Source organism: Centroberyx gerrardi, chromosome 7, assembly GCF_048128805.1.
Source record: "Centroberyx gerrardi isolate f3 chromosome 7, fCenGer3.hap1.cur.20231027, whole genome shotgun sequence".
Taxonomy (NCBI): domain Eukaryota; kingdom Metazoa; phylum Chordata; class Actinopteri; order Beryciformes; family Berycidae; genus Centroberyx; species Centroberyx gerrardi.
The window spans coordinates 16804542-16859241 of record NC_136003.1 but is presented as its reverse complement, the minus strand read 5'-3'; the positions used below and the strand labels follow the sequence as shown (position 1 = coordinate 16859241).

The 54700-nt window shown below is 43.7% G+C and overlaps 7 protein-coding genes across 7 annotated transcripts; 3 read left to right on the top strand and 4 right to left on the bottom strand.

Annotated features, from left to right (window-relative positions):
* The first annotated feature begins 5098 nt into the window (after nt 1-5098).
* Nucleotides 5099-14015, top strand: LOC139928625 (testis-expressed protein 2-like). The gene is made up of 11 exons (XM_071921240.2): nt 5099-6316; nt 8091-8291; nt 8768-9047; nt 9326-9513; nt 10385-10585; nt 11409-11508; nt 12247-12379; nt 12514-12651; nt 12823-13032; nt 13133-13253; nt 13515-14015. The coding sequence occupies exons 1-11, from the start codon at nt 5099-5101 to the stop codon at nt 13659-13661; spliced, it is 2937 nt and encodes a 978-aa protein (XP_071777341.2). The 3' UTR covers nt 13662-14015.
* A 374-nt stretch (nt 14016-14389) lies between these two features.
* On the bottom strand, nt 14390-19285 carry LOC139928615 (large ribosomal subunit protein uL3-like). The gene is made up of 10 exons (XM_071921226.2): nt 19265-19285; nt 18084-18276; nt 17480-17648; nt 17231-17366; nt 15995-16181; nt 15630-15790; nt 15339-15440; nt 15081-15176; nt 14742-14861; nt 14390-14550 (listed from the first exon to the last, which is right to left on the bottom strand). Exons 1-10 carry the CDS (start codon nt 19265-19267, stop codon nt 14491-14493), a joined length of 1227 nt encoding a protein of 408 aa, XP_071777327.1. The 5' UTR covers nt 19268-19285; the 3' UTR covers nt 14390-14490.
* Nucleotides 19286-20895: 1610 nt separating this feature from the next.
* ndufb10 (NADH:ubiquinone oxidoreductase subunit B10) lies at nt 20896-22908 on the top strand. The gene is made up of 4 exons (XM_071921244.2): nt 20896-21126; nt 21487-21625; nt 22193-22332; nt 22742-22908. Exons 1-4 carry the CDS (start codon nt 20979-20981, stop codon nt 22828-22830), a joined length of 516 nt encoding a protein of 171 aa, XP_071777345.1. The 5' UTR covers nt 20896-20978; the 3' UTR covers nt 22831-22908.
* A 459-nt stretch (nt 22909-23367) lies between these two features.
* On the bottom strand, nt 23368-26032 carry rps2 (ribosomal protein S2). The gene is made up of 7 exons (XM_071921209.2): nt 25998-26032; nt 25539-25676; nt 25296-25385; nt 24494-24601; nt 24042-24375; nt 23592-23683; nt 23368-23496 (listed from the first exon to the last, which is right to left on the bottom strand). Exons 2-7 carry the CDS (start codon nt 25671-25673, stop codon nt 23413-23415), a joined length of 843 nt encoding a protein of 280 aa, XP_071777310.1. The 5' UTR covers nt 25674-25676; nt 25998-26032; the 3' UTR covers nt 23368-23412.
* A 797-nt stretch (nt 26033-26829) lies between these two features.
* Nucleotides 26830-28663, bottom strand: LOC139928638 (RING finger protein 151-like). The gene is made up of 4 exons (XM_071921254.2): nt 28609-28663; nt 27762-27931; nt 27527-27623; nt 26830-27380 (listed from the first exon to the last, which is right to left on the bottom strand). The coding sequence occupies exons 1-4, from the start codon at nt 28609-28611 to the stop codon at nt 26910-26912; spliced, it is 741 nt and encodes a 246-aa protein (XP_071777355.1). The 5' UTR covers nt 28612-28663; the 3' UTR covers nt 26830-26909.
* Nucleotides 28664-29150: 487 nt separating this feature from the next.
* On the top strand, nt 29151-46238 carry tbl3 (transducin beta like 3). The gene is made up of 23 exons (XM_071921217.2): nt 29151-29296; nt 29430-29481; nt 29614-29709; nt 29818-29865; nt 30031-30172; nt 30295-30379; nt 30960-31130; nt 31469-31544; nt 31713-31809; nt 31949-32169; nt 32409-32550; nt 33787-33845; nt 34301-34407; nt 34661-34796; nt 36078-36317; nt 36766-36836; nt 37028-37184; nt 39494-39552; nt 40669-40772; nt 42903-42974; nt 43516-43674; nt 44300-44393; nt 45248-46238. Exons 1-23 carry the CDS (start codon nt 29265-29267, stop codon nt 45657-45659), a joined length of 2832 nt encoding a protein of 943 aa, XP_071777318.2. The 5' UTR covers nt 29151-29264; the 3' UTR covers nt 45660-46238.
* Nucleotides 46239-46283: 45 nt separating this feature from the next.
* noxo1a (NADPH oxidase organizer 1a) lies at nt 46284-51610 on the bottom strand. The gene is made up of 8 exons (XM_071921220.2): nt 51480-51610; nt 51275-51355; nt 51109-51181; nt 50837-51020; nt 50047-50243; nt 49707-49826; nt 49383-49500; nt 46284-48628 (listed from the first exon to the last, which is right to left on the bottom strand). Exons 1-8 carry the CDS (start codon nt 51543-51545, stop codon nt 47854-47856), a joined length of 1614 nt encoding a protein of 537 aa, XP_071777321.2. The 5' UTR covers nt 51546-51610; the 3' UTR covers nt 46284-47853.
* Between the last annotated feature and the right edge of the window lie 3090 nt (nt 51611-54700).

Below are 54700 nucleotides of genomic sequence, written 5' to 3'. Positions count from 1 at the left end.
GCGGGCAGCTGCCGCGGCTCTTTTGAATAAGCGGTCTAATTGAATGTGAATACGATCTTTTAATCGGAGTTTTGGCGGTTTGCAGTGAAGACAGGCTATAACCGGAGTAAAGTTGAATGAAGGTTTCGCCGCCGGCTGCGGTCGGTGGATGGTGCAGCACGCCGCGCGCGCGCTGCAGCATCCAGACGGATCACTGCAGCCTCCGCTTCCAACACACGGCGGCTCACACCAATGCCGTTTTTCATTCTGGACCTCTCCCAACTTCTGTCACTGAAATTACAGGAGCAGTCGGTCAAATACATGACGCGCAGGTGAGTCCTCTGCTGTTATTGATAGCAGTAACGGTTGGTTGTATTTCTGTGAAAGTATTATAATGTAATTTGCCTCAAACCATGCAGTAAAATAACCATTTCATTTTCACATTTACGCCTTGTGAAATGATCCTCCACAGGTGGGGGGATAAAGAATAGCCCACACTAACAATGCAGTGATGAATTTGGCATTTGTTGAAATTGCACTGAGACCTGCAGCAAAAAAAAGTTTAAACAAAAGAGGAGCTCAATGTGGACAGAGGCTGTATAGAGGGTTGGGTGCATATTGCTTATAAAAAGAGAATCAATTTGTCCATTATATTCTCGGGGATATCGTCGTGATGATTTACTTAATGAGATGAGGTATAGTTTTGCTAATCCTGACCATCTGATACCCAGACGAACACACAATCCTGTGCCAAATGTGTCAGTCATTTGGGACCAGGTCAAGTGGTGGTTTAAGGACAGGATTATAAACACAGGAATGCCATGGAAATAAACACTGCTTGCCTGTTAGGACATATTGTCAAGCAAAGGCTGTGCCATATAGGGTTCTCAGATCAGATCTGATACATCACACAATACCCCACTTGGCTTATTCTCAAGTTCCTCATAGGGGAAAAAAAGGCCTGTCTAGTTAGTCTTTGTTATCCTGCACAGTTATCTATTATATATATATATATATATATATTATATTATATTAGCCTCCAAGTGTCTTCACTGTCCTGTCATTTACCAAGGCACATGTCATTTTCCCTTGTGCCATTTGGGTGAGCACCTATGTAGAAACCTAGCTTGGATGTTAGAGGACACCGTGGCTCTGTCATTGGGTTATCAAGCAGGCACCACCTTGTCGTTGAATTAGGCCTATAATACCTCCAATCATCAAGACGTTCTGGCATCCCAGCACCCTGCAACCCCCTCTCAACACTGATCAGACTCTATCTAACTTCACGTAACTCTGATCACCAACCTTTTCCTCCCTATTGAACAGAGGTTTGAAGTCACCAGGGGCTTCACTGTTGTGATAAGATGACACCAGATGAGACCAGTTTTGTCTGATAGCAATAACACACAAACCAATGTTCAGCCATTTAATAGTCTTAACTCCTCCACTTGTGGAAGTTCTAGTAACATGTTGAAAATGATGTGACCTTTCTTACCTTTGAACAGTCCTATTCTGTTTGCAGTCTCGTCTTCTATAAGATTGTTTCTCTCCCACTTCCACACTCTAATGGCAGAAATCTGTCTGTTTTTGACTAGGCATTCTTTGAAAGTACAGGAAAGGACGTTGGTTACTGCAGAACCAGTTGTAGTTATGGGTTACATATGCTGCATGCCTTACAGTACATTTGTAACTACATTTAGTAATTCATCCTTTACTAAATATAAAACTACAAAAGATTGACCATATTAGCTGATGCGCCAAAAATAAACAATTAAATTATGTTTTTTGTGAGGATTCTTTGTTTGTTCTAAATATAAAATTACAAAATCTGCTTTAATTTTCACTTCTAAGGGACAAAGCAGTTTGAGGGAAAGTACCTGCAGGGTTCCAGGCATTCCCTCTGAAGTCCTGTGTCAATCCCCTTATGGCTGCACTTTTTGCTTCTGCTAAAACTCTGCTCATCCACAGGCCTGACTGGAAGACTGCCAAATCCCTGCTGACTCAATATTCCACTGAGGAGGAAAGATTTTCCCCTCTCTGTCAGCATGAACTGATCCAAATTGACTCCGAAGAAGAAATTGATTAGGGTAATGCAGGGGTGTCTGGATCAGCTTAGGCACTGGGGGAGTACCACTTTTGGCTAATTAGATATGACAAACAGCACAGCAGGTTGGTGCTATTCGTGCTAATATCACTTCTTATGAACAGTATGTAGAAAAGGAGAGAGACAGACAATGAGGGAGGTAATGAAATAAGTTAAAATATGTGACCTTACATACTTGACTGTAGCTACATGGTAACAGACTGGTTGTGGCCTTCTTGGACCTCCATGATTTATCTATTTGAATATAATTTGGTTACATTCAACACATGCCTATGATTTGTAATTTTCTTGTTTCGCAGAACAATGGCCCGGCATTGTGCAGGTGTCTTGATACTGCTACATTATCTGATAGCTCAATGTACAAACACCTGTTCAATGGCAGGAACACTAGTCACAGAGCAGCATTTGCTCTGTGAAAATCAAGAAACAAATACACATGCTACCTTATTGCATCCCTTTCTTTTTACTCAAAAGAGAGCTGCCCTGACATGACATGACATGCTCAGGAACACAAAAAAAGAATTTGCATTTTAGCAAAGTCTTTGCTCTACTGGTGGATTATGCCCAATGAGCTTAGCTCTCGCTGATATTCATTTGTCAGTTTCCATAAGTATGGAGACTCAGCACTGCACACAGGCAACTTTTAATACTTGTGACATTGCTTTATGAGTGTGTGTCTTTGTTTGTGTGTGTGTGTGGTTGACAGCTAACGCAACTGGGTGACAATGTATCTGAAACTGACAGACAAACTGATTGCCCATTCGTATCCCAATGGTTCATGTCCCAAGTGTCTCAATTTCCTGTCGTAAAAGCCTCTTTAATATAGGGGATTACAGTTAATCCCGTCTCAGTCTGGATCATACTGTAGCTCTTGACTCATAGTGAAGTGGGCTGCGTAGCATGCCTGCCACAATACATGTCAGCGAATGCCACGTGGAAACAAGCAGTGAAGAGCTCGGTGTGGATCCATATATTCTCCAAGCCCTGATTTCCCTAGGGAGTTTCCAATTACTATGCTTCTGAACGCCTAATGGACAGTGGTTAGGGCCTAGCTGGAAAACAACTTGTTTTCCTGGCAACATCCACAACCTGGAGAAGTCTAATCCTAACTGTAGGGCTTACTCTTTGAGTCATGACACAGATAATTTGTTATCTGGTTAAGGATAACTGGATTTAATGTACAATATATATAGTTGTGTGTGAGAGAGAAATAAGAAAGGAGATAGAGATGAAGAACCTGAGTGTAATTCTTGGCCACACAAACACACAGCCATCTCCCCTCTTCCCTGATCTGAACTGCTTTGTTAACAGTTTCTAAAGGAAATCAAGAAAACACAACACATGTACATGCATCTTGAGTCCTTTGTAGTGTGTGTGTGTGTGTGTGTGTGTGTGTGTGTGTCTGCTCCTGCTGGGCAGCAGTCTCTATGTCAGATGTTCTCTACACAGGAAACGGCAGCATGTGTTCTACACTCCTACTTTTACCATCCCCACAGGCAGATGCCAGCACAAATTAAGTTGGTGCCGCTCATGTTTCTTTCTCATACAATGTCCTGGAACAATACTGAAAATAGAGTTTAAAGGTTTTTTTTTGTCTTGTTCACGCATCACTTCAATCTAGACGGAGGTAGCCACAAAGTTAGTGAAGGAAGCTTATGATTGTAAGGTTGCTGTTTTGAATCCCTGGACCAGCTGGGAAAATCTAGGCTGTAATGGTCTCCCCTTCCTCACCTACTACTGTCAAGATGCCACAAGAGAAGAAGAAGAAGACTGCACGCATATGCATGGCCAAGAGAAGAAGACTGTTGTTGTACTGGGCACATCCCAATGCATGAAACTGTTTGAATGTGAAGCAAAGCATCACTGACAAAGAGCAAGGGCACCCAGTCATTAGATAACACACAGTCACATTCTGTCAAATAGACACACACACAGTCAAGCCAGTGTCCTAATATTTTCCCATCTGGTTTCCCTCCATATAGTCTCTCACAGGTCATCTAACATAGTTAATCTTAGTCTTGGATCATGGCAGCTAATTTGGGTATTAGCGGTTGTCTGACTGGCCTTGACTGGGATTAAACTCTCTGTGCTCTCTGCCGTCCTACTTCTCAGATGATCCCAGAAACAAAGGACCCAACCACCCCGTAGTTTATTTATATTTACATCCTGACTCAGACGTGATGTGACTCGACAGCACACACACAGAGAGCGCAACACACATGGCTCCCCTTATGCCTGCAGAGGAAAAGTAAAGAGGAGAGTGGGAGGGGAGAGAGAGCGGAGGAGATTAGAATATAAATGGAGAGGTGAAAGGGGAGAGAAGGGAAGGAGTCGAGATTAGAAAAGAGGTGGGGAGGAGAGAATAGAGAGGGTGGAGGTAGGAAGAAGAAAGTAGGTGAGGTCTATGGAGCAGACAAATGAGTAGCAGAGAAGGAGTTAGCAGGGGACTATAGGTGAGGAAAGGAGAGAAAAACCAAAAGGGTAAGGAAAGGAGAGTTGAAGGAGTTGCAAGGAGCCAGATTTCCAGCCGGGAGTCAGAGTAAGCTGACAGCCCTAGCTGTGGCTAAATGGTGTGGGCGGGGGTAATCAGTCACCAGTGCAGGATGGAGAAGCCTGCAGTACTGAGAGACTGCGACATAAGAAAAATAATTAGACCTGCAACAACCTCATCACACACACACATACAGTTAAGTGTTTTATCCTCTGTTGTATGCTTGCCAAGGTTATTAGTCCAGACTGTGTGGCTGGGTGATTGTTAAATGTTATGTTGTCATTAAATGTAATGTTATCATAAAGGTTTGGTGAAGCTGACAATAACAACCATATCTAAATATATTTTCCTTGTCCCTCACTAGGTTTCCAAGGTCCAACTTGATGGACTAGACTTGAGAAGGATGATTTCAGACTAGATGTGCCCATTGCCTCTCAGCTCTAGCACCATGCCCCACTTCCCAGGGGATTGCTGCTCTGTTTTTCTGACCACCATCTCACCATAGCTCCTGGGTGATGGCCAGCATGGAGGAGAGCAAGCTCATCTTCAGCCTGGACAGCCACGATGAGGGCCCCACCGTGGCCTTCTCCAAAGACAAACCAGAAGCCAGGGAGAGCAGGCCCGACCTCAGCCTGGCAATGGATTTGGACCTGAGCCAAGGCCACCGCTCCCAGGCCTTCTTCATGCCTCACTCCCCCTCCTCCCCAGGCTCCCTGGCTGACCTGTCAGCCGCATCAGCGGGCCTGCTCGTCACCACCAACCTGGTCAAATCCTCCTCCACAGAGCTGGAACCCAGAGAGAGCAGTTCTCTAAGGGCCAAACCTCTGCTCAGCCTGGTCAAGTCCCTGTCCACCGAGATCTCCCGCCGGGGAGAGCCGGAGGTCAACCTCTCCAAGTCGGATTCCAAGCTCCATATGCACCCCTGGAAGCAGATCACCCAGCCCAAGATCCTAGAGGCCAGGCCTGAAGCAGGGGGACCGTATGGGGATGATGACTGGGCATCGCCCCCTTCCCCGGGCAGCATGTCTCCCACCGAGCCCCGGGGCAGCTCGCTGATCGCTGAGCTGGAGGACACGCGGAGGAAGTTCTCTGAGGCCATGCAGGACCCACTGAGCATGCTCAGTAAGATCATGGGGGACGAGAGCTCCGGCAGCCCCAAGCAGGGGAGGGGCTCTGGTGCAGGGGACTCACCAGTCTCCCTGGGGAGCTGTGGGAGAGAAGGGAGCGGGACCCCAGTGAACAGTGAAGATGGGGGAGCAGACTCCCAGCTTAAGTGCCAGAGGAGAACTGATGGTGAGCAGAGAGGTGTGTGTGACACACCCCTGAGAAGACTCCAAAAGGGTCCCTTAAAATCCTCTCCCCCCCCAGAACCCCACACCCACAGCAGAGACAGCCATTTTGAGATCTGCACTTATGGAGATATGATTCAGGTGGTGGAGTTCAAGGGGGGATCCCGAGGGACGCATCGCGGAGCCTGTGCCCAGTCTCGGGGCATGGTCCCTGGGGCGTCAGTGCCTCTTCACTGGCTCTTCTGTGTGGGCCTCCTAGCTTACGGGTTCTTTGTGCTGCCGCTGCCCTCCTATGTGACAGGTCTGTCTGTGGGGCTGGCTTGTGGATTCATGTTGGGCCTGGTGGTAGTGTTCATGTTCGCCCCTCGACGCTCAACTGCCAGAAGCGTCCAGCCCAGCACCTTGTACATGGATCTACTGAACAGCGAGCTTAGGGAGGCAGAAATCTTAGAGGTAAGCAATGAGATGCAGACATTGCATCTCTCTGTCTCTCTCTTTTGATCCACATTTCAACTCCTCTGTCCCCAAGTATAAAATATTTTTTTAACTTACCCAGTTATCCTTCAGAAGTTGGCATATTTATGACATGAATATGAATAAGAGCTGTGGGCTATGATAATCACTATCTTTGTTAACAGTGTTCTGGGGTGTACTGAGCCTTTGTTTAAGTCTAGCAGAGTGCAAATGAGGCCAGGTACTGATTAGAGAGAACCATGGGGCTTAACCAGTATGGCTCTCTTTTTTCTCGTTTTGTCTCTCTCTCTCTCTCTCTCTCTCTCTCTCATGCTCTCTTTTTCAGCCCCAGCTCAATGAACTCACAGCTGTGGGCTTCTTAGTCTGCAGCCATGTAGTGATAATTTCACCACAGCTCAATGTCGTGTCCTCTGTGGTGTCTCATTGTGCCAAACTTCCTTGTGTTTGACACTCGCTTCGGCATGTTCATCCCATGCAGGCTCAACTTGTCACTTACCAGTGTGTGTGTGTGTGTGTGTGTGTGTGTGTGTGTGTGTATGTGTGAGTGTGAATAAGGCTCAGCTGCTGGAGGTGTGAGATTTCAAGCTCAATTAATTCAGAATTAGCTGGCTATAACAGGATCAAGCAGTAAGAAGCTGTTAAACTCCCTCTAAAACAGGGGTGTCATAAGACATTCACATTCACAGGACAGCCAAATGCAACAATTTCAGCTGATGGATCCCAAAAAAAAGAGGTATATTTCAATTCACATCCAAATGCAATGGTGAAGTAGTGATGCTAGAGAGAAACAGATGCATGTCCTCAGCATGACTGTGTTGGCTCTCACTGTGAGTTTCACTCTGATCTGCTCTGAACAAATGGCCAGAAACCTCTCTAGCTGCTCCTAGGTGCTTTCTGGTTCTCTGTCACTGATTTGGCTACATGGAAATAATGAGGTTCAAGGACTAATGTGTGTCATGGAGGGTGAGATTAGCACCAAAACAACAACAGCCATGTGAGGGATTGGATAGCACTAAAAATGCTTTTCTCAGTAGTGATTGCTGGATTAATATTGAGGTATTTACTGTATAAAACTACCCGTAAGCACAGTAGGTTAAGCACCTAGAAAGTGGATTATTCTGATAATAGCTTTCTCATAGCACTTCTCGACAGCTCTGCTGAGAGTTAGGTTGGCCGCCTCAGTAAACGCAGTGTTAGCAAGTTCAAACAAGGTGAAGTTTATGAGGACAGAGGAGCAAACAACAGCAGGCTGTGGGCCATTTAAAAGACAAGTCCACAGTGTTAAATGAGACAGATGTATTCTGCCATGTCTCATGTTTCACCTCCCGCAGAGCCATTTGCACTGCTCACCGACGATTTCATTTGCTGGAGTAGAGTCTTTGCTATCATATTGTTTGCTAGACTGGCTAGTATGTGCTACAATACAGGTGATGTTATGATATTGACATTCAGTCAGTTAAGTGGGTGGGTCACACAAAGGAGATGCGAAGTATGGTGATAGGTGTTGAATGGAGAAGATATTTTTGCAGCTGATAGTGACAAGTGCACCTGAATATAGCCACAATACAGTTATCAATATAGTACAATTCTGAAATCAAAATGTGAAGTATCATGACTAGTGTTCAAGGGAGATTTTTCTCAAGCACAGTGTTAATAGCTAACTGTGAAATGGCCCCAACTGCAGCAACACCGTGTTGCTCTTTGCAATAATTTGATCCTATTGCACTAAATGCATTCATGATCTTTCTTGCAGGGGTGGATGAACGAGATGCACAGCTACGACCCAGAGACGTACCACCCCTCCGTCACACTCTCTGTCTATGCCACCCTGGAGGGCAGCCGGCTGCGCCTGGCGTACCCACGTGCCAACATCCCCCGGCGGGCAGCTTTCGACGAGACACCCCATGAGGCCGTGTTTGTGCGCTCACGCACCTACCAGCTGGCTAACTGTAAGGTCAGTGTGCCCGCAAACACACACGCACACACACACGTCTATGGGTCCCAGGAGAGCGTGCACGTCGCTACACAGGGGAGCAAAAGGGAGAGGCAAGGTGACCTCTCACCTGAACTCTCCACTCTCATCTCTCTGCACCCACTTTGTCATCTAACACGGAGGTGAAAGACCAGAAGGATTACGACTGAGGTGATGATGCTCAGGATAAGCTTGACCTGGCTGCTGTCCCAGACATACATTGAGTAGAGTAGCTTCCACTAACAGAACAACAATAATAATGCTTACACTCAATCTAACCGTTGTGGGGAGTGCTGAAAAAAGGACGGGTGTCTTTGGCGATGGTGAACTGTCAACAGGAGTTCCGCCTGCCAGCCTCTGTTCTTCATGTTTTGTAAAGAGAACATACTAGAAAATGACACCCCAATCAAAATGACACTTATTCCTCATCATTCTTCTTCGTTCATTTTTCATCCCAGGTGTCTCTGTTGCCTCCTGTGCTGGCCCGTAAAAGGGTGTGGAACAAGAAGTACCCCATCTGCATCATCCTGGCTGAGGGGGAGGTGGGGGAGGAGAGCCTGATCGAAGGGGAGGACGAGGAGAGGACAGAGAGACAGACCATCCTGGACCCACAGCTCCCTGTCACTCTCTACCTGTTTGGCCGTACGGGAAGAGAGAAGGAGGAGTGGTTCCAGCACTTCTTGTCCGCCTCCAGGGCTGGAGCCAAGAGCAGTCTGAGCAGGGAGGAGTCCAAGACGGGTAAGAAGAAATGCTGCTCCCTGCTGATGTGGAGGGGTTGAGCTGGTGGACATAGATATTTATACAGTAGACTGGAAATATTAGTTTATTGTTTTAAACTTGCATATAGTCACTGTTGAATTGATCTTTCTATTTCTATCTCTCATTCTTCTGGTATATAGGACAGATAGATGCTGATGCAGAATTTTTCAATGTGTCTCACTTTGTGTTATATTTACCAACTCTTTCTTCTTGCTCTTCCATCTCCGCCCATGTCCATCATCTCTCTTATCACTCAGACGCCCTATGTGGTGCGGATGCTGTTAAAGGAAGTGTGGAGGAGCTGCGTGACTTGCCAGGGGCTATAAAAGCAAGGGTGCTGTTGGAGTACAGCACCTACATGACTCATCTGATTGGCTCAGAGAGTGACAATCCCACCCCCAGCCCCTGCGACAGTGACCAGGGAAGCCCCACAACCCAAAAGAGGGTGAGTGAAAAGCATTGACTACATATTATGTGTCAATTTTTTTTCAGATCTAGCATCAGATCTAGCATCACTTTACTGCAGGTTGTAAATCGATAACATGACAAACCATGCATTACATCCTATTTTAACTTTCCACCTTGGTGTCTCAGGTTCCGTTGGCACCGGCCCTGCCCACCGTCAGTGGATATCAGAACTTTGTCTCTGCTATACTTGCCCTTTGGATGTTGTGCTAATCCTCTACATGACTCCCATTGATCAGAGCCAGTCAATAACAGCTACTGTTCCACTGTTCTGTTCTGCACTGAGGCTGGGCTTGTCCAGGATGCTGGCTCAGCCAAACGCATCCATGCTGACTGGACCAAATGCTCCAAATGTCAATGTGCAGAAATATCAGATATCACCTGGCTGGGAAGGTATTTATAGGAACAGACTGCGGCGCATCTGCAGCGTACCTGACTGAGTTGCTAACCCTAGTTTGGCTAGTTTGGGATTGACACCCTGCAAAGAGACAGTCTGTCCTAAAGTTTAGCAGAGGTAGATGCTGATGCAGAATCAGTATGAGAGTCAGCCTCAGTGGTTAATAGTTGGTAGAATGGGTTAAGGCTAGAGGATACATTAGATAAGGGCTAGCAGGTCCAGGACTTTTCAGTTTTATCATAGCACTTATTCTATATAGCAATGGGTATTGTATGGGTTTGTATGTCTCTCTTTTGTCTATCCTGAGCACACAGAGACAAATTCACAGAAACCTGGTTGATATGGCAAAAAACTTGAATCTTGCATCTCGGTTCCAAGGAAAAATGTAACTTTTTCCTTGGACCCATTTTTTTCCCCATACATCATTCTCTGTTGTTCCCTGTCTCCCATGCAGATCCCTAGTGAAGAGTGTGGCTCTGGAGGTCGAGCTGGAGCTGAGCCCGGGGTGGAGTCTGGGGTAGGGGGATGCTCCGCGGAGGGCCAGCCCGCCTGGGTCAACTCCCTGGTGGGCAGGATCTTCTGGGACTTCCTCCGGGAGAAGTACTGGACCGACCAGGTGGCACACAAGATCCAGAAGAAACTCACCAAGATCAGGGTGAGGCTGAGTGAGGATGTGGAAGGAACAGATGGATGGATGGATGGATGGATAGACGGATGGAACTGATGAGTTGGAGTGAATGTAGTGGATAGTGTTTTGATATATGCAGCCTATGCAGCAAAAATGTCATAATTTCTTCTGCTATCAATCATTTTGTGAAACCACAATCACATGGATATCTTATATATCTTATATACTGTATATATATATAGAGAGAGAGAGAGCAGGCAACACTGAGTATATACACTAAGCCCTATTTAAAACATCATTCTCCTCATCCAGTCTTACTGGGGTGTCGCTGGGATTTGACCTGTTGGTCAACATGAGCATCAGTCATGGTTCTCTGTACAAGGTCAAATGACATGACATTGGGCTCATCAACACTGCAACTATCTTCTCTGTGTGCATGTGTGTGTGTATGTGTGTATGGTGTGTGTGAGAGAGAGTCTGCTGATGATGCACTCCCTCTGGTTCCAGAGGGAGGAGAGGAGAGGAGCACTCAATGCACCGCAGCATCCCATTACTCATCTCCCGCTCTCCTCTTTGACACACACACCATCCCTTTTACTCCTCTCTCTATCTCTCTCTCTCTCTCTCTCTCACTCACTTTCACTCTCACTCTTTCTCTTGCTCATGTCTCTTTCACACACACACACACACACACACACACACATATGCTTACTGCAGGGTTCCCTTGCTTGCTCATTTGTTGAGGTAATGAGCTACCTCAGTGGAGCCTCTCATTTATTTTTGGAAGTGTTTATGTGTGACATATAAGCTGCCTGCTCACTAGTTAACAGTGCAGTTTGTCTCATTGTAGTTGCCATACTTCATGAATGAGCTGACCCTGGCTGATCTGGACATGGGCACCTGTCTACCCCAGGTCCTCAGCACCTCCAAACCTTCGCTGGACCGCAGAGGTGTGTGTGTGTGTGTGTGTGTGTGTGTGTGTGTGTGTGTGTGTGTGTGTGCATGTATGCGTGTGTATATGTGTGGCATTGGGTGCGTACCCCTAACTGTCCTTTTCTAAAACACCTATACCACACATACAGAGAGGTCTGCGGTAAAAATTTAGCTAACAGTCTCATTGTAATCCACGTATTGTGAATTCATGCAATGTCCCGTTCATCTGGCCCACTTCTCTCTCTCTCTCTCTGTCTCTCTCTCACACACACACATACGCACAAACACTTGGAGTTAACACTCAGTTTCTGCAGTCAGCTCAGGCCATGATCTCATTTGTATCATTATAGAGCTTGTCATGGCCGCCCTAAAACCGTTCCATTGTTTCCTGCCCAGGCGATTAGCAATCCTCTTAGCCTTGACTTAGCTCAACCCACAATAGCATGCCAGAGCGCATTGCTATCTTCTATTGGTCTAATCTCCAAATCTGTGACAACATAGTGCCAGGCCAGATCAAGTAGAGATATTGGCTCAGCCTCCTAACTCGGGCTTTGGGTCAAAGTACATGACAAAAACACTTTGCCAAAAGGTTCTTCTCCAACCCACATTCTACCTGTCTAAAGTCTTACCTGGATCCTTCAATGACTATGAAGAGTTACAGCTGTTCCTTTCTCTCTGTCTCTCTCTCTCCCTCCTTCTCTACGTCCTTATCCTTCCTTCCCTAACTCCCTCCCATCCTCCATTCCCCCTGCAAGGCCTGTGGCTGGAGCTGGAGGTGGTGTACACAGGCTGCCTTCAGATGACCCTGGAGACTAAGATGAACCTGTGTAAGCTTGGCAAAGAGGGTGGAGCCGAGGCCCACAGCGTTCCAGAGACCCTCCAAGTAGGGTAAGACCCGTCTCTGTCTCTTGTTCCTGTTTACTTGTTTAAAAGGAGATGGGGGGAAGGTGTGTAGATGAAGAGGAAAGTGTTTTCTAAACTTAGTAGTTTGCATTAAGAGGTACCACTGGTGTGTTTTTCAGCTCTAAACCCAGGCTGTGCATACTGGCCGATAGTGATGAGGAGTCATCCAGTGCAGGGTCGTCTGATGAAGAGGAAGTCCCTCCCACCGAGCCCCAGGGATCTCCGGGAGATAAAAGCACACCAGTAGGGGCTGATGGGTAAATTCAATAGCTTTTCCTACTTTAAGCCTGGTGCAGAGTATGAAGTGCAAGACACAGCTGATAATACACAATAAACACAATATATTTCATGCCTGTCACTCATGTCTGTCGCACCACTTCCAGTTCAGACAGTTCAATATGTGCCACTGTGTCCTTTTCTTGACCCAGGCACGCTGGTGGCAGCACAAGTAGGAAGATCCTGCGATTTGTGGACAAGATAGCCAAGTCCAAGTACTTCCAGAAGGCCACGGAGAACGAGTACATCAAGAAGAAGATAGCTGAGGTGTCCAACATGCCTCTGATGCTCTCTGTGGAGGTTCTAGAACTGTCCGGAACTCTGGCCATCAACATCCCTCCTCCCCCTACTGACCGGATATGGTACTGACCGAGTTTCCTTGTTCCCTTTGTCACCTCGTGCCACATTTTCAGTATCTACTGTTGTCAGATCTTCTTTCTTTCTTTCTTTCTGCCCTCCCAGGTACAGTTTCCGGGTGCCCCCCAGGTTAGACCTCCGTGTGCGCCCCATGCTGGGGGAGAGGGAGGTCACCCTGACCCATGTCACCGAGTGGATCGAGAAGAAACTGCAGTGCGAGTTCCAGGTCAGTCCATCAGCGAGTCTGTCTGTCTCTCTGTCCGTCTCTCCCATCCTTCACCTAATATAGCACAATGCTATGCTGAAATACTGATTTTTTATTTTATTTTATGTACATTTTACTGTATACATTTTGACAGTATGAAGAAGCGTGTGAAATACAATTCACATTTTACCTTTTACAGAAGACAGGGAGACTTAACTATTGTTGTTTGCGCAGACTGACTCACTATTAAGCATGGTTTTGTTGTCCTTTCCCCCTCAACAGAAAGTGTTTGTCATGCCCAACATGGATGATCTCTATCTGCCCCTGATGACTTCTGGTCTGGACAACCCGCCTCCGTCCCACCACTCTCCTGCTCATTCCTCATCCCGCCAGTCCTCAGTGGAGTCCCAGGAGTACCTGTCAGAGTAGTGCCCCCCTGAGGCTTAGGATGGAATTACCTTGATGTAACATAGCCATCATGTGGCTACTGGCATGGATCCATAATGGATTCTTATGCTGTTGCAGCTTGGCACCGGCTCGGTGTTCCCTCTGTGTGTGTTCATCATAACCAGCAGAGGGTAGATGCCCACAGGTGGTACATGTAAGATAGGGTGGCACACAGAGCAGCACTGACCTGGGATCTGTGAGACTGATGTTGTAGTGCCCCCTACTGTTGAAGAGCAGTGAACTCCACAAAAGACATTGGTGAAAGCACATTATTTTAACATTTTTTTCAAGAGGGAACTTTTCATTTTATGTAAACTCTGTTTAAAAGATGTAAGGGTGGAGTGAACTACTGGAACTCTTGGAGACTGCGCATGTAAGAAAAGGGCGCTGTTGATGACTTCTGTTTTGAAAAGTTGCTGCTTGAACAGTCTAGAATCTGTGAAAAACATGGAGATGGTGATGAATTGTTCTCAGTGTTGTACTTGACTTCTGTTAAACCAAGCTGTCTTGGTGCATGTCATTTTTGGACAGTGTAAATGTCCTTATGGATTTATCAGTGAACAATAAATAACTAATGCTTTAATGCTTTGAATTTATTTTAAGAAATGAACTTCAGCTGCATACAAATAGATGAAAGATATGTATCAAACCAAACTTGGATTTCTACAAACGCAGATAAAACTCATTTGCACAATAATGCTTGTCTCTCAGCTACTTAGGCACAAGCAAAGCTAATTTACATGGACAAACTACACACTATATTGGAAACACAATTTTATTGTTGTGTGTGAGAAGTGTGTGATCCACTCTGTTAGGCCTCCTCTGGCAGAGGCTCTGGCAGTGTCTTCATGGCATCCTTCTTCAGTGGCCCCTGCAGGTAAACCAGGGTCAAAGGAGGCAGAGGTCAAAATAGTTCACAACCCCTGAGCAGGGATCAAGTCAACATAGGAGACACAGAAAAGATAGAATAGATCCCTGAGATAGACATTACTCACTCAAGCTGACATGCCCCTAATAGATGTGCACACACACACACAGAAACACTAATGTTCTCACACTCACCATAAACGCCCTCTTCTCCTGAGCGGTCTGGAAGCGACCGTGACCAAATTTGGAGGTGGTGTCGATGAACTTGAGTTCAATAGTCTCCTTGGATTTGCGAGATGTGTGCACCAGCAGTGACTGGGAGGAGGAACACACAAAGATGCACACATATGGTTCCTGCAACAATGCGCTGGGAAAGTCTGTTTTTACTTAGAGTAAATAAAATGTCAGTGTTTTGCTACCATACGCATTCTATGCATTTTTTTTTTTTTTAACTTGGCAAGTTAGTAAAGTGCAATGGAGTACATATAAGGAATTGTTGTTCATTTACCAGTGAGATTCCAAATCACACTGTACCTTTCTGAGGGTGAGGACGCGTTTCTTGGGGCCGACCACGCAGCCTTTCAACATCAAAAAGTCATTATTCACATCACCATAGTGGGGGAAGCCTCCCTGCAGGCACCGCACCCAGTCAAAAAGAGGGTGGAAAGAGAAAAACAGGAATGGAAGATGAATGATGAATAAGTATTAAGGAAAATTTTTCATTTGCTAGATAATCCATTTGTTCCTTTATTTGGTGCCTATTAGCATTTTGTTCTAGAAAGACTGGAGTACCATGGGGGTAATGGTCTTCTGGCTGGTGTCGTAGTTAGTGGAGGCATTGTTACGGATCACCTTTCCATCCTGGATGTGGACCCCCTTACCAATACGGTAGACCTGGGGACACAAGTGTTCAAAATAATACTTTATATATTTTCAGAATCCAGAATGAGCAATATATACTTATTTTAGGGAGAAGTTTCAACAAGTTTGAAGAGCATCTTTCAGAAAAGTGATTGAGTCTGTTCAACTAACAAGTTGCAAACTAGAGCCTAAGTGGGTGAACTTGACCAGCGTGTAGCTAACCTTCTTGTTGAGCTCAGTACGGTGGTGATAGCCCTTCTGACCAGCACGGGCAATGGTGTAGCCCACACGGGCCGGATGCCAGGCTCCGATACAGGCTACCTTCCGCAGACCCTTGTGGGTCTTCCTGGGGAGCTTCTTGGTGTGCCAACGGCTTGTCACACCTAGCAGCATAAAGGGCAAAGGGAGGGATTGAATTGATTGGTTGTGTGATGTATTCATAGATCTAAGTATGGATAAGGTGTAAGTACACAAGTCGTTGGACTGAGATGCCCCCGGACAAATGCCTGTTCACCCAGCTCAGTGAGATTCACTATATCCAAGCAACTTCGTGGCACAACTAGCAGCATGCATTCGCCCAGTCCTACCTTTGAAGCCATGGCCTCTGCTGACACCGATGACGTCGATCATCTCATCCTGGTAGAAGACGGCAGAGACAGGCACAGCCTGCTCCAGGCGCTCCTTCGCCCAGTCCACCTTGTCCGAGATGCTGCCCCCGTTCAGCTGCACCTCCATGATGTGGGCCTTCTTCTGCTTGATGGACAGCAGACGCATCTGGAGGGGGGAGGAAGGAGAAATGGAGAACACAGACCTGTGAAGCCAGTAATCAATAACTAAAAGAGGTCCAGAAGTCTAGAAAAGCCACATTGTTCTGGGTTACTGAGATTGAAAAGCCAGGAACAGACACAGATGGAAGTACAGTGCAGAACACACAGTCCAATGTTTTCATTACTATATTAATTTCCAGTCATTTCAGGGCCCTTTCACTGTAAATTGTCCCTCTTTGAATTTTTGCCTCACAGCCAGTATTCAAGATTGGCTCTGAACCTGTGCTTATAATGTGTCCCCCAGCCCCATCTTTTCATGACTCAGCATGAGATCATCTTATAATTCTCTCAGTAATAACATTATGTACCACAGCTCTATTTAAAAGTACATCTTCATCTAACTCCCACTGCTAAAACTCACACCTGCACAGAGCAAGACATGATCTTAGTAATGTTGTTAGACTAATTTTAATAGTGTTTAACTGATTTTAATAGTGTTTACTGCCAACATAAAGGTTTCCCCCTGGGCAGAGTTTGGGTGAGCAGTCAGGTTCTGCCGTGAGGATTATTTTTAAACTGCCATTTGAAACGCCACACTCCGGTGCTCCTCACACACAGAGAGAAGAGAGTCGCCGTCAAAGTTGTTTAGAACTTGGCAGCCAAGAGATTAGAGATGGGGGGGGGGTGCTTTTCTTTCCGTTGCATCAGGTGGATAACTCTGCCACCTCTGGCCTTTTGCAGGGGTGGTTTTATGGGACGGGAGATGGGCGGGGTATATTTGGCTGTCTCTTTGCCGACTAACCAATGGGATCTGACCAATGTGAGTGGAGAGCAGGCGTATAACATGATAATATCGAGTTAGAACAGGCTGAGACAATTGTTGCATTACCTTTCTGAAAGTTAGATGAGAAAAATAAATCACATGCTAGTATCATACTGTCCTTTCAATGTGACTTTAAATGGTTAGGATGTAAGGCTTAGCGGTAAAGTACGGTTAGTGTGAGTAGTTTGTCACTCTGAACATTGTGCTGTACAGTGCAAGAAATGCTAGCTTACCTGGGAGTGAACAATAACCCTGATGATTGAACAGTATTTCTTCATCAGAGCAAAATCCTTGTCCAGCTGCTTCTTGCCATTCTCATCCTGCCACTTCTTACTGTACTTGGTGAAGGCCTTCTTCTTGCTCTTGTACCTGAAACACAAAAAGATTTAGATATGGGAAACAACAGTGTCAACAAGGCAACAAGTGTGTGATGAATTTGCTGTACATGGGATACATATCAATGCACAATCACAAGCCCACACCAGTTTTTGTAGAATCTGCGCTTGCACTCGTCACTCAGATGCTCGGCAAAGATGGTCTTGAAGGAACGCAAGCCACGGACAGTGTGAATGTATCCCACAATCCCCACCACGATGATTGGGGGCGTGTCAATGATAGTGACCGCCTCCACCTCCTCTCGTTTTGATTGCTCTGTTGGAGAAACATGGACAATTGTTATTGAGCTGTCAATAGTCAGTAAAGGCACATCCCAGAAAAAAGAGTCCTCAGCATTTTGTAAGTGTAGATATTTTTGGCATTTCGGCTGTATCAAATAGAATAGAATAGAGAGAGGCAAGAAAGATACAGGAGAGAGAGGGGATGACATGCAACATAGGTTGTGGGCTGGGTTTGAACCCACAACATAGTAAATATATGGTGTGAGCCTTTGCATCTTATAACAATGTAAAAATGGTTCATATTGGTAGTTTCACAAGCTAAGGTGCATGAAATGTGCGCAGAACGCTGTGGGTTTGAAACATTCCTACCAACTACAAGGCTGACACATAAAACAGTAAGCACCACACAAAGAAAATGTTCATCCCAACCCTCTCGTGCAACAATGACACCCGGTCCAGCGGTACATACTGAGGCCAGTGCGGTGCATCTCCCTGAGGGTGTGGGTCATGCCCGCCTTGTATCCCAGGAAGGCAGTGAGGTGGACGGGTTGGCTGGGGTCATCCTTGGGCCAGGAACGCACCTTCCCCATGTGCTTCTTGCTACGCTTGTGGGGCAGGAACCCCATGTGCCCGTGGCGGGGGGCATGGAATTTACGATGAGACTGGAAGGGAGACAGCCCACACACAGGGACAATAAACTCAAACATGCCACTCGGACACCCCCGTGAAAATCTAACCCAAACTTTAAACTGTACATCCCTCCACACCGTCCAGCCAGCTATTCATCCATCCATTGATCGTGTGTACCCACAGTGTGTTTATGCCACATATGATGTTAGTCTGGCCCCATGCCATCTACAAGATGGCAGAAAAAGTGCTGGTGGCAGTATATTGTGAATATTAAATAGTCATCACTGTGTGCTTAATGGCACCGCCACCAGTGGACATGTGGCTGCATGCCTTCCCTGTCTATCACACTGAAGAGGTACTTGTGGAATAACGATTAAGTCACTCAGAAGGAAGTTAGTCATTGCCTACACTCAAGACAGTCCAAAGATATCAAATCACTTGTTGTAGATGAATAAGACATGGCATATGTTGTGGTCAACCTTGGTCAACAACTGTGTTTGGTGACTCATGTTGTAGAGTTTCCTCTTTCACTTCACACATTCAAATGCTCTAATGATAAGGGTCTTCCAAACTTGTGATACTAAACATGGAACAGAACGTCAAAAGGATATCATGTAATCAAGTCCTTAGGCTTCAGACCTGTTGCCTTTAGAGCAGGACAGGTGTTTGTATTTTCAGTTTGGATTTCTAAAAACATAGGGCTTCAGCACCTTATGATTCAGAAAGAAAGAAACAGCTGGAAGATTATCCAGTCCGGGCCAAACAACGAAGGAGAAGAAAACTCTGAAGTTGGGATGCCACGCAAAAAAGTAGTCACCATTTCAGCATTTACACGTGGTGAAGGCAGCCATGACAAGATAACTTCCCAACACACTTCATCTACCCTTACAAATCCCAAATAGCCAAACGCAGACATAAACCACACACACATGCACACATATAGAAGACAAAGACAGACAAAACTGGACACCGACGTATCCTTTAGAGGAGAAAAGAGGCAAAAACAGGAGGAGCACTGACCATGTCTGTGTGCACCGTCCAGGCGAGGGACAGAAAGAGAGAGGAACAAGTGCTGATGTAAGGGTCATACTTAAGATGGTACGGCTCTAATTTGGTGGCTGGCACAGTTAAGGAGCCGTATTCACTTTCAAACAAGGCAATTGCTGCCAAGTCCTGACAGGAGAAGATGGGAGGAGGAGGGAAGAGGGTGCACCCATGGGTCTTGGGTGGTGGGGAGGCCCAGTGAAGAGGAACCATCTGTAGGGAGCAGAGAGAGAGAAAGAAAGAAAGAGTGTTATTTGCACCCACATGCATGCAATTATTTGAAATTAAACCCACAAACTGTGGGAGGTGGTTACTTTTCTAGATTTACAGTAGTTGCTGAAACCAAGAATCTAGCATGACCAATATCTAGGCTATGATATCACTTGACACTCATCCAATTAAAATGTTCCAAATGTGATAATGCCAGCAAAAGGCTGCAATCCTAATTGACAAAATAGCCTTTCCTGAATAGTCACACACTCAAGCATTTGAAGAATTGCAACACCAAGATTATTAGACCAGCGCTAGTTGCATTTATAGTGAAAGGTAATTTGTTTTTGATTAAATTGTGTCCTGCCACATACAACTAAGTACATTCTTATGCAGGATGACTGAATGTATGCAGGCTAACACCTGGCCTGTACAAACCTTTATGAAGGTTAACACGATGAAGAGTGCAGGTTTTCCTACAAACTGGAGCAGTTTGGGCTCAATACCTTGCTCAAGGGTATTTCAGCAGTGTTGGTGGGCACCATAGATGTACTACCAGCCATCTCACAGCTGGAACCCTAACCCATCTGTCAGTAATGAGGATCAAATCAGCAGCATTCTGGTCACTGGTGACTAGTGAGGCTCTCTTCGGATAATCTACTGCCCTGGTCAATATACTCAGCAAGGGAGGATTTTCCCCACTAAATAATATGCGACGAAAACTTCTTGTCAATTGGTAAATATTGGTACTGGGGCAGCATGGTCGTGGGTTTCTTTGTATCACTCACCAAGTCAAATTTAGAATAATAATAAGGAGTGTTATAAATTTATAATAATAATATCTGGAGACCAGTTTTCAGGTTTCTGTTCCAATGCTGTAAACAGTAAACATACTGTGTCCCACACATAGCCAAAGGTGGCACTATGGGCTCCCATTATGCCCGTTGGGAATTATGGCATTGCATTCTCAGCAACAAAAATCCGTACAGTCAGTGTTGTGGAAGTTTGTGTATCTCTTAATCTTTGTCCAGTTTCCCCCATTGAACATCACAGTAAAGGAAAATCGGCATTTGGCTGTCACTAGTGTTTGTACTGTGCTTCCAAGTTCTTATCAAGGTTTGTTCTAGTTTGTTCTTGATGATTGATGATTATCAGCTCTGCACCACCACCTACTGCGTTCCCATGGTACAACAGCTCCAACCGTGACCTTTTACCTTCGACCTTTATGTTAAAAAAAAAAAGGAGAAAGAAAGGAGATCATAAATCAGTCGTGGGCTAATGCTACTCATTAAAAAATAATATTCTTCGCAGTACGATAATTCTAAATTATGACAGAGTAACGTAAAACCATAATAAATTATTAAAATCAGTTGACCTCTAATTCGCCATGTTAAGTCTTCTACGCATGCGCTACCTCGAAAGGAGAGTAGTCGAGGTCGAATTGTAGGATTTTTGTGAGTCTTCATCAAAATAAGGCAAAATGCCTGCAGACTACGATAAAGATGCATATCCAGAGCCTCCTCGCCAGACCCCAGTTGCGGACAAACAGACAGCACTGCCAAATCCAGCCCTGATCGTGTCTAAACTCTTCTACTACTCCGTGGACCTCCCTGTCACCACATTCAGAGGTGGGCTAACAGGATAGCACAACAACACAGCTAATAACAGTTGCTAGTACTGTTGACGTTACCATATCTTGAGTTATTAACGGTACTGTCGCTGTTACTTGCACAATATTACAAAATGCATTGATTACTCATTCATGTGACAATAGACCTAACGTACGTAGGCACGCTAGGCTACATTGTATAGCTAACGTTAGCTAGCTTGGGTTAGCATCATCCATTCGTTCTGCCAGGTTATCGTTACAACTCTGACATTCAAGTCATGCAGAAGCAGCAGCAACAACACAATCCAGGTGGCCTAAGCGTAGTTAACAAAGGCTGACAAGCCTTATGCCACTGAACGGTGCCTTCCCCCTCATCCAGGTGTTGTTGACAGCATCCGGGCTAACAACAAGTCCGTCTACTACCACCAGAAGTTCCGCCGTGTTGCTGATCTGACGGAGTGCGAGGAGGGAGACTACCTCTGCTACTATGAGGCAGAGATGCAATGGAGGAGAGACTAGTAAGTAGCTCTTCTTATTCTTATTCTTCTTTTGTATAATTGTGAATTGCAACTATAAGTAGCTGGTGCTTTCTTGTCTCCATGTGGCCTCCTGGAGCCCCAAGGTCTGCTGGCTGATGCTCCATTCCAGCACTAGCACGCCTGGTCCAATTGAGTTAGTTAGTTTGTGTTGTGCTTTAGTGAAATATATGCCACAACTAAGCATCTTTCATGTATTTGGGAAACACTATTTTATGTAATAACCAGTTAACTAATTATTTTTATCGAGTGCTCTATCAAGTGTTCAAGATGTTTTGTTGTCGTGGGTAAGACTTTCAATATAAGACAAAGGTGGGCAGAAAAATGCATACAACATCATAAGGATATTATTAATATTAAAGTCATACATCTGTCAGGTTACATTGTCCTGTTACCCCCTGATCGTTGGCAACAGGGTGACATGGTGAGTAGGGAGTCTGTCCAGCCCCCATGACAGCAAGCATCGGCCCTGCTGAAGTGTCCTTGAGCAAGACACTGAATCCCTACAGAGTAATGGTGTCATATTGTGTTGCTGTCTCCACTCCTCAGTAAGGTGGACCAGGAGATAGTGAAGGTGGTCCAGGAGCGTCTGAGGGCTTGCCAGCAGAGGGAAGGAGCTAGCTACCATCAGAACTGTGGCAAGGAACTGCGGCAGTTCAACGAGGTGACCAACGCCTTCCAGTTACGCTGTAAGTACGACTGGTGACCGGCTGGAACTGGAGCATGTGTGGTGCAACAGCAAGAAAATGTGGGCCTTACTTGGTGTTTATTACTGTTTTCTAAGTTGCTGCTATTCAAGAATCCTTAGACACTATGAATGTTCCACAGTACTGACTGAATGTGGTAATGATTGGTTAAGAAATTTTCCTCATGTAATGTAACCCCACAATTAAAGATCTACTGTCATCTACTCAAATGTGCATTCTTGCACAGGTGTAGTCACCCAACAGAAAATTACTGTTAAAATCACATTGACATGAATGACATACGTTTGATTTCTTTTTCATTCATAGCCAGTTTTAAAGTTTAGCTTGGATATCATTAGAATTGTTGATTCCTCTGCGAAATGTGTTGAATTCATGACCCGTCACTTTCCAGATGGAGACCTGGGAGCGTATGCCAGTGGAAGGAAATGTCTAATGAAGCAGAAAGAAAGGATGATGGCAGCTCAGGCCCAAGAGGCTTAAGAACACAGCTCTTCTAATATGGTTCAAAAGTCTGTCCCTTGTGTAATAAATGTAAAATAAAATTTATGGGAAAAATCATGTCTTGTTCGTGTAGTATTTTCACCCTGTACTGATCATAAAAATGTTTAACCCATCACTCTTGCTAACTTCAGTACACTGCCTCTGCAGCTGTTTTTTTTTTATTTTAATGTTAATAGATACTGTTCCATAACCTTGAGTTGCAAATTCCAGATGCACAGCATGCATTTTCAGAACTTTAACTTGTGCTTTGCTAGGAGCAACTTCAGTTTTGGCAGACTTAGTGCTTTAAAATGTTTACCTTAGATCAAAGTTATTACAAACCATTACCCTATGCCTATTGTACACCCATTTTATTGCACTCTCCCTACGGTCAATTCTTTAATTCTAAGAACTCACCCATGACAGTCATTTAATCCTAAATGCTTCTTTATGGGCTGCACACCTGCTCTGTCATGACCTAAGGTAACATCTTATTTATACACAACATCCATCAAATCAAGAGAAGACAGCTTATAGTGGTGTTTCTGAATGTTTTATTCAATGAATCCACTGTACAAAAGTTTAGGAGGGAGTGGCCTGGACAGCAGCCTGGTTCCTCTGCACAGACACCCTGGTGTGAGTCTTGGCCAGATGGTCAGTGAACTCCTGCAAAATAAATACATAATTGTTGGTTTCATAATACAACACCACCTCATCTTAAAATTAGTGAAAGACGTTATTGGTCCAGGCTGGGTACGGACCTGGTAGGGAGACTTGGTGAAGACCGTCTCCTTCCAGAGATCAGGGGTCAGGTAGCTGTACGTCTTGGAGATGGCATCAAAGGTAGCCTTGGCTGGAGGGGGAAACGAAACATAAGTAGATGTTAGGATGAAGCCGGGTGCCGCATTTACCAGTGCTGCAGTCTCACGGGACAGAATGTTGAGCACAGAAAAGGGGAACAGAGGAGACCACTAGGATAGTCTTTCTGCCGTGCATTACTATACTCATTTCTTTCTCTCCTGATAACGACAACTACACCACTGGAGAGGTGAAGCTGAGCAGAGCGAGGAGAAATCCCACAAAAAGGTGGCAACCAGTATCAACACAGGTTTGGTAAACTATTGCTAGTCACTTAACCTATGAATTGTCACTGGCAATGCCCAAAATGAAATGTGCATCAAGACTAGTCAGGACCAGCAGAGCGATCTTACCGAAGTTGCCGAGGGTGGCAGTGCAGCCCCTGGCAGAAGTGTAGCAATCATCGATACCAGCCATCATGAGCAGCTTCTTGGGCACAGGGGCAGACACGATGCCGGTACCACGGGGGGCGGGGATGAGACGCACCAGGACAGAGCCGCAGCGACCGGTCACCTTGCAGGGCACGGTGTGGGGCTTGCCGATCTTGTTACCCCAGTAGCCTCTCCTGACGGGCACGATGGACAGCTTGGCCAGGATGATGGCACCACGGATGGCTGTGGCCACCTCCTTGGAGCACTTCACCCCCAGGCCCACATGACCATTGTAGTCGCCAATGGCAACAAAGGCCTGTAAACAAGACGCAGGATGTCAACAAACTATGCAAAAGGCAGGCAACGTCACATCTGGACTATCAGCACTACAGTCAGGAGGAAGTCTATATTATGGGTCCAACAGTAAATCTCACCTTGAACCTGGTGCGCTGACCAGCCCTGGTCTGCTTCTGGACAGGCATGATCTTCAGCACCTCGTCTTTCAGAGCAGAGCCCAAGAAGAAGTCGATGATCTCAGACTCCTGAAAACAGATTCAAAGCATTAGGAGAAGGCACTTAATTTTCGACTGCAACTCCCAAGAATTTCAAGTTTTTCTTACTCAAACAGGTACATGACACTTTGCATTTCCTTTACTTATGTCAGTGTCCCTAGTAATTGATGCCAATTTACATCTGGTGTGGGGATGTATACCCTTTTATATTATGTTGTGTGTGCCAGTGACATTGTGTTACTGTGAAATATGCAATAGAAACATCTTTTTCTTTGTAGTTTGTACGTTAAATCTGCACTTGATATTCAGAGCATATGTAAGGAAAAAAACAAAAAAAGGGAATAAACTTTTCCTACGCTTCTGTGAAAAGGATTCTTTCCTGGCGTTAAGCAGTGTTCGGATTCTTCAAGACCCACTACATTTAACTGGAATCGACACACCTGCAGTTTAGCATTATTTGACTAAACTTTGGGTGCAACAGCCTTTTTTTTTAAAAGATTATTTTTCTGGACTTTTGCCTTTATTATGATAGTTTTTGCAGTAGAGATAGACAGGAAAGATCAGGGGAGAGAGGAGGGAAAGACATGCGACAAAGGTCCCAGACCACTAAGCTACCAGGACACCCCATTCTATAGCCTAAACCTTTTTGTAAGTATTAGGAGAATAACATTTTAATAGTTAGCAGCCCAGTGTGTTAATAAGGTTATCTTAAGATGCTGCTTACCTTGATGGGCAGGGAGTACAGATAGATTTCCTCCAGGGTCTTGATCTTCATGTCCTTGACAAGACGGCCCAGCTTGGTGACTGGCACCCACTGGAGGAGAGAGCATCTCCATTAGCATTCACAGTTTACATCGCTTTTGAAATGTGTGTCAGTGCAGGTTCACAGAGCGTTACAAGCGGACTTCTTATTGACGAGTAATCTTAAACCAAAAGCATTAAAAAAAAATTATCTGGAGAAACTTACTTCCTTGTCCTCGGACTTGCCGCCCCTGGCACCGCGGCCCCTGCCACGGCCTCTGCCGCGACCACGACCGCGTCCACGGCCACCGGCACCAAAGCCTCCGCGAAAACCTCCTCTACCACCGGCGTCGTCCGCCATTTGCTGCAGAACAATAAACGGAGCAAAGTAAGTACACTTTTGAATCTCTTAACGACGAGACAGCTGGTATTTGCCATTCTCTGTCTAGCCATTTCGTTCATCTCACAGAACACGAGCACCGCCGCCATATTCAAGGCTGAGGGTATTCTTTCAATATTTCCAATTATCATCTAATCTCACTTCATTGCGTTGATAAATATATTAACTGCTTTGCTAAAGCATGTTCGACCGTGACTTTCTGACTATATTTAACATAATCAACGGAGCGATGTTTGAGATAACTGAAGATTTCGGTAAGGAAAAACGACTCCGTATTCCACTTACGTGATCTGTATAACAGGAAGAAGGCCCGAGAAAAGTTCCGCCCGGTTTTATCAGACAGTGTCATCGCGATATTTCTTTTAGAGAGAACGAGACAACTAGCGCCTCTACTGGCAGAGTCTATGGTTCATACCACAGTCTATGGTCCATATGTGCAGAGTTGTCGAAAAGAAACTGATCAGTCTACATTGTGAAAAATTGTTATATCTGAGTCTGGAATAGGCATAATGCAAAGAAATTACTGAACAAATACATTATCCTGATCAGATATCAATGTATGCACACCTTTCCAGGCCATGTCTAAAGCTTCAGGTGAAAGTTCAAACCTTTTTATCATCAAAACAGCTGCAAAACTCTGGAAATGAATTTACAAATTTACAACACCCAATCACAAACATGTTTACATTTTCTTTGACAGTTTTCAAACCGGCTGTTTTGTTGTTTCTGTAGCAAATGCAATGACAGGCCATCTCCCTACACCTAGTAAACTGACTCACGCTCCTCAAAAACTTTTCTTGTTTTAGCTTTCCTTTCAGAATGAATGAGCTAGTTTTCTTGATGTCATTTGTGAATTTCATTACAACATGAATGCATATATACATCATCATTCCAAAAGGCCTATACATTAGTTTGTTGAGGAGCATCCATCATCACTTGTCAACAAACCTTCATGGTCTACATAATAGCTGCTCTTCTCTTGAATAGGCCTATAGATTAAAAAGGGCAATGATGACAGTGTAATGTTTATTACTTTATTTACAAAATAGACAAAGCAACGGAGCAAACTTGTTACAAATTCAACCATTTCAATCATACACCTACCTACATCATCAAAAACACACCTGCAAAGAAATTATACACATGTTCAAATTATATACAGCATGGCCGGTCCACAGCAGCAGCTTGGCTCGTCCATCAGGAGCTGCTGTTGCTGCTGCTCAGCGTCCCGGTGGAGCTGCCACTGGTCTCTCCAAGGTCCTCCTCTTCCACCTCCTGCAGGTCATCCATCACCTCCAGGCTCTCGCAGATCAGCCCGATCTGCCTCTTCATGTGGGCCATGGTGCTCTGCATCCTCCTCATCTTCCGTTGCAGAGCGGCGGCAATCGCCCTGTGGTTCCTCTGTCTGGCCTCGTACTCCTGCCTCAGCTGCTTGTAGCAGTTATGCTGGGCCTGGGTGCGGTGGGACAGCACCGTTCCACAGCCCATGTGGCAGGGCTGGCGCCAGTGCTCGCAGTGGCGGGCGTGGGTGTCCAGGTCCCTGCGGAGCAGCTGCGCCCGGCAGCCCTGGTAAGGGCAGGGGATGAGCTCGTACAGGCAGCTCATGCTGTGGCAGTACTGCTCCGACAGGGGGAAGGTCTCCGGACAGCCGCGGATCTCATTCTTACACTGGAGGAACCCAGATACAAAGTAATACACGTTTATAAGAGACATCATAAGAATTGCCTAACTATCTCTGTGGCATTTTGTATACGCTTAGTATATTTTGGATATGTAGCCTACATAATTGGATTTTTCCATTTTCTGTTTCCTACCTTGACCTTCAAGCGTCCGATAGACTTGCTCAGCTTGAACATGACAAAGATCAAGCTCTGGTGAACAGGCTTTCTGCAGCAGGGGCAGGTCTCCTGCCTGGTGGATAAATAACCATTAGTCCTGTCCTTCAGTTTGGACTGGAGATTAACAACACTCTAATACAGTATCATTGTAACACATTCTCATCCAGTGGTATTGATCCATGTTGTGCTTGTGGTGAGGCGTATTCAGTACCTCTTCAGCCACTGTAAAATGCATTTCTTGCAGAAGATGTGGTGGCACGCAGCTCTCACTGGACACCTGAGGACCCCCTGGCAGATGGTGCAGATCAGGTCGTAGTCTGGAGTGTCCACAAACAGCTCCACATCGTAGCCCCCGCTCTGCGCTGACACGTCTGGGTCCGCCTGGGCACGATGTTGCAAATATCACTACTTTATTCAGATTTGTTCTTATGTATTCTTATAGTGTTTTTCAGGGAATATTAAATGACAGTTTGATCATGTTTGACATCTGTTTTACCAGGTTGCCACAGTAGTGTTGTGGTAGCTTCATGCAACAGGTGACTATTCTCTTTGCTTATGTAAACCTCTACAACTGCCTCAACCCGTCCACAGTTGCCAACATAAAGCAAGAGGTGACAAATGACAATAGAATTGTTCTGGAAAGTCATATGACTGATCACGTGATTAAAAAAAGAAAGAAAAAATAACAGACGCAGTTTCTCTGTTTATATTCTGTTTTCATCATTTAAGCAAAAAACAAAACAAAAACAAACAAACAAACTTTGAAGTAGATATCAATTGCTTAAGTACAAAGCATAATTGACATTAATTCCTCGTCGATCTTTACTAAATTCAAATCTTAAAATAAAAAAATTGCAGTAACCTACATACAAAGCTATAATGTCAAAGCGCAAGCAAATTGCATATTTATACAAAAATTATAATCATAATACCAGCCGTTCAAATGATAGTGGTGTAGCCTATCTCAAATATTGATTTGAGCGCGAACACCTTTCTATCAAAGAGAGAAATAAAGCCGTATATCCATCTTAAATAAACAAAAGCCGTTCTCAACTCACCATGATAATCTCCCGTCCTCACCGTGTTTCCATTCCTGTTGCCGGCTGCTCCATATCGGTCCCAGTCATGTAGCACACGGCACACACCCTCATTATCAATACAACACATACATGAACATTCCTGACAAAACATGAAGGAGGGACCGTGACAGCACTAAACGATATAAACCACGGAGATAATGGTGTTCATTATGGAGCTTGTCCTTTCCCTCCTGTTCTAGCACCAAACGTGAGCCTCTAGATGTGAAGCGGAACTTTTTCTGGCGAGATGAATAGTTCTCTCTAGCAGCATCCATTGTTTTGAGTGGCGGGTATGAAATAGGTTTAGCTGTCAAATTAACAGACTCTAGTCATTACGTCACATAAATAGATATTATGTTTGAATTTTTTATTTCCTCTGAATACCATTTTCTAATATTTATTTCATGATGAGATACTATCTAATTGCATGTTATGTATTGTATTGTATTATGTTATGGCCGAAAACCTTCTAGCCAATCACGGTGCCGTGCGCTGATGTGACGTACATTGTGAGCGACTCACTTATCAACATGCGGGATGTGTTGATGTGTTGCCAACGTGTTTTATGAGAAATAAGCCACCGAAATTACTTTAACTGCTAACTTTAACTGTCTGTGGCACATCTTCTGAGCAAGATGGCAAACGCCAATCTTCATTTCAAAACAAAGTAAGTTTGACGCACCGCACGTGGAGACTGCAGACCTCGCTGGCTAACACGAGCTAAACGGCTGTCGTAGCTAGCTTAATATACTGTCACTTCAACTACAATTTACCATCATATTTTTGTTATTCCCCTATAGCTATGCTGCTTCCAGCAAGATAGAGCCGTTTTATAAAGGAGGAAAAGTGCAGGTGAGTTGTCTGCTCTGCTCGATAATATTCTGTATTGCATCCAGACTGCAGAGACTAGCTATAAGTAGTATACATTATGTGCTGGATCAACCTAACTTCCTGTGTTTTTTTTTGCTTGTTGTTGTTTTTCAGATTAGCAAAGATGAGAAGTACATCTTTTGCACGTGTGGATCACATGTCAATGTTCTGGAAATTAGCACAGGAAAGATTGTCCACAGCATTGAGCAGGTGAGCCCAGAGTTTATTCCTACTTTGATGATGATGATTTGTGCATGATGGCATGCACTTGATTATCTTGAGATCCCTTCGTCATATCTGCCCGTATTGTGATTGTAGGATGATCAAGAGGACATCACGTCATTCGCACTCAGCTGTGATGATGAGGTGAGCAAACACTTGAGCCACTTGTCATTATTACACTTACATTATTCATGCTCCACTTGCAGGCATAACCTTAGATGAAGGAGTGTAGTTCCAGTACCACAAAGATGCTTGTAATGTTTTACTGTAGAAGATGCCTCACCATATTGTGTCTGTCTCCCACCACAGGTGCTGGTGACAGCCAGTCGGGCTCTGCTGCTGAAACAGTGGGACTGGAGGCAAGCACAGTGTACTCGCTCCTGGAGGGCCATTCACACTGTGCCCGTGGCCAGTATGACCTTTGACCCCACCTCCACGCTCTTGGCCACAGGTCAGCTAACACAGAACTAATGAGAATGAGTTGGGATGTATGTGTTGTCTGGCACGTATTTCTATCTAATCTCTACTATATATACATTGTATAATTTAAGAGTGTATCTCCATCTTGTGCAGGTGGCTGTGATGGCACCATTAAGCTATGGGATGTGTTGAAGCAGTACTGCACTCACAACCTTAAAGGCTCATCTGGTGTTGTACAGTAAGTCCAGATATCTATACAGTAGAAATGCACTGGGGCTTATGTCCTAAAATTTGAATCTAGAAAAGTTGTTGCGGATAAGATTAGGTTAAAAAAAGTAATTCATTTTTTTAATGTGACCTTTAGTTGTACTAGGAGGTAAATAATCAGATTTGTTTTAATTCACCAAATACAACGGGTGCAAAATGAATTTGACTTTAGTTTGTTGGTGCCGACAAGCACATTTATGGTTTCTTAAATTCTCAAATTTACTGTAAAATTTTGAGAAGAAAGGAACTATTCTAGACTAAATCCCAGAATATGTGTGGTTTTAGAATTCTGTTCAATGATTTGGTCTGGAGAGGGCTATAATAATGAAATATGCTGGGTAACAAGAATTCTAATATTCTAATAAATCTGCATATAGATTGGATATTGTAAACTGTTTTCCTTTTATTTTTGGTGTCATATCAGACCAAGAAATCTTGTTTGTTGGGCTTTAGTAACTTGAAGCTGTCGAGTATGTGCTGAGAGTTGAAGTAGCTGAGTGTTACATAATGATAGTAACAGTAACAACAGCCCTGCTTGTTTGTCTGTGCAGCCTGGTCCAGTTCCACCCAGACATCAGCCTGCTGCAGCTCTTCTCCTCCTCACTGGACTGTGGCATCAGGCTGTGGGACCTGCGCTCCAGCCAGTGTGTGTGTGTGCTTCAGAGCCACTATAGTGCCGTCACCTCCCTCGCCTTCAGCCCTGATGGTGACACCATGCTCAGGTACTATATACTCTTCAGGGACTGGCACCTGTTGGTGACAGTCGAGGCAGATGGGAAATACCAGCTATTATCTGAGCTCAAGCCTAGAGCTTTTAGGATGTTTGCCCCCCTTTCATTTTGACATTTGACTGCACTGTATATGTTGGCAAATGAGTAAAGACACAAATATTGCCCAGTATTTTTTTTTATGTTATTAGCTTTCATTTATACTTTATTTATTAGTTTTATTGTCTGTAAAGGACTTTGGAACTGTCATGCTCTTTACTGACACCCTTCAGCAGACCATGCACATGCAATGTGCTTCATGGTTGTAACTGTGTTCTGATCTTTCTCTGTAGTTCCGGCAGGGACAAGATCTGTACAGTGTGGGATCTGAAGACCCGGACAGCCAAGAGAACTGTACCGGTCTATGAGGTAAGACTATATAAGACTTTTGTTCTTTACTAATCAATGCTGATTTCCATGTCTTGATTACACAATATAATACCTAATGAATGAAATCTCTTTGTATTCCTTGTATACGTAGTTGTGATTTTGCGCTACATGTGTGTCAGTTTCTCAGTGTGTTGTCTTTGTCTCTAGGCTGTGGAGGGTGTTGTGCTGCTGCCTGAGAATGAGGACTTCTCTCAGATCGGAGTAAAGAACAAGGACTTGCATTTCATCACAGCAGGCAGCAAAGGTTTGGCTCTTATACTGACCTGACTGACAAATCTGTGGCACCATGAATGAGTCCAGATGTTTATTCTGTGGACAGCAACTCTCTAGAGCTACGCTTTGACCCTTGGCATCATTCCCCTCCTTCCCCCTCCTCCCTCTAGGTGTGTTGAGAGTGTGGGAGGCCGGCACGGCGCGGTGCGTCTACACCCAGAGCCTCCCCTCTGCCCCCAGCTCTGTGTCTGAGGAGGGGGAGGAGGAAGACGGGGACCCCCGGAGCTTAACCTACCTCCTTCCCCTGCCTGCCTCCTCCAGACTAGCCACAGTCACTGCAGAACACAACATACTGCTCTACCAGCTGCCCGGCCTCACCACACAGCAGCAGGTGGGTACAGATTCAGATTTTAGATGTATTTGGTACTGGTTAAAGATTTCTGGTGTTTTTGGTGACGCAGAGAACATGTATACGTCTCCAGACAGTAGTGATGCTATTATGTGTTTGAGATGGAGTTGTTAGAAAATGGAAGTTTGCTTGGTGGACTTGATGATTTCCATGCTTCCTGCTTGGCTTATCAAAGTCTATACACAGTTTCTTTCCGTTTTCCCCTCTCCACCCACCTCTAGTTTGTGGGTTACAATGACGAGGTGCTGGACATGAAGTTCCTGGGCAAAGGGGACAGCCACATCGTTGTGGCCACCAACAGCTCCCAGCTCAAGGTGTTCGAGCTGCTCACCAACAGCTGCCAGATCCTCTACGGACACACAGGTCAGTCACCAGCAGAGGGCAGTAGAGCATCGGCAGACTGCTTGATTGGGTGGTGTGTGTGTGTGTGTGCGTGAGAGAGAGAGAGAGACAGAGCAAGAGAGAGCTGTGTATTATACAAAGTGTTAGGACCACTAGCTCTCTCCACAAAATAGACTGACAGGTGAAAGCTATGATCCCTTATTGTTTTCACCTCTTTATTACACATTAATAATAAAAGAAAGATGTAGTTGAGAGGGAGAAGACGGGTTAAAGAAGGATTTTTCTTTTGAAACTAAGGAGAAGCGGATTGTACCAAAGGGTCTTATAAGGGTTAACTTATAACATTATATATACATTATTAATACTCCCTGCATTATTACATATTTTTCATGTTTCCAGGTACACTTATCAATTGAATGTTGAATTATTTTGTTAAAATGACTAAATATGCTAAACATGATTAAAATTATTTAGCTTTATTTATTATCATTATTATTATTATTATTATTATTATTATTATTATTATTAATACAAATTGTATGCACTTTTGAAACGTCATGTTCACTCAGTGAAACTGCAGTCACCAGAGGGCAGAGCCTCTCAGCCCACAAAGGCAAAGAGCAGGCTATTTCTTAATATTGCTTCAATGGCATGTTATCTATCTTGTGTGTAAAGATTCTAACTATCTTAATCCAAACCCCAATTCTGCAGTAGTTTTTCATGACGTTCCGTTGTTTTGGTGCCCTAAAAGATGAACAGACCTGACAATATTAATGCATTTAATGGATATATTACCATTAACTATTGCTAACAATGGAACATTTTGGAAAAAAAATAGGAACATAAATTAGCTTGTTATTCAGGCTGCTGAAGCTGAGAGTAAAGCAAGCTAGTTTGTTATTAGTTATCTATTGATTACCTGGCCTACCTCTCATATTTATAAAGAGTAAATTTCAAGTATTAATTTGTGGTTGTTAGACAAAGACAAAAACAAATCCCTTCATAAAGATAGCCTCTGTAAACCATGGAAGAATTTGTGTTCACTTTGTTTCTTTGAGTTACGAGATACGTCAAGAGAATAAAAGCTGTCATTAGAGACATCAGAATCCAAAGAATGCGTAGCTGAGAAAACAGCAATCCGGCTGGCAGGCTTTGTGTTGTGGTAAGGTGACCGGCTGGGCAGGTCTGACTGATGTGGTTTATCAGTCTTCCATTAATCTCTTCTGACATCTGCTGTCTTTCTGTCTTCCTCCACAGATACTGTCCTCTCATTGGACGTGTTCAAAAAGGGCTCCCTCTTTGCAAGCTGTGCCAAGGTGAGCACACAAAGGGTTAACATTAATTCACCTCGCTTTGATTGGAAACTAAGATCAGCCAGGCCTGTTGTGGTAACAGTTTGTGGTGAGGTATTATGTCATGTATGTTACTCCTGGGATTCAGTCTCCCACTGGTTCCATGGTATATAAGCTGGTTCCTTTTTAAACCATTTTATCTCTTGTTTCAAAAGAAAATGCGCATACAGAGCTGTAGTGACTTAAATGTCTGCACCTTTCAATAACACTGAAGAAAAGAATTTAAAAACCTAGAAAACAATACATTGCTTGGTCACATACACACACACACACACACACACACGCACATGCACACATCAGGTATTCAGCATACACATGCATTCCAGTGTAGACATAGACACAGAAAATACAAACATCCACATGCTCAAAAGCATGCATAAAGCCGGCTGATCTGATTGTGTGTGTGTGTGTGTGTCCAGGACAAGTCAGTGCGTGTGTGGCAGATGGACAGCGTCAGCGGTCGGGTGTGTTGTGTGGCCCAGGGCTTCAGCCATGCCAATGCTGTGGGCTCCATCACCTGCTCCAGGTAACGCTTTAGCTCCTGAGATCAGACATTCCCTGTAGTGTGTCTACCAGTCACTTTGTAGGAACAAGCGTACTAACCAAGATTCATGGTTAAATTAGTAAAAGTTCAAAAAAGAAGAGAATTAAGTTCTAAGATACAGATGCAACAAGGATACTCCATTCCCCTCCTCTGCTTGTTTTGTGTGTGTGTGTGTGTGTGTGTGTGTGTGTGTGTGTGTGTGTGTGTGTGTGTGTGTGTGTGTGTGTGTGTCCAGGATGAAAGCATCATTTATAGTGTCTGGCAGTCAGGACTGTACTGTCAAGGTGTGGGACCTCCCTGCGGACTTCTCTACAACAGAGGTGGACATACATCAGCTGACCGCCCGTGCCACTGAGAAGGCCCATGACAAGGTGCACACAAACTTACATGCACACAGTCCAGGAAGAGCAAAAACCTGCTGCCATTTGTGGACTCTTGCATGCACACAAAAGACCTATATACACACACTCACACACACAGAGGTTAGTTGGTTCATGTTAACTGTGGATCGCCAGTTTTGGACAGTAGAAATGCCGAATTAAACAAGTAAAATACAATGCCCTCTTCAACAGCTTTTTTGTAATTTGAGTAACCGGGCATGGCAAACCACAACATTGTTCTCTTTCCACTCTCACTTTCTTTCCATTGGAAAAACATACTAGAATATCATTATCACTATGGCAACCGCTATCTCGCGGAGAGAGGGTGCTGTGGGGGAAAGTCATTCTGGGTAATGTAGGAAATCAGCAGCTGAAATAGAAGTAGATGAGACAGGCTGAGGGAAAAGGGGCACACGAAAACATACTTTATAACACTTCGTCACAAAACTGCTGGATTGATTTGATAATATCTGACAGCACAAGAGGATCTGAGGCTGGATTTTTCCTATAATAAGCCTACTTACATGAATGCATTGATAATAGACATGGCTGGAATTTGAAGAGATTGTTGAGCAAAATAAAATCCTTTTGGTCACACACACAGAAACATTCACACTCTTTCATCATCTTGCTTTTTGACACACATGCACCTGTACACACACACACGCACACACACAGGTGAGTCAGTTCCCAGCAAACTTATGTAAACTCTGCTGGGCAGCGAAGTGACAAGGAAGTGCAGGAAAACCCTCATCAGTGGCTTTTCAGTGGAACTGATTACTGTTAGTAAGATGCCTGGAAGTAAATGTTCAACACATAGGAATTTCTTGACACACACTCACTCCTGTCACAGTTGACAATCACTCAATCAGCAGCGCTTGGTTGTGCAAACATTCCTTAAAATATCTGATCCAATGTAAGACATCAAGCAGAACAACTCAGGTGACACTGGAGGTGAACCAGTACATAATTCCCTATGTTATGAGAGGAAGTAAGAACGTCTGTGTGTGTGTGTGTGTGTGTGTTCTCACGTGTCTGTAAAAGAGTGTAAGCGTGATTTTTCTTTGTCCCCTGCACGCTCTCGCACCCTTTTCTGTTTAATTCCCCCTTTCTTTCCATCCCCCTCCCTCATCACCATCTCCCTCTTTCTCACATTTCATTTCCTCCTCCCAACTCCCGTTATTACCATCTGCATCTGTCCCACTACTAAATTTTGTGAGGAGGTTTTGCTCATTTCCTCATCTGCCCCCCCCCTCCCTTATTGTCCCCCAGGATGTAAACAGCGTGGCGGTGTCGCCCAATGACAAGCTGCTGGCGTCGGGCTCCCAGGATCGCACGGCCAAGCTGTGGTCGCTGGCGGGGGAGGGGGATGTGGGCCTGCTGGGGGTCTTCCGGGGCCACCGGCGCGGCGTCTGGGCCGTCTGCTTTTCTCCGGTCGACCAGGTGCTGGCCAGCTCCTCTGCCGACGGCACCACCAAGCTCTGGAGCCTGCAAGACTTCAGCTGCCTCAAGGTGGGGCATGGGGATAGAGGGTGTGTGTGTGTGTGTGAGAGAGAGAGAGAGAGGGAGGGAGTATCAATTATCAGTACTTTCGATAATTTATACATTAGTCATGTATGTAATTGTCCTTCCTTCTCACAGTGTCCTACTTTGAGACATTTTATTTGACATTGACACCCTTATTTGACACACTTATTTCAGCTGCACCACTGAGTTACGACATATCTCGCACAGTGACATTCAGTAGTTGATTTTCTATAGTGCTGCACCTCTGAGTGATTATATCTGAGACTTACGTAGGCATTTATCTGGAGTGTGACGGCCAATGTTTGTCTAAGTTATAAAACAGTTTCATTATGATATGTGACAGTAATTTTAGGCCAATAAAGGTACATTTTGTTTTTGGCTGTGAAGGAACACCATTGTGATTAATTATTATTTTTATTCTTAATTTGTCTAGACGTTTGAGGGGCACGATGCATCAGTTTTGAAGGTCATCTTTGTAAGCAGAGGAACTCAGCTGCTCACCAGGTATCCCCTCTCATGCAATACATCTCTGCATTAAAGTACGCTTTAAAGTAATATATCCACCCACTAAAAAATGTAGAATCCTACAATTTCCCATTTTGATCAATACCCAATGTGGGTTAAAAAAAAGAAGAAAAGTTTTACTAAAGATACACACTTCTAATTCTACACCCCCAACCATGCTCCCTCCCCAGCGGCTCAGATGGTTTGGTCAAGCTCTGGACCATCAAAACCAATGAGTGTGTGAAGACACTGGACGCCCACCAGGACAAGGTGTGGGGTCTGCATGCCAGCCGCAAGGACGACAAGATGGTGACTGGGTCAGCAGACTCCAACATCACCATCTGGGAGGTGAGTGGGATTTGATTTACAGTCACCTGTTGAGATGGAGGATGTGGAGAGAGGAATGAGATAGACCGGCTCCCATATGGGTTATATTCCTTATATTCTGGCATATTTCTCAAGCAGGTACATCATACCACTTGATTTATGTAGGTCACATTTTATACTTGGTGTATGTTCTGGTTCACTACATGTTTTGAAGCTTTTTTTTTTTTTTTTTTTTTATTAAAAATTGGGGTTTGTGCCCCTCATGCTAAGTTTTTCTGTAGTTCTACCTCCACTACATTTAAAATACAATAAGCAACCTTTCAATGCGGTTACATTGGTTTGAAAAGTTTATTTCTTTGATTTTTGATGAGATTGGAAATGCATTTTCCAAATGCTTTTTGTATGTTGGTTTTGGACTCTGCAAAGCACCGCATTGTAGTGGCAATATTGATAAATACACACACTTTTTAGGGGGAAGCCATGACTCCCTCACCTTTATCATGTACACTGATGAACTCTGACATGTCACGGTCACATAACAAGTGTGAAAACATAAGGAAAAACTGTGAAATAACAATCCCAAGCAGTAATACTTCACACTGAATTATACTGACCTCTAATTCACAAGACACGAATACCCTCACCATATTGCTCTCTATTGAAAATGTGTCAAATGTCATTCTGTTAACTGTCAGGTGTTTTACTCCAAGGCATTAGTGTCACGGCTGTCTAAAAGCTGTAGGAGTAGGTAGTGCAGCATAGCTGGCCAATAGCTAGCTAATAGGGTATAACTTTAAACTTATTGTAAGATGAGCTCCTTCCATGTTGTCTGTTAAATGCTTTGTCATGTTGATACTGTAGTTATCTTTTAGTGTGAAGAAAGAGCAGTAGGCGTTACGGTATGCAGAACAGTAGGAATTCTAAAGAGTGCAGTTCATTATTGTGACATTCAGTGGGTGGACAACATAACGGAAACACCTAAAAACTGTTGCTGGGATTAAGAGCTATACAAATAAATTTGACCTGACTTGACCTAGCAATATATGAATATCATATATCTCATTAGGTATATGAATATACCTAATAAGGAATAGATCCATCCTTTGCCATCAAAACGACTTCAATCCTCCTTGGAATGCTGCCGTTCTTCAAGAAGGAAAGCCTTAGGAGGTGGAAATCTACTAAACACTCTACTAAACACGTTCCATAATGGTTCAATGATGTTTAGATCTGGCGATCCTGGGGAGGCCATGGAAAGCATTTGACTCCATACTGGTGTTCATGAAACCACTCTTGAATTTGCTTAGCAGTGTGAATGCAGGCATTATCATCTTGGAATATGGGAACATCATGAGGAAACAGGGTTTGCACCATAGGGTGCCCCTGGCCCTGTAAAATGGCCCCATATTCCTTGGCTGTTGCACGGCCATGCAGAGTAATGATCGGTCCTAATGAGTCCCATGGGATGGCTGCCCATACAGATCCAACTCTATGTTTAACAGTTGGGTTGAAGGCATCCTTGGGCTTTCTCCAAATGTTAACCAACCCAGATGTAGGGAAAATGGCAAAAGACAGCTCATTAGACCATATTACCTTTTTCCATTGGTCAGGGGTCCAGATTTTGTTCTCCTTACACCAGGTTATGCATCATTGTGCGTTGGTCTTGAATACAAGCAGTTTCCAAATGGCAGTCCTGCTGTAAATACCAGCTCTGTTATGCTTTTGATGTATATTTTTTGTTGATTCAATTCAGTGGTCATTTTTCAGCCTGTAGTTTTGTGGTGTTAGCAGCTATCCTGTAAATATCTGTCTGTCCCTGTCCGTGAGGTTTCACTTGCATCCACTGTTGCAAGTGAAACCTGATGCAGTTTTCCGTGTTTGGCAAATGTTATGATTGTCGAGATAGTTCCCCTTGCCACCCCATCCTGTAATTGGTTATGCAACAAATTCTCACGCCCTACCTTACCCTTTGCCTGCATGAATGAGAATTGGCATCCAACTGGCTTTTGAAAATAATGGTGCTCATTGACACTACTGGATGATTGCATAAAGGCATTAAAGGAAAAATCCACCCCCCAAAACCCTTTAACTTAAGTGGTGATGTACCTTGCATACCTGGGTCCATTTTGTTGTTTGGACTGTCCTTCAACCGGAAGGGCCAGTTCAACACCCCTATGGCAGCAAATATCCACCCTGCTGAAGTGTCCTTTAGCAAGATACTGAATTGTAGCTGACCCTGCACTCTGACCTCTGTTGATGGGACAAGCAAGAAGAATTTCCCCTGCAGGGATCAACAGAGTATCACAAAAATGTGTTCTCTCTACCTCCAGGATGTGACCGAGGTGGAGCTGGCAGAGGAGCAGGCCAAGCAGGAGGATCAGATACTCAAGTGAGTTTCACAGCTAACATTATTCTCTAGATATGAAGTCAAATTGTAACCCACTCTGCATCCTCCATTTGTCCACTCAAGCTGAAGTAGTCAGCAAATACCATCTTCTCTTGTCTTATGGTTGGAGGTCAGAGGTCGTAGCTGAGTCTGTCAGCCCCAGTCCTGAACTGTGTTCACCCTTCCTCCTGTTGCGACAGTCTGTCTGTCTGTCACCTCATAAACACACAAAGACTTTGTTAGGCTAAGGTGGACCTCACTGGGCCACGGGTCATGCCTGGCAATGGTCAAGGCTGTGTGTGTGTGTGTGTGTGTGTGTGAGTGACTGAGAGGGGAAGTGTGTGTGTGTGTGCTTTGGTATTCTGATAAGTGTGAGAATTTGAGGTCTCAGACAACTGATAATGTGTGTTTAATGTAAGTACATGTTGGCTCATGCATGCACTCAAACATGCACTCACACACACAGTTGCTTCCTTTTGACAACAGCTTGGGTAAAAAATGGCTCACCCTCAGTTCACACCAGACACAGAATGAACAGTTTCTGCGCACGGTCCAGCAGCCTTCCCTGAGTAAAAAAAAATGCATGGAGTTGAAATGCCCCCTTATCCCAATAAATTTAAATTGGTTATGCTTCCACTGTGCTCCAGCAGCTGAGGCAACAGAATCCCGAGCCGTATCTTTTTTAATGTCGTCTTAGTAGGAACAACTGTGTGCTGCAGTGAAATCAGCTGCTGTAGTCGTTGGTTGGAATGAAAACCTGCAGACTCTCTGCCCTCCATGGCACACGGTTGAATACCCCTGCTTTAGAGTGACTGTTGTTCAGGAAACTACACAATAAGATTAGAAACCTTGCTTGTTGTCCCCCACCCATCCTTTCTTCCTCCTCTGTGACCTACGAGGAAGCCCTCTGCGTAAAGGCCACTGTAATAAGGAACTGTATCTGTTGTTAATCAGTACACTATATAAATGTAATAAAGGATGTGTATCTGGAAGTCAGTTTCCCATGACATAATATCCAGTGAACGTTGTTGACCATTGAACACTGCTCAACCACATATGTACATGTGTTTTTGCCTGCCTGAGTGTGAATATGTGCCTGTGTGTGTCTTGTGTCTGAAGGAAGCAGGAGTTGTCCAACCTACTCCATGAGAAGAAGTATCTGAAGGCCTTGGGCCTCGCTATCTCCCTGGACCAGCCTCACACTGTGCTCACTGTTATCAAAGGTACAATATGCTGCAACTCTACCCTCTATCCACTTTCTCTACCCTAACCTTTATTGGTTTCTTTCACTTAACACCATTTTGGTTCCTGGTTGAATGAAACTGTGGGATTCAAAACGGCTTGTATGTAATGGGTGCAGGTGGGAACTGTGACATTAAGTGTAAAGCAAGTTTTCTTCTGCTTTTCACACACACACACACACACACTCTCTATCGCTGCCCTCCATCTCTTCCTGCCTTTATGTCATAACCTGCTGTCTTGTCAATTTGTCAAGATGGTAATGTCATCCAGTTCAGTATGGTCGGCTGCTCACTTAGACTTTTAGTCATCCATGAATGGAGGCACACTTAGCAAACCAGTTGACTAGTATTTTTTACTGCACATTAACCCTTGATAGCACGGCCTGTGATCTCCAAAACATAACCCCACCCGGATTCCACACAGTCAGCCTCTGCACTGAACTATCAAAGTGTGCTAAAATTCATTCTCTACAAATCACGTCTCGTCTTTTTGAGCAGTAACTAGTTAATAAAAGGAAGTAAAAATGTTATTATTGCAGACAGTTTAACCATAAATCGTCACATTTTAGCTGTGATTTTTAGGACAGCTTTTATAATCCTCATCTTGTATGCAAATACATGTGCATGATATTCAGTGGGAGAGTGCACCTCTCTCTCTTTCATACTTCTATCTATGCAATATGTTTTATTTGCTAATGGTTTGGTTTCTAATGTTAACTAGCAAGCCAAGTAGCTTAATATTACTGCATTCTGTATAGAAGAGATTAAGGCAGCTGATCAACAAGGGAGGCAGAAAACTGAGATCACATTCAAATTAACTGCTGATTAATTAGATCTCTATGTCATCACCACAAATGCAGTGTGAAACTGTACAGAATCTGTACTTGGTTATTTACAATTAGCCACTATATAACCACAATATAAATAAAATTATTATTATATTATTATTCTAACACTATACACTATGACAGCACCCAGAGTGACATTGCTGTAGCACGTTGTCAGTAACTTAGAATATTTCATCATTTAGAAATCCTGTCTTTTTGTCATCTGTGTTGAAAACAATGGGGAGACTGATTTTATCACTTTTTTTCTTAACCCTTTTCCTCATTCCATTTGCAGTATCTATTCCGAAGACCTGCTTCAACAATGGCAATTATCAGTGTTATGTAACAATGAGTGTAAGAAGACAAGCAGGTGCATTACAGTAAAGGGTGGATCAGCACATATGACTCAGTGCACATTTGCATTGAATAATTGACAAGTATATTGTTAGTCTCACGTGGATAATATGCAGTGGATTCCACTTTGTCATCACTTACACAAAAATGGATTTCCCCAGTCTGAGTAACAGCAGTGTGCATCTAGTTTGACCATATTGAAATCTTACCATTATGTTTATATTACAATGGCTTCCTTCTGACTGTTGACTGTTGTTCGTTCGGTAAGATCTCCCATGGCAACCAAGCAATTCTGTAGTTCTTTAAGGGCGGTCCTTGGGCTCTTGGTCTCCTCCCTGACTAAGGTCCTTCTTGCCCGGTTGCTGTGTTTGTTCACAACCAGCTCTACGAAGAGACTGGGTATTTTTTCATTTCCTTATGATGGAGCTTATATGTGTTCTCGTGACCTCCCAGCACTTCAGAAATTGTTTTATACCTTTCCCCAGATCTATGCCTCCTCATGATTCTGTCTCATTTGTGGGATCTTATATAGACGGATATGTTTTGTTCTAAATCATGTCCAATCAATTGAATTGGCCACAAAAAAATCTCCAATTGAATTTATATGGCTTTAACACCACAAAATGTGAAAAAAGTGAAGGTGGGTTGAATATTTTCTGGAAACACAGTATTTGAACGCATTACAGTATTGTAATGCTGTGAAAATACTATGGCAGAGACCAGCTGATTGAGGGTAGGGTAGGTTACTGTACAGCACCAAAAAGTAAACTGTGCCATCGCTACTCTTGAGGCACCACTTATACTTAGGTACATTTCCCTGGTGAGATCACGAAGCTTATAGGCCCAATTAAATGGTTTACATGAACAAACCTACGTCAGCCACTTACTCTGCGTGTTTTGTCTTTAACATCTTGTCCTGTGTTTCCCTTAGCGATCCGTCAGGGTGAGGATAGCCATGAGCTGTTGGAGAAGACGGTGCTGAAACTCCGACTGGATCAGAAAGGTAACGGGACAAAGGATGTCCTTAACTCATTCTCTAACAATGAAGCACTGAAACAACTAGAAACATACTTTTCTAAAGTTGAAATAATTAGAACATTAGCGTTATTCTTTTAAAAGCGTGAACAATTTGACCACCTGATGCCACTATTCGCTGTCCACCATGCATTTCTGAGAGGAAAAATGAAATTCTTACATTTTTAAGAATTTAAGAAATGTCTTAGTACTTGTAAAGTATCAAATAGTTGAATACATCTGCACACTAATGTACCTTAATATTTGAAAGTTGGACCGGAGTCTCTAGCTCAAGGTGTGTAAGAGAAATTGTGGGAATAGCATGAGTGTGCTGAAGAATCCCTTTCGGACACAACATTGGCATCTTTTCAGAAATGTGACAGCTAAATGGGACGTGGAAAGAATGCCTGTCAGTGGTGCAATAGAATATAATACAGAATATCTCTTTCCTTTCCTCCCTACCCTCCTACCCCACCACTGACTGCCATCCTATACACTAACTACCCCGTAATGTCTTCCATCCTACTCAGAGTCGCTCCTGCGTTACTGTGCGGTGTGGAACACCAACGCCAGAAGCTGCCTGGACGCCCAGGCTGTCCTCCAGGTGCTGCTCAGACACCTGCCTCCCGAGGAGCTGCTGCAGTACCAGGGGGCCCGAACCCACCTGGAGGGACTCATACCATACACTGGTCAGTAGAGGCTGTGTGAGTGAGTGTCACAGTTACAGTCTTAAAGTCACCATGAAATTGCAATTTGAGGGCATCTTGCTTCCTTAATTTGATCTTTTTCCACTTGAAACAGCATATTTGGCCGGGACTTAAGGCGGGGAGGGAATATTCAAAAGTGTAACCATCTCATTCTGACTTTAAAGGGCTTCACACCGCTCACATTATGAAACGGTGAATAATACCCCCTCCAAATAGTTTAACCTTACTCTATTGAGACTGAGTCAGTCCCAGTAATTGTGCAAAGCTAAGGTTGGCCAAATGATAGTGAAAATAAATGGGTTTTTAACTCTGGATTTAAAGACATCTATAGAATTTGCATCTCTATTTGTAGCAGGGAGACCGTTCCACAGAAAGAGAGCACAATAAGAAAAAGCTCTGCTATCTGCAGTTTTCTTTTTGACTGCTGGGATAGATAAGTAGCCAGCATCTGGTGTTTGCAGGGCGCGTGGCAGAGTATATGGCTCAATGAGATCAGATTAATATGAAGCCCATGTACCTTGAAGTCACATTGGGCATGAATCTGTAACCAGTGTGAGTTATAATGCTGACTGTGAGACCCGCTGATTATCCGTTTACCTCCCCACAGAAAGACACATGCAGAGGATTAGTCGTTTGCTGCAGGCCTCCATGTTCCTGGACTACATGTGGCAGAAGATGAGAGTGACGGGAGCACCAGCCAGGTGAGAGGCCGGAGTCAGACAGGACACAGGCTACAGCTCATGACACTTCCTCGTGCTAGCCCACTGAGTCTGACCTCAAAATTCAAATGCACTGAGCGTAGCAAATATTGCATTCAGAGCCAAAACCTGTATGCAATGGCCCTATTTTCAGAACCTAGGCTGTTCTGATCTTTGGGTTACGACACAAATGACAACTTGCTCATTCTTTCTGTTTTAGATTACTCTTCTCCTGGGTGCTTCCTTATTACTTTTTTACTTTACCACACAGTTACTGGATATTGTCATGTGATCCAGCAACCATTATTTGGGTCATACATGACAAAAAAGTATGTAATCAATCTAATCCAGGCCTCCAATACAAAGACGGGTTGTGTTCCTGTCACGTGTGGAAATCCGGGCAAGAGGAAATGCTGGTTGACATAAATAGACATGTCACTGACAGGCTGAGACCTCTGCTTGGTAGTAAATACACTAAGACCAGACCAGCCATATTAGTTCCTCTAGTGAATGAAGCATTACCTGTTTAGAGCCAGAGGGATTTGATAGTTGTGCTCAGTAAGACGGGGACAAAGGCAGGTGAAACTGTTATCATGCCAGATACTGTAAATGATAGCTGGCAACTGACTGGTTTCTGAAGGCAACATAAGCCTTGCACAATAGAGATTTGTGATGATATGTGGTCATGGTGTCAGTATTGAAAATCATCTTGTCCAGAATTGTGTACAATCTTTTCCGACGTTGTTTTGTTGATACATCAAACTCAATGTGTAAAGTTATGTGTGAGATACTGTTTGAAGTTACTCCCTTGCATTTGTGGTTTGTGAATCTAATCCATGATGGCATTTCCTGTCTAGCATGGGCCAAGATGAGGAAATGGATATCACTCCTCTTAAAGAGACCCAGCCTCTGTTTATGATTGACAAGGAGGCTGGTGGGAGTGGAAAGGGCAGCGGCGAGGAGAAACGAGAGGAGGAAGACGATGAAGACGGCGACAATGATAGCGGACACGATGAAGATCCAAACTGCCCAATGGACGAAGAGGATGATGAGGTTAGCGTCACCAAGAAAGCCTCTGTGAGTGGCGGGCAGGTAGCAAATGGGGAGAACACCAAAACAAATGGCAAGCACCACTCTGGAAGTGAGGAGAGTTCAGAGGAGGAAGACGTGGAAGAAGACGAGAGGGACCAGGGGGATCGAACGACAGCCAAAATGGTGAAATGTCACCCAGCCGCTTCTCCTCCGCACCACCAGACTGTTGCCAGCTGACGGGGATCACAGAGCTGAACGCAGGTGACTCACTCCTGGTGCGAAAACCCCAGGGAGTCCCCGTATCTCGGACCATTAGCTGGAGTGACACACTTATGTGTGGCAGTACAGCAGAGACAGAGACAGGCAGGTGTGGGATGGCCTTGCAGTAAAGTGATATTAAGGATAATAGGCCCGCCTGTGGGTTCCCCTTCTCAGCAGCCAAGTCCTAAAGACTTTTATTCCTGTTCTGATACCTATTTACCATTTTGCATCCTTGCTTCCATCCTGATTTTCTGAAGGCAATACTGGTCAACAGGATCTAAGCAAGCAGTCAAGTTGTGTAACTACCCTGTTAAAAGGGAGGGAGGGAAGGAGGAAGAATCTCATATATTCAAGTATTCATCCAGGACCAGCATCCTCTATAGTAGATACCAGCACCCTTTGTCTGTTCCTGGAATGTTGTGTAGTCCAGTTTCTACCGGCTCTCCCACAACAAAACAAAAGGTTCCTTGTAACTATGTAACTATGGATTTCATAAGTCATGACTGCGAATAGATTTTGAATAAAATGTGTGCCTTGTGATAATAAAATGTTGCAAATGAGTTGTATTTTTATAGAACTATATATAAAAAAAAAAAAGCCTTTCTCAATTATCATTTGGGTTTATTTTTTGCAGCCGTTTTGAAGACAAGTCTTAAAGATATAATTTGTCATGTAAATTCAGATAATTAGATGAAAATAAAAGGAGATAGTTGTGTAATGGCAACGTGTAAATGCCTGTTTTGGCCCAGTTCCCTCTTTGTTCATCAGAGCTCAGGTGGAGCACATGGCACATATAACTTTTATTTCTCAACCTGCACTAGACAAAAGAAAGTTTTCTTTCGGAGTGAATAGTTGCACAAAAGCATGAAGGATGATCACAAAGACTCCTTTATAGCACACTAGTCGAACTGGCTCTGTGTGTGTGTGTGTGTGTGTGTGTGTGTGTGTGTGTATACATATATGACTGACGTGTGGTCTGATTTTGGTCTGGGTTTTGTTAGACACATAATAGAGGTCTTAACTGGGACAGTGACTCAGACAGGTGCTAACAGAGGATTTGGATCACGTATGAAAGGGTAATGTAGGACAGATTGACCAGTTCAGTTTCTGGTTCTGGCATCATCTGCTATTTAATGAACAGGTTGAAATTCTATTATGGTGTCTCTTTTGAACTACTTGTTGCCATACAACTGGCTTAGTTTACACTGATTTATTGGAATGAAGACTTTTTTCACTCTGAAATGTGTCTGGGCTTTTGACACAGTGACAACTAAGCCTGTGTTATATGCATATTTTGAGGTATGTTTACTTGAGAAATGTTTCAAAACACTGGTGTAAAACCTATATTTTGAGGTAAGAAAGTTCCCAAAAATACTTTTCTATTTGTCAAGCTGTTCAGTAGCATATGATTTCACCCAAAATTGACATGGTCAAATTCTGGATTGTATCCTCGATGTTAATAGCACACACACACACTTTCTGCAATTAGAATTCTTTTTAATGTAAATAAAATGGCACAATGTGTTATTTCAGACAATAAACTGATACTTTTAGTACAGTGGTTAGAACAAATGTACCTCTGTGTACTAGGCAGTCAAGCATGCATATAAAGCACAACACTAGTTTTCCAGTATGGAAAGTAGATGAGCATTCAAGACAGATAGGCAGAGAATAGATTATGTATATTTAGTTTATCTTAATCTAATTGTCTTGTTTATACATGTAAAGTCTTTGGAACCTGCCTGCTTGTACATTTTCCCATACCTGTCAGCAATCTCTTCAAAGATCAGTACTATGTATACAACATTAACATGGTATTTGTATCAGCACAACCCCAGTAAAAGATCATAGCAGTTAGATCAAAGCAATTGGGCCACTTCAAAGCTATCACATCTTCCCACAGTCCTGTCAAGGCATCTGGGGTAATGGTTCTCAATTCTTGCATTATAACCAGAACAACCCTCTTGTTACTCTTCATCAAACGTATTTACATTTCTATACACAGTTTCTCTCTCCTTCCAGTTCCATGTCAATCATCTAACAACTGTTTCACCAACTATTTCAAGCTGCAGGTCTCCATCCTGAGGCCAGAGGAGACGAGGTGCAATTTGCTGGCTAGTGTCACCATAACATCAACATCAGCAGAACATGATCATCATCATGGGAAACTTTAGCGGCTCTGAATCTCAGATTGTACGGGGGACAGCTCAGCTTTGGAGGCGTTCTTGCGGGTGACAGTGGTACAGCGGGTGAGGATCTCCTGGGCCCGCGGCCTAGGCGGCACCTTGGGTGTTGAGGGACCCTTGTAGAGGTTTGGGTCGGAAACGCTGGGAATCATTTTAGCCTCAAAGCCGCTAGTAGGGCTGAGGCGGTTGGTTGCCATGGGCGGAGGGGTGCGGCTGAGACGCAGGCGCTCGTCCATGGCACCGTGGCTCAGGTTGAGGGAAGAGTTTCCTGAGGAGGAACTCAGGTCACTGAAGCTAAAATCGCTGCTCTCACTTCCCAAGCTTCCCTCGCTTCCCGCTGTCAGGCTCCTCCCACGTGTATCCTCTTCTCCATCCATCTCCACCATGATAGTGGGTGCAGGAGCACGGTATGCCGTGACACTGGTGGGGCTAGTGTTGGTAGCAGAGGCGGAGGTGCTTGCCACGGGCGTGGCTGCTCGGGGTAGGGCCAGGATGTTCAGAGAGCGGGACTTCTGCTTGTCGGCAGGCTGGAGCAGATGGGGCGTGGAGGGCCGGACGCCGGACAGCTGCAGCAGGTTGCCTTGCGAGCGGCTGAGCTGGTGAGACTGCGGCTGTGCCAGGCTGGAGGAGGGGACTTGGAGCTGAGACAGGTTTAGGGTGGAGCCGCGTAGGTCTTGCTGAAGGGCTGCCATGCGGACGCGTGGGTTATTGTAGGACTGCAGGTACATGGCAGGGATGTAACCTGCTTTACCACTGTATCTGTTAAAGAGAGTAAAGTAGAAAAACAGGTTGAAAATCAGGACAGGCTAGAATCATCATAATCCATCATTAATGCAAATTGCCTCCATTCAGTAATTATAGTATATTCCCATGACAAACTTTGCTGATGGCTTATTGACAGCAGTACATTTGTAAATATGACAAAGCTTTTCCTCTGTCTTTCCCTGATATACATGATATAGTCAAAGAATCCAAGCCAGAAGCTTGTAGACTAATCCATGACTAGGCTTTTCCAGTTACATTAAGATACTGGCTCTTATTTACATGTTGCAGTTGCCTCAGGAACTTGCTTCAAAGGATCATAAAGCCAACAGCAGCACAAATACAGTCTGTGTGGTATTCATTCTTGATGCAGAATACAATATGCGCAATTCCTCATGTCTGCATTGTCTGCTCTGGCTGATGGATAGGGCAGTGATGCTAAATGAGCCGTTGTATTTATAGCGCTACTAGACAAGTGCAATTTCCATTCTATTTCTATGGCATTTGGCAGTCATGGATGCCTAGTAAATGTATGTCAGTCACTGATGAATGCATTACACTGGCTTTGGCACCAGCCCCAGTGAAGATTGTTATCTAAGAATATTATTTCCCATAGTGGAAGACTCAGCTAGTGTCTGTAAGTACAATGGATCTACTTTTCCCAAAAGTCACCAAGCAAATCTTAGTTTAATGGTTTACAAACACAATGTTAGAATTTTCAGCCAAGAGCCACAGGGTTTAATAATTATACCTAATGAGCCACCAGCCGTTGTCGGACTTCTGCAGGACTTCCACCACTGAACCAATGTCCACAGTCATCTCGTCGTCTTTGGTGGCCTTGTAGCTCTTGACTGCAGTGTACAGCACACCTGAGGGGGGTCAGACAGATGATTTTAAGCATGTGTGGCATCATGACAGACATTCACCCACTGCCGTATATACTGTAGATGTTGTGTATCATTGCATCTGCACACCAGGCCTTTCTATACTGGATACATCTTTATTTGAGAAAGGAAGTGTTGATAGTGTTATGTCCCAAGCAAGGGTACAGCCGAAAGTGTATCCAGGCACTAACCTGTTCCAAGAGGCCCATCCATGTCGTCTTCATCTCCATCATCATCATCATCTACCTTCTCCAGGTAGGGGGCAGGGAACCAGGCCAACCGCTTGTCTTCATTCTCCACAAGCCACCACCCTGAACCAACACAGACACACAGAGGAGAGCCTGGGTTATCAAACAGGTTCTGTGTATTTGGGCTGATGAAGCCTATTTCAACCACTGATGGGACACTGCAGACACTGACTGAAGCTCATTTATCAGTGTCAGTGATGCTTCATCATTTATTTGTTTGGTGAGCTGATTAGAGCCTCAAACAGCATTTAGCTGAATGGTTACGTGTGTTCGTGTCTCTCACCTGCTTTGTCTTTGATGAGTACGTCTACTTTTTCGTCCACCACCACTTTGAAGGGTTTGTTCTTGGTGTCCTTGGTCTCATAGGGGGCCACACACCGGTACGTTTCTGTCACAAACGGCTGTGTCACAGTGCCAGTGTTCACTGCGTCATGTCCTCCATCGCCTCCGATGGTGTCATCTGAAGGCATGATCATGATGCTGAAGATGAGAGCCATGGGTTAGTTTGGGGGGAAAATTCTCCTCCAAAATTCTAGCTGTTCTAAAATTACTGTATAACACTATTTCCAATGGTTTGTTGGTTTTATAAAACAGTCTAGCCTAATACACAGTTGTTTAAAAAGAAAGAATGCAAATGTTCTCTTTCTTTTTAAAGTCTTTCATTTTAATAGCTAATTAAATACCAGCCATTAAATGTTATTTTTCTGCCTAGCAATAAAACATTTTGAACAGTATATGTGGCTGCTAATGCTTAATATTTTAATTAGCCTAACTTCTATGTGGTCACAGGTGTGCCTTGTAGGCTATTCAAAGTATTCCCTTGATGTCATTTGATTATAATCACCTGTTAGGCTAATTTATTACAATCACCTGTTATTTTCCTACCAAGCTGGCCATGTGGTGACAACGTCTTCGAACGTGACTCAGCCAATCAGAACTAAGGACTGGAACTATCCATTTTATAAAAATAACTAAATAAATAAATAGCCTACATAAATAAATATGATTATTATTGGGTTTTTTTATGATTACTATTAATTGTTTTTTTATTGGGGCTACTGTTATAGACCTACCTGTTCTTGGCGAACTCGGGCTGCAGGTCCTGGTCTTTGGGGCGGAAGAACTGGATGAGGTCTGCGGACTGGGTGACCCGCGGGTTGCAGCTCAGCAGATCATTGCAGTATTTCTCCAGGAACTTGAGGCGGACAAGTGACTTGCTGGGACCCTTCCTCCCGCCGCTCCTCTTCATCTTTTTGTCTGTGTGGAAGCACGGGAAACAAGACATGAGGATGCAAATAGTAGCCTATAGTTACAAAAACTCCAGATGGAAGTGACGCACACACACCTCGAAACCTGGGAATGATTCTGTCGGATCTTTTCAGTGGATTTGCGGCAGGAAATGCTTTCTTCATTTGTTTCTGTTAAGTAATAAAGAGTTGAATATGAGTAAGAGCTGCAAACCTATTAACAACCGATATGCATTATTTATTTTGGCAGTCGGTTTTACTTACATGCATTTTCTTGAAGTCCCGAAAGCTTCTGTAAACTACAATGTCATTCTGGTCTGACCAAAGCACGGAGGTCATGTACATCTAGGAACGGGGGGGGGGAAATGCAAATGTTATCAGACCGCAGAAAAGCCCAATGCATTTTAAAGTTGTTTTTGCATAAAAAAAACAAAAAACAAAAAAAACAGAAGCATCCAGCTGCGCTTACTTTGCTCTTCTCCTTGTGCATCACTCCGATGAGTCGGACGCTGATGGGATACCGCTGGGACTCCATGATCCTCTTAAGCCAGAAAGTGTGTTAGAGTTGAAATAGAAGACAGTCAGTCGTGTCTTGGGTGTGTATGGGCTGAGTAAGGATGCTCAGGCAGGTGAGTTTATATATTTCCTCCAAACGCGCAGGTGTGGCTGCGTGAGTCACGTAGGCCCAAGACACGAATTGGTGGAAAATATTTAGTCGTCACTTCCAGGGAAGTCCGACATTGCAAACCTACATCTGGCATTGTGAGCTATTCTTTGACTGTAACTGGATATGCCACAAACGGGTCATGTCTTTATGCTAAATTGGGTGAGACAGCACTTTGGGCCGCATGTGGAATATTCTCTCCTCGGATACTTTCAGTGATGCCTGGGGCTGATGGCTCTGCTCCCATTTTCCACCAGAAAGTTCCACCGCGCAGATTTCTCTAAAATAAGATCGAGTCTCTTGGTTATTAAATTGTGACACAAATCTGATTGACGTCTTGCCCGCTAATTATTATGGTCATGGGTGGATGGGTTGAGGTCTGATGTGATGATGCGGTCAGAGCAGAACAGGTGTATTGAGAGCAGAACAGCTGCAGGTGCTCTTCCTATAATGCCAGGCGATGACAGCAGAGTTGTGTGAAAACAGCGAGGGTCTCCTCCGGTGAGATGGATCACTCTCCTGTTCCTCCAGAAAGGTTTTTCACACTCATCCACATGTCAGCACATTGTTGTGGTCGTTCTGTCGGTCTAAAAAACACGTCACACCCTGACATATCAAATTCAGATGATGATGATTATTATAGACGGATGAGTTAAGACGCTTGGGAGGCATTTTATTTGTGTAGGCCGGAATGCATCACCGATTCTAGAATATGAAAGTTGAAATTTCAGTTTAACATTTTATTCCACTCATGAAAATAATTGAATTTCAAAGTGCAAGACCATTTATTTTACAAGTACAGGCTATATTGCGTAATGATAGGTTTTGGAGAGCCATTGAAGAAGTCAAATATTTGTAGTGTAAAAGCAAAAATCCACTGTAAAACTGACTTCAAATAAGCCATGCCTATGGTCTTAGATAGATCAGTATTTATGAACATAAACACCTCACTCTCTCAAAGCTAGAAAGGAGGTTTTTGCTTTAATGCAGAGGGAAATTCATGTGTGAATTTGAAAAATGAGCGCCCAGAAATGGTTATTCATTCTAATTATTCTTATTAAGTGAAGAGTTAATTTCCCAAATGGCTGTATATCCATTCAGAAAAAATACATTGCCTAAAGTTTGTCATTTAGTACCTCAATAAATCTTGTTCAGCATGTTAAAACATTGTTATAAAGGATTGATTCTTATCCTTTAAAAAAAAAGTAGCCTACTATAATTTGTTTCAAAATGGTGCTTTCAGTAATTTTCTTAGAGTTAGTGCTACTTTTGCTAAAAGGATGTCTCTTTCTGGAACAACATTTTCAGTCAGCTAGATAGAGAGGATGTTGTGCATAGTTGAAAAAAATGTTGAAAATCAAGTTTTTCCTCGTTTTGTCTCAATGAATAAAAGTTCCTCTCTGAATTGAAGAATGGTCCTGACATTTGCCACAGGAACTTGCATCAGTAACACTCATATAATACTATAATACTCATATAACTATGCTAGTTGGTGAATGAATGAATGAATGAATGAACGAATGAATGAATGAGCTTTATTTATATAGCACCTGTCATGCACAGAATGCAGCTCAAAGTGCTTTACAATTTATGGACATAGAAGCGCCTTCAAGTGCATATGAGTGTATGTGTAGTGCTTCCCCAGCCAACAAACCAAACCAAACCAAACCAACAATGCGGTCAGTTGTATGTGTAACATCACACACACCCACGATGCAATTACAACTTCACCACAGTGGAATGGATGGACACTCCCTCCATCACCAAATAAATCATACAGAAGAGACTGAAGTACAATTGTACTGTTATTATCATTATTATAGATGTTCTTGACTGTAGAATGGCTTGGCAGAAGATTTTTTACTTGCAGAGATAGTATGTTTGAAGTCACTTCTTAAAACACATTTTACAGACTTGCTTTTATGTTTGTTTATTTTTTAATTAACATTATTCTTATTTTACTCTTATTCTTATTCTCAATGCAATGCTAGTCATCAGGAAACAAAACCATGAATCTCAAAATCACTCAAAAGTTATTTCAAACAGTTATTACTTATTCTTTACTTATTCATACTATTATTTAGAGCTGCATCGATTAATCGATTAATCGATTAGTTGTCAACTATTAAATTAATCGCCAACTATTTTGATAATCGATTAATCGGTTTGAGTAATTTTTTAAGAAAAATAAGTCAAAATTCTCTGATTCCAGCTTCTTAAATGTGAATATTTTCTGGTTTCTTTACTCCTCTATGACAGTAAACTGAACATCTTTGGGTTGTGGACAAAACAAGACATTTGAGGACGTCATCTTGGGCTTTGGGAAACACTGATCGACATTTTTCACCATTTTCTGACATTTTATAGACCAAACAACTAATTGATTAATCTAGAAAATAATCGACAGATTAATCGACAATGAAAATAATCGTTAGTTGCAGCCCTACTATTATTACAGGAAGTGAATAGATTGGCTTGCATAAAATAATTTGTTTCATTCCTTATTGACTTGCATCGGCACTGCACTCAAAATATAAATACCAACATAAAACCCTTTCATGTCTTCATGTCAAGAGGTTGGTCAGTGATCAATAGGCTCCAAAGAATCCTGAACCTTTCCTTTAACATCTTAGGTTGATGGGTTTTTTTTCTTTTCAATATCAGAATATCACAGTGCTTTATGCTGTTAACTTTCTTTCCCTTTCCCCATTTCACTTATTACTGCCAAAATGCATAAAAAAGTGTATCACATTGATAATTGGAGACATGTATGCCTAAAACTTTAAAGGATGCTGACATGCACAACCACTCAGACAAGCATGACAAATGTGGTTAAAGTTTCAGTTGCTGCAGAAATTATTTAGTAGTATATGAAAATACTTCAGTCCTTCTTTGTCAGTATATTGGCTGATAAACAAGGTTAAACTGCGTGTGATACTGGACGGCCCCCAAGGAAGCATCAGAGAGGTGTGTGTGTGTGCCTTCTTGTCAGTCATAAAAGAGGGATAAGGAAGTTATCACGTGTA

Bases quoted from the DNA above. Each gene is read 5' to 3' on its own strand.
- LOC139928615 (XM_071921226.2), bottom strand. The intron at 14,862-15,080 runs GTACAGTGTGAT...TCCTCCTCCCAG, and splicing joins GCGTCCTCACCCTCAGAAAG to TCACTGCTGGTGCACACATC. The intron at 14,551-14,741 runs GTGAGTGTGAGA...GTTTACCTGCAG, and splicing joins AGGAGAAGAGGGCGTTTATG to GGGCCACTGAAGAAGGATGC.
- tbl3 (XM_071921217.2), top strand. From the start codon at position 29,265: ATGGCAAACGCCAATCTTCATTTCAAAACAAA. The intron at 31,131-31,468 runs GTACTATATACT...CTTTCTCTGTAG, and splicing joins GATGGTGACACCATGCTCAG to TTCCGGCAGGGACAAGATCT. The intron at 42,975-43,515 runs GTAACGGGACAA...CATCCTACTCAG, and splicing joins ACTCCGACTGGATCAGAAAG to AGTCGCTCCTGCGTTACTGT.
- ndufb10 (XM_071921244.2), top strand. From the start codon at position 20,979: ATGCCTGCAGACTACGATAAAGATGCATATCCAGAGCCTCCTCGCCAG. The intron at 21,127-21,486 runs GTGGGCTAACAG...CCCCTCATCCAG, and splicing joins CCCTGTCACCACATTCAGAG to GTGTTGTTGACAGCATCCGG. The intron at 21,626-22,192 runs GTAAGTAGCTCT...TCCACTCCTCAG, and splicing joins ATGCAATGGAGGAGAGACTA to TAAGGTGGACCAGGAGATAG.
- LOC139928638 (XM_071921254.2), bottom strand. The intron at 27,624-27,761 runs GTACTGAATACG...TTTATCCACCAG, and splicing joins ATTTTACAGTGGCTGAAGAG to GCAGGAGACCTGCCCCTGCT. The intron at 27,381-27,526 runs GTAGGAAACAGA...GGGTTCCTCCAG, and splicing joins TCGGACGCTTGAAGGTCAAG to TGTAAGAATGAGATCCGCGG.
- LOC139928625 (XM_071921240.2), top strand. From the start codon at position 5,099: ATGGAGGAGAGCAAGCTCATCTTCAGCCTGGACAGCCACGATGAGGGC. The intron at 9,048-9,325 runs GTAAGAAGAAAT...CTTATCACTCAG, and splicing joins CAGGGAGGAGTCCAAGACGG to ACGCCCTATGTGGTGCGGAT. The intron at 11,509-12,246 runs GTGTGTGTGTGT...TCCCCCTGCAAG, and splicing joins ACCTTCGCTGGACCGCAGAG to GCCTGTGGCTGGAGCTGGAG.
- noxo1a (XM_071921220.2), bottom strand. From the start codon at position 51,545: ATGGAGTCCCAGCGGTATCCCATCAGCGTCCGACTCATCGGAGTGATG. The intron at 51,021-51,108 runs GTGTGTGTGCGT...GCTTCCACACAG, and splicing joins AATCATTCCCAGGTTTCGAG to ACAAAAAGATGAAGAGGAGC. The intron at 49,827-50,046 runs GTGAGAGACACG...GTGTTGGTTCAG, and splicing joins ACTCATCAAAGACAAAGCAG to GGTGGTGGCTTGTGGAGAAT.
- rps2 (XM_071921209.2), bottom strand. From the start codon at position 25,673: ATGGCGGACGACGCCGGTGGTAGAGGAGGTTTTCGCGGAGGCTTTGGT. The intron at 24,602-25,295 runs GTAAGCAGCATC...ATCTGTTTTCAG, and splicing joins TGTACTCCCTGCCCATCAAG to GAGTCTGAGATCATCGACTT. The intron at 24,376-24,493 runs GTGAGATTTACT...TCTTGTTTACAG, and splicing joins GTCAGCGCACCAGGTTCAAG to GCCTTTGTTGCCATTGGCGA.